Source organism: Brachycentrus maculatus, unplaced genomic scaffold (assembly GCF_059751285.1).
Source record: "Brachycentrus maculatus isolate JH-2025_06_01 unplaced genomic scaffold, ASM5975128v1 h1tg000281l, whole genome shotgun sequence".
Lineage (NCBI taxonomy): Eukaryota > Metazoa > Arthropoda > Insecta > Trichoptera > Brachycentridae > Brachycentrus > Brachycentrus maculatus.
In genome coordinates, this window is record NW_028281032.1 from 389196 (window position 1) to 461284 (window position 72089).

At 33.9% G+C, this 72089-nt stretch overlaps 4 protein-coding genes across 5 annotated transcripts in view; 3 read left to right on the forward strand and 1 right to left on the reverse strand.

Moving 5' to 3' along the window:
* The first annotated feature begins 294 nt into the window (after window positions 1–294).
* On the forward strand, window positions 295–40036 carry Gprk2 (G protein-coupled receptor kinase 2). Of its 2 annotated transcripts, none has more exons than XM_088267084.1 (14): window positions 295–1076; window positions 19900–19995; window positions 20594–20706; window positions 22684–22885; window positions 26102–26307; window positions 28234–28423; window positions 30851–30983; window positions 31514–31641; window positions 32911–33059; window positions 34012–34157; window positions 35037–35094; window positions 36265–36528; window positions 37133–37280; window positions 38511–40036. In XM_088267084.1, exons 1-13 carry the CDS (start codon window positions 1025–1027, stop codon window positions 37250–37252), a joined length of 1857 nt encoding a protein of 618 aa, XP_088123210.1. In that variant the 5' UTR covers window positions 295–1024; the 3' UTR covers window positions 37253–37280; window positions 38511–40036. The 2 variants fall into 2 exon arrangements, with proteins under 2 accessions (XP_088123210.1, XP_088123211.1); XM_088267085.1 differs by having other exon boundaries at window positions 889–1076; window positions 19903–19995.
* A 7075-nt stretch (window positions 40037–47111) lies between these two features.
* wfs1 (wolframin ER transmembrane glycoprotein wfs1) lies at window positions 47112–62238 on the reverse strand. Its single transcript, XM_088267077.1, has 8 exons — window positions 62132–62238; window positions 61935–62039; window positions 61751–61850; window positions 59849–59968; window positions 58241–58488; window positions 56323–57515; window positions 54840–55360; window positions 47112–53999 (listed from the first exon to the last, which is right to left on the reverse strand). Exons 1-8 carry the CDS (start codon window positions 62175–62177, stop codon window positions 53615–53617), a joined length of 2718 nt encoding a protein of 905 aa, XP_088123203.1. The 5' UTR covers window positions 62178–62238; the 3' UTR covers window positions 47112–53614.
* A 973-nt stretch (window positions 62239–63211) lies between these two features.
* Window positions 63212–63996, forward strand: mRpL35 (mitochondrial ribosomal protein L35). Its single transcript, XM_088267078.1, has 2 exons — window positions 63212–63306; window positions 63383–63996. Exons 1-2 carry the CDS (start codon window positions 63285–63287, stop codon window positions 63910–63912), a joined length of 552 nt encoding a protein of 183 aa, XP_088123204.1. The 5' UTR covers window positions 63212–63284; the 3' UTR covers window positions 63913–63996.
* Window positions 63997–65341: 1345 nt separating this feature from the next.
* The window catches only part of Loxl1 (Lysyl oxidase-like 1), an 11107-nt gene continuing 4359 nt past the window's right edge, over window positions 65342–72089 (forward strand). Inside the window, exons 1-2 of the mRNA XM_088267076.1 lie at window positions 65342–65410; window positions 70257–70461. Of these exons, the coding sequence (XP_088123202.1) occupies window positions 65342–65410; window positions 70257–70461 (274 nt within the window). The remainder of the gene's footprint in view (window positions 65411–70256; window positions 70462–72089) is intronic.

Here is a 72089-nt window from a genome sequence, read left to right on the forward strand (position 1 = left end):
TTTTTTAATTTTTCACAGAAATGATTGAATAACATTGCACTAAGCTAATACTGGGCGGCGCTGGATTTCTTCCGTGTAATTTTCGATCAAGATAACAGTGCTTTAATCAGGTGATATAAACATATGACTTGTATTCTTTTTTATTAAAACAATAATTATTTTTTACTCATTCCTTATGAATATATATACGTTATCGATTGACATAATTTTATAACCCTTTCATATCAGACAACTTATAAGGTAGGTAGCTACTTTTCGTCTTATACATGTGGCAACATTATATAGTACATTTTCAGTGATTCGGTAGTAAATTTTTGCCGATAGTAGTAAGAATTGTTTTGTTAGCGATAGGTAGCAACTTCTTCCTTTTTGGTCTACTATCAATAAGGCGATCTTATAACACAAAACAATTTTGTCGCGGCGATTAACCTGGGGAAAACACTTCTATACCTGCGCAGCAGCTACCTACGGGATTTAAAACGCAAGTGAGATTCGCCATTGGCCATTGCGACGATCGCGAGTACATACGTATAGACCGATCGCTTCGAATTCGAAATTTTACAAACCGCACAACCACACCCCTTCAGTGCAAAAGCGCGTTTATTGCGACTTTTCTCGAATGAGGTGTCGGGAAATCTACGGGGTTGTGTGATTTGCATAATTTTCCATCGGTATTCGCCGACGGCTCGAGGTCGTGTCGCGCACTGTCAATAAATATTCGTTCGCCACCGAGCGCCGATTCGCTCCGAAGGAATGCTTTTGTTTCGCAGTTTATAGATCGTATTTAGCGTTTTATATTTGGAATCTTGAAGTTTTCGTGAAAGTTTGTCGGTTGTTGGGCACCGGTCGGTCGCAGCCAGGTGTGGTGCAGTGAGGTGAATTGTGTGCAGTGCTTGATGCCCGCGGCCCGGGCTCCTCGGCTGCAGCAGTGACGCGGTATTGATGGGCTTGCCCTCGCGCGGTCCAGTCGGCTCCGGGAGCCAAGCTCGCCCCGAGTTCCCCACACACCGGCACACTGGAACTCATGGAATTGGAGAATATTGTAGCCAATACGGTCTATTTAAAAGCCAGAGAAGGTAAGATCCACCATGAACTTTCGTGTGAAACGCGGCAAACTTATCTGTATAAATCGATGGAGGTACCACTGTAGTAAAAGAAGTTACTTTCTCTTCTAAACACCCCCCTTGTAAGTTTTCTGAGGATTACGGGAAATTATATATTTACTAGACTTACACTCAAATTATTTCCATCCATGGCCCGGAATAGAATATTTACAAACTAGAACCAAATTGAATGAGTTGTAGCGATATATGATATCCTGTTATAGAATGTTTTGTTCCTATTCCTGAGTTATATTTGTAATCTCAAATATTTATCCCAAACCCTGTGTCCATTCTTAATTTAATATTTCGTTCCTGTTGAACTTTTCTGAATTTCACATTAGGAATATGGAGATATGAACCCTGAAAATGAGAATCAGAACACCATTTTAGGCTTTTTACACTAGAGAATCAATTGAAATTTGTTTGACATCTCAACATAGATGAAGAATATGAAAGTCTGGGCATTTACAGGGTTTACACCCGTCATATGCTGGGTTAAGTGATAACTTTACACACATGTAAATGCCCAGACTTCCATATTCTTCTTCATCTATGCTGAGACGTCAAAAATGTATAAAATAGTAAAGATAATCCAGATTTGTGAACAAGTATTTGGATACACTCAAAATGTTGTAAATGGCAATAACTGTGATATTTATTACTATTTGAATGTAAGACCTGCAAATACAAAATGATCAATTATCAACCAAAAAGGAGTTTTGGAAGAAACATTTATTTTTATTTTTACTGCTAATTTCAATCAACTACATTCCTTAATTTTTAATTACTAATCTAATTGATGACAAATTTTTGGCATTGATCGAATGATTTGAATTCAAATAAATATTCATTTAATCCATAACAAATAGTATATTCATTTCGATAACTTTAAATAATTAGTTATTTTTAACCCTTATCCTTACCGAATGGTGCACAGGGCACTGTATTATATTGACACAGTTTATTTTAATCGTTACTTACATGAAGGCGAGGTGATCACTCCTGCGCTTCAGGGACCAGTTCAGGGTAAAATTAAATAAATTTTATAGTGTAATATCACTAATATTTATTTTTGTCCCCCCTGGGAATCGAACCCGGGACCTCTAGCGCAGTAACTAAACAATACATGTGATATTTAAAATTTATGTATTACCACAAAAAAACATAGAAAACTTATAAACCTAAACAATTAAATACATCAGGACTCCAATTACAGCGGGTTATTTACCTAGATGAGTCAAATGTACAAATGAATGAAATAAAATAATTAAATTACATTTCACTTTATTTTGATAGAATATACATGGTCCCGGGTTCGATTTCCAAAGGATAATATTCAAATAAAAATTAGTGATTTTTTCATTAAAATATTTACTCAATATTACCCTGGACTGAAATCGGAAGCGGAGGACTGATCACCTTTCCTTCATGTGTTAATGATTAAGATAACACATGAAGCATTTAAATGATCCTTATTCGCACCATCGAGTGCGAATAAGGATTTGAAAAAGAAAAAGAAGAAATGTATATATATATATATATATATATATATATATATATATATATATATATATATATATATATCCCCCTCCTAACCCTTATCCGCACCCCAAAGGTGCATAGGCCACTGCATCGTATAGAAGCAGTGTTATCTTGACCGTTCAATACACGAAGGAAAGGTGATCAGCCTTTCGCTTCAGGTACCAGTCCAGCATGGTAGCCTAGCGCGCTAACCACTACACTATGGAGGCGGACAAATATATATATATATATATATATATATATATATATATATATATACATATATATATATATATATATATATATATATATATATATATATATATATATATATATATATATATATATATATATATATATATATATAAATATATATATATATATATATATATATATATATATATATATATATATATATATATATATATATATATATATATTTATATATTTATATATTTATATATTTGTATGTCGTAATTGATCAAGCGTCAACTGAATAAAATTAGTTAAATTTACATCTGAATACGCAAGTTCAAATTTATGATTCAGAAACGTTGTGAAACAAGCAGAAATAATTATTCAATAGGTAAATAAGAGTTAAACTATTTACCAGTGTCTACTAGTTGACCTCAACCTTTGATATTTAAATACACACGAATATATGCAAATGACTAGTACCATAGTTTAGATGACCCCACAGATACAGCGGATAGATAAGAATACAAACAGCATTTGTTCCATCTGAGATAGAACTAAGAAGAAGAACTAACTAATGTTGTACATTTATTTATTTATTTAAACATCAGTCATATATCGCTCACTCCTTTCAAGAACATCATAAATCAAAAAACTTTTCAGGAAAATGTTTTTAAAAAAAAAAAAAAAAAATAAAAATAAATACCAAGCTACTTATTGAACTTTTTACTGTGCAACAGATCTTTTTGGGTAAAACCTGAAAGTTTTTTCTCCATTTTAAAAAGTATTTAGTATATTTAAAAAAAATAATTTTCTTCAAAATTCAAACACAATACTTTATGCCCTGTAGCGGGTAAATCTTAAGTTAAAAATATGCCTCTTTTTCTGGGATATAGTACATTTTCTAGGCATTCCGAAAACACGCACAACTGAAAATTGAAGATTTTCGATTTATGACGTTCTTGAAAGCGATATATATAAAGGTACAGCTACATTCCAATCGGAATGTAACTGTCTACCTAGATTTTTTTTTAATTTTGGGGGACCGGAAAGGGTTAACAATTGAAAAGATTAGGAAGAGTGCTTTAAAGTGGTATGGACATATGGAGCGAATGGATGGTGATAGAATGTCTAAGAAAATATATGTGGCGAATGTGAGCGGGAAAACAGACTGAGGACGGCTGAAAAAGACTTGGCACAATCAGATCAATTAGAACCTAAAATCTGGTGGTGTCAAAAGTCTGCGTAATCAGAGGGCATGTATGACTAGATGTATGGATGTGAAGGAGGCGAGGAGTGTATGTCAGGACAGAAGAGTGCGGCGTTCCATCCTCTCTGCCTACCCCTGCGGGGAAAAGACGTGCTGGTAGTAGTAGTAGTTGTAGTATTTATAGTATATTGTGAAATGTAAAAGAATTTAAAATTAAGAAGAAAAAAAAAAGCAATAAAAGGTCCTGTAAATAGGCATATAAAGAAACAAGGTAAGAAGCATGTTTATAGGAAAAAATTTCAGACAACTCTGTCTGAAGTAATTTTTTTATTATAAGTTCATATTATATTCCTGAGAACATTACCAAAATGTGAATTCAGTAGCATAAATTAAATTTATCAGCAGGAAGTGCTTGTATTTATAGCACTAATGACTTTTTAATTATTGGTTATCAGTGATTGATAAAAACCCTAGTAAAGATTTGAAGTTATACCAAATGTTTTTCCTGCATTAAGAATGCATTCGCTTTGTGCTGTAAACAAAAATATATTTATTTCTGAAATAATTGTCTATAATTTATTAGCTACATTCGGGACCATTTTATTTTGAGTCTTAGGGGGCTTGTGCACTACACGGAATTTTACCATACGACAATCCATTTAAAAAAAAAAATAAAAGCGACTACGACAGTTTAGCTTGATCGAATTTACGCGCACCGTGATCACGCACCGATCAAGGGCACCTGTCCGAAGAAAGACGGCCAAAAGCACAAGCCAATCCAAGCCAATCATCCGTTTTATCATGCTAACTGGACTGCCGGACAGTAAAATTCCGTGTAGTGCACAAGCGCTCTTAAAGGGATTTAAAAATTAATGAACATTTATGAAAATGTATGTAAATACAGTTTTCTAAAAAATATTAAAAAAAAAACACTTTGTGATGATTTTAATTTTAGAGTGAAAATATTTCTAGGGAATACTTATCAGCACCTTGCGTTGGGAGAGTACAGTTAAAATTCGTGTATATTTGTATACAATAATACTTTTTAGAAAAAAAATGTAATGAAAATTATATTAAAATACTTAATGTTGGCAACCCTATTGGTTGGCATGTTTCAAATACATTTAAAAAACATGTAATTTCAAACATTTTCAAAGCACTTAAATTTCCCGCAGATAATTTACTCCATTTTCTAATATATTTTTTCTATTCTTTATTCTTAATCAATACGAAACATTTGTGTGAACTACACTGTTAGATATTGTACCTCTATATTTAAAAAAAATATTTATACTTGAATTAATTTAATTATAAAAAAAAATAGAGGTAAAATAACTGTGAACTGAGTGTAGTTCTAATAACGGACACCCTACACCCTATACCGCACACAATCTCACATGTACGGATGTCTGATTAGCTATTTCCTTCCAGCCAGTACAGGTCGATGGAAAATATTTCCTTTTGCATTGAATAATTGGGCAATAAAACAATTTATATATTAAATGTTAAAATCACACACTGAGTTTTAGAGTCTTCTAAATTATATTTTATTGTTAAAAAGACAAAAATAAAATTTGTGCCAATTGTTTCGCCTTGCTATGGCATTTTCAAACTAATGTAATGATATAAGTTTGAAAATGTCATAACAAGACAAAACTACTGTCACAATTTTCTATGTATTTTTAACAATAAAATACAATTTAGTAACTGTCATCAAATTTCCGTCATCGAACGTTTTATGACGTCATATGGTTTATTGTCTATGGTTTATAGAGCTGTAATAGTAGTAGTGTGGATTGTTTGTTTACCACTATGCTACCATTTGTGTTATACAAATATGAGGGGAGGGGGGGTGGGAGGGTGGACCATAGACATCAACAAATAGAGCCGCCAATAATTTAGCAATGTTACCAATATTAAAATAAGTCCAACGTTTCTGTGACGTCATTCATTACCAACTAACGAAAATAATGTATTTACAAAGGCGAATTTTCCACAAGAAAATGATGAATGAAAATATCGATTATATTGACTGTTATAAACACAAAACGAGTCTAATACAATCCTTTATAGGTTGAGTATGTTAAATTAGATATTCCTCCCGTCTGAAAATGATCCATTTTGTAATGGCGTTGAAAATTTACTCTCTCCATTAATTTGAATAACTTACCACCTGTCATGATAATGTAGTACTGTTGTGAACAATTCTCAGAGGAGAACCTACTATTTGATTATGAAAATACAAATATTTGCTGATGCGATAAGGTTTTTTTTTTGTACCGATTTGTTACTTATCTGTACCTATATAGAAATAAATGTAAATGTTAGTTTGTTCGATATCTTAGCCTGTCCGGGAGTCCGGCCGTACATGGTCGTCCAAACAAAGCTTTCCTCAAAGGAGTATGGTTCAATCAGTTTTTCCCAACCTTATTCGTACCATGCCAAACATCGACAGTTCAAAAATCTATGAATCTATGAAAAAATTCACCCCCTATCAAATTTTAATTTACCTAAAAACTACAGACTTTTTTAAAATTGCTTCTAAAAAAAATGCACATTTATGTAATATATACTATTGTTATTTAATTTTCATAAATAAATAATATGTACATATCGTGGGTATACTGGCAAAAAACGTTTACTCTTAAATCCCTGCTTGAATAATCACAATACTTGTGAACAAGTATTTGTTGACAAGTAAATAATAAAATGAAAAGGATATATTCTGGCGTTTCTCATGTATGTGATTATAATCCAGGATTCGGACCTCGTATACAAATATAAGAGTTTCTGCTGAATAAAAAGGCTTCTTTGTCTCACCAATAGATGTCACTAGTGAAAATTTTAGTGATTCTTGTACAATGTTTAAAAATTGGATCATATACATATATAGAACTTCATATAAGAAAGAATTTGAATGTGGTTGTCAATCATTAGTAGAATTGATGAATGTTACACGTGTGCAAAGTGATCACTTAAACCAGCCTTTGACGGTCCAAAGCCGCATAAATACCCAGACTTCCATACTCTTCTTCATCCATGTTGAGATGTCAAAAATAATATGAAAAATAATGATTTGTGCATTGCCCCTTTCAAATTGCTTCCCGGCGGGGCGCACACCCCATGTTGGGAAACACTGGTGTACATGAACAGCCACACTTATTTTATTTGTTAATTATTTATTTCTAAAATGGCACTTGTACTGTCATTGACCATGATAAAAAAAATTAAAAGAAAAAAAATTCTTCCCACAGTGGGAACGGAACTGGCAACCTACGTACAATGCTGCATTTATGAATCTAATATGGGAATATGTACATTTTTCATCTTCTTTTTTCTCAATCCTGCGGATCGGTCTGCAGCAACAAATGACACCCCCTTCGCTACTCCAATCTATTTTTCGAAACCCTCTTCAGCTCCTCCGCCTCCATGGTGTAATGGTCAACGTGTTTGACTACCATGCTGGAGGTCCCGGTTTCGATTCCCAGGCGGGGTGAAAATATATATTTGTGATTTTACACTGTCATATTTATTTAATATTAGCCTGGACTGGTTCCTGAAGCGCAAGAGTGATCACCTTGCCTTCATGTAAGTAATGATCAAGATAACACTGCGTCAATTCGACGCAGTGCCCTATGCACCATTGGGTGCAGATAAGGGTTATAAGTAAGTAGGTAACTTCAGCTCCTCATACGTCGAACAGCCAATGTCCTCATATAAGTCGCAATGATATTTGCGGCATGGGCGTCCTATGGCGTTTGTTCCCTCGATCGTTCCCTCTATTAACTAACTAACTAACTAACTAACCATCACGCTGCCTCTCCGCAGGGATAGGCAGAGTGAATAGAACGGCACACCACTCTGTCTTTGCAAACGTTCCTCGCCTCTTCCACGTTCATGCATCTCCTCATACATACCCTCTATTATCAGGAAAATATATGCAGGAAACCATCCTGTCTTAACACCTGACCGATCCATTTGGCGCGTCTCTTCGAGATAGTCGCGAGTAGGTGCCTTTTTACATATCTTTACATACTCGCAGGTATAACCGTGTCACAATTTTACCCGTATTTGAAGATTGTGAATACAGAATAGCACCACTTTTCAGTGATAAAGAATTGCATAATATTTTCATTAGATTCACCGTTGTTATTATATTATCAGTAGACTGAGAAAACACACAACATTATTTATCCCATGTATTTGCAGAAGTTTACAATATTATAAACGAGTAGTTACTACATATTATATTTACTTCTTTAAAGGAGTTAAATTGATGAGTCGAAATACAGGTTTGATATTCATTATGGGGCAATTATACGCCAGATAAAAAAAAATTGTCGCGTTGTAATCTCCTGGAATTACGAATTGCTAAATAAAAATTTCAGACTGGAAGTTCCTTGTAATTTATAATATAACCTCGAATAAACATTTTTTGCTATTATAATGTAACATGACAACATTGATGTCAAGGAGTGGGGAATGATGTCAGCTAATGTATACCCGCCATGTTGCCTGGAGCATGTATACTGGAAAACAACCGTTGGCAACCCCGGATCGAGACCAATGTAGATCATACATAAAATTGTGTATCACGCTTAGATTGGGAACAAACCATTGAGTATTTTTACTGACAAACACGACGGCTGTTATAATATTTATTAACCGGTTAACTGCCGGCAGGTATATGTATGGCGGTACCCAGCACGCCGCGAATTTTACGACAAAAATAAAACCTTCTAAAAATATTGTTATTAAAAGTGTATTAACGTTTATTTATAAAACTTGCCAAATAAATGAAGATCGCGCCATTCATTCAGTCATTTATCCATAAGCATTAAATTAATTGTTTATGGGTCAAAATTAATTGCAGGGTTGTCACAAAATTTGTCATAGAAAATATGAAAACTAAATTATATGTCAAAAGTAATTGTTTATGTTAGTTTAATATTAAAAGTATACACATACACACACACTTTGATTTAAAAAAATTAAAAATCATCAGAATCGACACTAAAATCACTGTCATCAGATTCGGCAGTGACGGCAACTCGGGGATTATTGGACAACCCTGAGCGCCATTAGTTGTTCCGACGACAAAGCTCTCTTTAATTTACGTTTAAAGTGGTAAAAACAAATTCTCTTTCAATTCTAAGTATGCAAAGATATTCTCAATAGATGTCACTATGCGTTCAATATATTTGTACATTTTAAATAATTGATTTTCTTTACTAAAAGCCCATTTAAAACGGCGCGTCTTAAGACGTCATTTTTGTATGAGCGGCGCTCCGGTCACAGAAAATATGCGTCTTAAGACGCTCTTGGCAGTTAACCGGTTAAATATTAGCTCTAACTGGCCACATGTTGTTGAAACGCGGGGGTAATCATCGTGCCTCTATTAGGTATGGGTAAGGTATAGAAATAGAAGATATATATTAGGTGTTTCGGAACGTTCGGTGGTTTTTTGTTGGTGAAAATCTTCTTTGAAAGGTAAAATAAAAAATACATCAAATGAAATATTGTCTATGTTAGAACAGTTAAACAAATTTATGAGATGACTGTAGTCGGTAATAGCAGAGGAAGACCGTGGAAAACTTACGATCAAGTATTTCAAATACTTGAAAGTAGTCAGGTTAGGAGTGGGAATAGTCGGCGGGTATTTATGAGGAGATGCATGAATGTGGAAAGTGCAAAGATTGTTTGCAAAGACAGATTGGTGTGGCGTTCTATTCTTCTCTCTGACTACCCATGTTAGTTGTAGTATTTCACAGTCATAGTTTTTTAGGGCATTGTTCCGCAAAGTGTGTGCCGCGGCACACAGGTGTACCGTGGTGATTAGTTGGTGTGCCGCGGAAAAAAAATAAATTGTGAAGATAACACTATTGCTCCAAATTTTAATTGCCTGTGCACAGTTAAGTAGGCTCACACTTCGCATTAAAGATAATATTTTTCCATAATATGGTAAATATGCACCTCTGAAATTTCTTAATTTGGTAGGTGTAACTTGAAAAGAAAAAGTTTGTGGAACACTGTTCTAGCGTATCTAACGCCCCCCTAGAAGAAATGAGCTCTGGAAGTGGGTACTATAGTTTTATGTAATAGTGCAGACGTCGATGTATGGACTATGACGGCAGTGTATTTTGGTTGTCGAGCTGGGAGGTGTGTCGCAGTGTGCGCATTTCTTAAGTTACAATTCGTCTATAATAGTTACAAATCAACAAATCCAATTTTGAGTGAAAAATAGAAATACAGTGGAACACTGGATATCCCAACCCTGGAAATTGGAACATGATTTTGAAGAAAAATGTTTGCGGGCAAACATTTCAAAAACGTGCTAAGGCATTTATTATTACATAAAATTATCATATATAATCTAATTTTATTTAAAAATGATGGAAAAGTTATAAAAGTATACAGTAATGTACCTGCAATGTATTGTTACTCAAGTACTGTAATATTAGATTGAAATGTAAAAAGTTGCAAATAATGTACATAAACCATAAAGAACCAACGTCATATAGTACTTCATTAAAATTAGAGCTGAACGAACAAGGAAAAACACAAAAGGAATGCACACAAACACTACACTTCATTTTTTCATTTAAAATCGGTAATCTTTATTTGGCAAAGTGACATACACGTGACCGAATCATAGGTACATAGATTTGTACGCAAAGCGTATGTTGAATATTAGTATAAAGTACTATGTTTGTGGGGTGTGAGTAACAACACCAAGATGAAGCTTGTCAGGAGCTTGGTCCACTCCATTTTTCTCTATGCTGCTGAAACATGGACTATAAAAGCAGCAGAAAGGAGAAAAATTGATGCCTTCGAAATGTGGTGTTGGAGGCGCATGCTCCGAATTCCATGGACAGCTAGACGCACCAATGAGTCCATTCGCCAGGAACTACGCTTGGATGGCTTGACTCTGGCCAATATCTGTACCCGACGGATTCTCCAGTTCTTTGGACACGTTGCGCGTGGCAACGAGGATAGCCTGGAACGACTAGTTGTGATCGGTAGCCTGGAGGGAAAGAGAGGGAGAGGAAGTTCCCCACACGATGGACCGATCAAATTAAGGCAGCAGCAGGCACCTCAGTGGTTGGAGCGCTACGTGCAGCGCAGTCAAGGGATAACTGGAGAAGAGTCATTGCTTCCGCAAGGGTCACAGCCCTCAGCAATGAGGATTAAGACGGAGAAGAGAAGAACTATGTTTGTACTGTAATACAAATTTCTCGGCTAATCCAAGCAGGCCACAGCCCTAATTAGTTTGGACTTCCTGTTACAAAAGATAGAGAGGAGGAACAATAGGTAAGAAGAAGAGAGCAGCAGCAATGGCTAGAGCATTTGGGGCTGCATACTCATGTACCTTAAGCAAAAAATCACTTTACTATTGTTTATTTTACTTCACATTTTATTCATAAGATTAGCACAATAATGTAATTAACAATCATGTTATACAGAGATGGCAAATTAAATAATTAACTTAAATTATAAAATAATAAACTAAATAAATAAACGAAAATGGCCACTGATGCCAAATAAGTAGTGAACTTATTAATGTTAAAAGTAAAACTACTGCCTTAAACTCTTAAGTAAACAGATTAATAACTAATAACAAAAATGTAAGAAATAACCATTGTCTCTTACTTTTACATAGACATCATTTTTAATAATTTCAAACTAATCTAGTTATTACCAATAACAAAAGCTAACGAAAAATAAATGGCCTGCGCCTCAAATACACAGCAAATATTATTTATTTTAGACTTTCCAAGCAGATCAATATGTATTTTTTTAAATGCCTCAAACACGTATGAGAGACATACGCAGGCAGCATCTTGTTACATTTGAAGGTAAAATAATAATAGCCAATTGCAACATGTTTAACCTTTCCCTCCTATTGATATGTATTTTCTACCACTCGACTTTAAAAATGAGAATATCGATGTAAAATATAATAGATACGAGCTCAGTATTTTTTAAAGTATTACTTAAAAGTATTTTAATAAAAAGTTATTCATTTGCGGCGACGGAAATAAGTAATTTATGAAAAATCGGAGATAAAATCACCAAAACTCAAAACGTTTCCCAGTGTGTGCGTGCGTGCCGTGCTTTGCGTACACGCGCACGCGGCTTGATACTGTTTCCGTCGATCTCGTTTTTGTAGGCGCACAAGTCGTCCTTGGGGGTGGTTGTGCCGTTATGCCAGCTGTGTCATCTACTTGTGATGTATTTTTTTTCTCGTTTTCAGATACTAACCATAGCTAAACATTACAAAATTGTTACATTTCAACTCAAACTATGGTCAGTAAAAGTAACAAGAATATTCACATTTTCCCCTTTTTAAATCACATTTTCATATGGTATACAAAATACATACAAATGTCCGCCTCCGTAGTGTAATGGTCAGCATGCTCGGCTACCGTTCTGGAGGTCCCGGGTTCGATTCCCAGGGGGGTTTAATAAATATAAGTGATTTTTTCACTCTAATATTTATTCAATATTACACTGGACAGGTACCTGAAGTGGGGGGCTGATCACCTTTCCTTCATGTGTAATCGATCAAGATAACAGTGCTTTAATATGAAGCAGTGCCCTATGCACCATTGGGGTGCGGTAAGGATTTTATTATACAAAATACATATCGTATGGGAAAGGTTATCTAACATGCAACTATAGGCTTTACATACATAGGTAATAAGCATTTAGACGAGTTATAGCCGCACGCATGCATATATCAAGAGTACAAATCCATATATCATGGTTGTGACTGAGAGTATGGCAGCCAGCATCATGAGATTCCTGATGTTTTCTTTGTTGAATTCAAATTTGACGGGAGTGGTGAAGACTGGAGTGGTTACGTTCAGTTGCATTTGAGTGGTAGGAGGTTTAGTTTTGGCTATCCTCTTAGGCTTTTTTTTCGTAATAGGCGGACCCAGTATTTCCAATCCAATAAAGTAGAAGCAGGGAACCGTTGCCGCCAAAGTGCACTGATAACGAAGGGGGGCAGTGCATCTAAACCGGATGGCCATTTCTGTCTAAAATTTAGATAAAGCATTATTTATATTCAAAGCATTTACTTTGTGGTCAAACATTTTAATTGATATTAGTAATGTTAGTAAATAACCACTCACCGACTACTTCTGTCTACCGGTTTCGAGACGTACCCGTCTCTTCGTCAGGACATACACTACAATTTAACAATCATGCGAACAACACTACACCACACCCACTTAGTACTATTCACATACACTATCACTACACATGCAAAACATGCAGAGCGAGTTGTTAGTCCCACCATGCTTTTGGGAAACTAAACACTAGCACAGACTAACAACTCGCTCTGCATGTTTTGCATGTGTAGTGATAGTGTATGTGAATAGTACTAAGTGGGTGTGGTGTAGTGTTGTTCGCATGATTGTTAAATTGTAGTGTATGTCCTGACGAAGAGACGGGTACGTCTCGAAACCGGTAGACAGAAGTAGTCGGTGAGTGGTTATTTACTAACATTACTAATATCAATTTAGATAAAGCTTTTAAAAACGTAAATAAGGCAAACATAGAGGGTCTGGGTTGAATCCGGGTAAACCCTTTAATTAAAAACTAACTAACCGTCACGCCGCTTTTCCTGTAGAGGTAGGCAGAGAAAATGCCACTCCACTCTGTCTTTGCAAGCATTCTTCGCCTCTTCCACATTCATGTATCTCCTCATATACACCTGCCGATTATTCCGACTCCTGACCCGGCCGCTTTTAAGTACTTGACATACCTGACCTTGCCAAGTTTTCTTCGGTCTTCCTATGCTTCTTTTTCCAACTACATTCGCCTCATAAATTTGTTTTAGCGTTCTTTCCTCACTAATACGTTCCACAAGTCCAAACCACCTCAACACACCTTTATTAATTTTATCGATAATGCTTATCTCAGCCTTATACGCTTTCCTTATTTCATAATTCGAACATTTATCATACATGGTTTTGCCACTAATTTCGAATTTCGACTGCATTCAGTCTGCTTTCCACCTTTTGTCAACTCCATGCTTCACTTCCATACACAAGGGTTGGAACCGGGACTCCATTTTGTACTGCCAGATTAGCTTTCGCCAATAGGTTTTTATTTGCTATAACTGATTTCACCAATCACTCTGTTCTCAGCATTCACTCTCCTTTAATTTCGATTGAATATAACGGTCATGTGTGGCATTGTCTTGAGAGTTGACCACTAAATATTTAGAATAATAATAATAATATAATCATTTATTTATTTATTCGAAAACCAACAGAATATTAACAAAAAAAAAAATATTCCATTTACAGGTTTTCACTTCAAAGTAATCTAAAAAAAACTGTCATGTACATAACGCTCACTCCTTTCAACAACATCAAATATCAAAAAACTTGATTTTTCAGGAGATTGTTTGTAAAGTTTAAGAATATAATAAAATGTATTAAAAATAAATATCAAGCGACTTATTGAACTTTTTATTGTGCAACAGATCTTTTTAGGTAAAACCTGAAGGTTTTTTCTCCATTTGAAAAATATGAAGTATTTTTAAAAAAATAATTAAACAATACTTCTTCTTCAAAATGCAAAAACAACACTTTCTGCCCTGTAGCGGATAAATATTAAGTTAAAAATATGCCGCTTTTGCTGGGACAAAGTACATTTTCTGGGCATTCCGAAAACATGCACAACTGAAAATTGACGATTTTTGATCGTCAATTGACGTTGTTGAAAGGAGTGAGCGATAAGTATAACTTTATAATACCTATATTTCTTTATCAAATAATCAAATAGTCAAATAGACATCAACAATATTTCTCTTAAACGTTTTAAAGGAAACATTATTGTCTATTTCATTGAGCGCTACCTTGTACATATTGCAGGCTCGATTTAAAATAAATACTATTTATAAACCGGACTGCCAGACGGTAAAATTCCATGTAGTGCACAGGCGCTCTAAGGGAAGGGTTAAAAAGTGAACTCCCCGGTGAACAGGTTAAGAATCAATCGACCAAACGGGTAGAAATATTTTTCGCATTCAAAGTGTGTCAAAATAATTTATTAACGTTTAATTAAAAACATTTACCTCCTTTTTCCCTTTCACGTCAATATCAAAAATATTATGTTTGGGTGGAAGCTGTATGATTTTGGTGTGTGTATAGTTTTCATTTGCCACCCATTGATTATTTTTTAAATAAATAATTTTTACTGAATGGTTATTTAAACATTGTGTCCATGCCTGTGATACTTTGTGTTCTCTCGCATACACTCTTATTTTCATGGGTTTCATCTCCTCATTTCGTGGCATGGAAACTTTTAAGCAAGTATTATTTTTTATGTCTATTATTTTCAAGTGGACATTCTTTTCGTTGTGTATATATTTTTTATCATCAATGTGCATGTTCCCTTCACAACCTCTTCCATTTATCCTATACTTCATTATTGATTTTTCATCCTCGTCACAAACTGATATTCTATCGAGAACAGGAAAGTAACAAGCGATGTTACTAAATTGTCCAATTATTATTGCAATATTGAAGATTACTCTCCACATGCAAAGCATTTTGGTCTTGTTTTTGACACACAGTTAGTCAATTGAAAATTTGCTACTCACATGTATTGTTTGGTCTTGTTTTTGACACACAGTTAGTCAATTGAAAATTTGCTACTCACATGTATTGTTTTGTTGTTTCATTGTTATTATTTTTTTAAATTTAGAAAAGTATCTTCCTGGATAAATATTAATATTTTTATTATTAACATATTACATACATAAGTCTCGTATATACAGTATCTACTCAATGAATTAGGGCCACCCATTATTTTTTTGAATACTCTGAAATCTTTTGGATTATTATATTTATTTTACATAAATACTTTAAGTTTTCTATTGACATCTAATATCATGTATATTACCTTCAATAATATGTAAAATATACCTGGATTATTTAAGCCTTTACAAAATTTCAAACCCTTTTTCTGAGAAAGGTCCCTAATTAGCACAGGTAGACAGATAGTTGAAAGTTCAAAAAATAGTCCTATCTCATTTATTAGTGAAGTTTCTTGAGTTCTGGTTGTTGTTTTGTTCAGAGAGGTTATATAGTTATCGTGTCTTGTGAAAAAAACTTAATTTTTAATTTTAGTTCATAAAGTATAAAAAAAAATTGTAAACACAAGTGTTTTTTTTGAAAAGGACAAAATGGGAAAAAGTAAAGACATTTCTGAGGAAAAAAAGTCTAGTGTTATAGTGCTACTGAAATTAGGAATACTATCTAATAGAGAAATTTCAAAAAAAGAAAACGTTTCTCGTCAAACAGTGGACAGAATTTCAAAATCAATAAAAAATTAGTCACCCGCCACCAGCAATCGGCGAAAGAACTGTCGTAGGATTAGGAAAACAACACCGAGGACTGATCGAAAAATCGTTCAAAGTGCCTTAAAAAACCGTAGTGCATCAGCAAAAACATTAAAAATAAAATTGGAAGAAGAGGGTATAAATATATCGGTATCAACACTGAGGCGACGTCTTTACGAAGTAAATCTGAAATGCAGGCGCCCTGTAAAAGTACCAAAATTGACACCACGAATGAAAGCGGATCGATTAAAATGGGCCAGGCTACATCGAAATTACTCGGTAGATGATTGGAAAAAGGTATTTATTTAAATTGAATTTTCAACATATCATTTTAGTAAATAAACTTATATATTTGAATTAAACTTAAATTTTCATTATTTTTCAGGTCATCTTTAGTGATGAGTGCCGGTTAGAAGCCGTGACAGAGAGCCGTCGATTCGTCAGGAGAACACCAATGGAACGTTACAATGAGGCCTGTGTGGTAAAAGTTATCAAACACCCCCCTGCAACAATGATATGGTCATATATTATTAACAATTTACCTGGGCCGTTGTTTTTCGTGGAAGGAACAATGAACCAAAATTCCTATAAGCAGGTCCTCGAACGAATTTTATTGCCCTTCTACCATACACTCGACCCAACAGAAGGTCCATACACCTTCATGCAGGATGGGGCACCTTGCCACCGGGCTAAATCAATAATAAATTTTTTGTCTAACAAAAATCTGCCTTTGCTCCCCTGGCCTGGAAATTCTCCGGACCTTAATCCTATAGAAAACGTATGGAGCATGTTAAAAAATAAGGTATACTCATTTCCAAATCCGACAGTAGACTGTCTAAAAAAAAATATTCAAAAAAATTGGTCAGAAGACGAAGAAATAAAAAACATGATAAAACAGTGCATTTTAAGTATTCCAAAAAGAATTGAGGCAGTTATTTCTGCCAAAGGTGGAAATAGTAAATACTAACTATATTTATATGAAAATATATGCATAATTTAAGCGTAATAAAGTGTTCATGTGTAAATAAAATTCAATGTTGTTTTATTCAAGGTTTTCTCTGAGTTATTCCTGTTTGAATTAAGAAATTGCGCGAAATTCTGCGTGGCCCTAATTCATTGAGTAGATACTGTAATATTCCCGATGAGTAATTTCCATGACTCATTTTGGGATTAAGGTTAACAAGACTGAAACACAAGTAAGAATATAAAAAAGATAAAAAATTAAAGAAAACAATGGGCAAAATGTTAAATATAAAACAATAAACAGGTATAGTAAATAGGCATATAAAAAAACATATGGGATGTTTATTGTATACCTTGATTGCTTTAGAATGAATGCAAGATTGCTGAAATTGAATTAAATGCATTTTAACCGCATCTGCTTTGTAGAGAACAAATTCAAAATGTTTTGTATGCAGGAACAAACCTATTTTTTATATTGATATATCAACACAGATGAAGAAGAATATGGATGTCTGGGTATTTGCAGGGCTTACGACCTGACATAGGCAGGTTGAAGTGATCATTCTATAAACATGTAACATTCACCAATCTATCCATGATTGATACTACACAATTAGAACTTCGGTAGTTGTATTTATGCTTCAATTGACACCTTCTTTTACATGAGTAAGTTTTATTTAAAAGAGACCATGAAATGTATATACAGGTAAACCTTGTTTAATGCCGGGGTTCCGTTCCGAGAGACACCTGGAAAAAAAACCATGTAAAATGAACACTAATATAATGAACAATATATTATATTCTCAATATTATTAATATTCAAAGCATTTACATTGTGTTTAGTCACTTTCACTTTTATATTTTTTTACAAAAATGTTAGTAATATCAGTATATAACCACTCACCGAGACTTTTATGTCTACCGGTTTTCAGACGTACCCATCTCTTCATTAGAACAATCACTACCACAGTATGCAAACAATGCTACCCGTCACTACTATAGCACTATTTACACACTTAAAACTACACAATATGTTTTACACATGCGATTTTGGTCGACCCGAAGACCAACATGCACTAGGGGTTGCAGCACAAACATGCATTAAGAGCCGAGGTCTAACATGCACTAGGGATATAAGTTACAATACAACAGTTTTTTATACTCGTCGTATCGCCATCGCCAAAAGTGCCATGTCTAAGCTAGACAAGATCTGGAAAGACCGGGGTGTGAGTAACAAAACCAAGATGAAGCTTGTCAGGAGCTTGGTCCACTCCATTTTTCTCTATGCTGCTGAAACATGGACCATAAAAGCAGCAGAAAGGAAAAAAATTGATGTCTTCGAAATGTGGTGTTGGAGGCGCATGCTCCGAATTCCATGGACAGCTAGATGCACCAATGAGTCCATTTGCCAGGGACTACGCTTGGATGGCTTGACTCTGGCCAATATCCGTACCCGACAGATTCTCCAGTTCTTTGGACACGTTGCGCATGGCAACGAGGATAGCCTGGAACAACTAGTTGTGATCGGTAGCCTGGAGGGAAAGAGAGGGAGAGGAAGATCCCCCACACGATGGACTGATCAAATTAAGGCAGCAGCAGGCACCTCAGTGGTTGGAGCACTACGTGCAGCGCAGTCAAGGGATAACTGGAGAAGAGTCATTGCTTCTGCAAGGGTCACAACCCTCAGCAATGAGGAATAAGACGGAGAAGAGAGGTTGAAAGGAGAGGGCGGGGTTTGAATTGGTATTGACGAATCTTGCTTAACCGATGTTGAGTCAAATAACGATATAAGGTTAGGTTCCGTGTCAAAATTCTAAGAACAATCTAACGTTTTTATTTAATACTTCTTTGTATATTCAAACTAAATTGTAAATGTATTTAACAAATAAAGTCAATGAATTTTAACCTTTTCCACTCTGACCATTTTTTCTCATAACTGATCAGCTACTCTGATAAAAAAAATGCGACATTTTTCTCCTATTAAAATAAGTATTTTGGTTCCCTAATTTTAGGACACTTTGTCTGGCAATTCGTATGACCATGTTGATTAAGATTAACTGTATTTATCTGAAAAATTTTTTGGTAGAATATACTTGGGTGATAGAGAAATCAATGATTGAAGTTATACCTGCGCCGAGCCAGACATAGTGGCCCACGGAGCTGCCTACTAGAATCATACGGGCCAGAATGTCTGGCCTACAGAGTGGTAAGAGTCAACGCTTCGTCTATCTCACGGAACTCATCTGTTAACCTTTCTACAGAAGAAAGGATACAAGTTGGATAGGCTATTTTTAAGGTTTTCCCATCATTTTCTTTCTCATCCTCCTCTTCTTTGGGATTTTCCGATTGAGGGCGATCTAATTACTGCATCAACACTTGTATTTCTTGATTTGAGGGTGGTTGGTCATGCTTGTCTAGCAGTCGGGTCACATCTCGGATTGTTCCGTCTTCAAATGCGCATTTGCGTGTCTTCGCTCGATAATGTCGTAATGTGTGTTAATATAATATCCATCTCGTTATTAATCAGATTTTTCCGTTTGTTTCAGGAGGATCCGATAGTAACAAGGGAAAGAGTAAGAAATGGCGAAAGATTTTGCAATTCCCTCACATTTCGCAATGTATTGATCTCAAGAATAAAATCGGTAAGCTGTTGATACTTTATGACGATTATAACCAATTTCCTGGGAATTCTGTGCCATCCCGCTTCTGACTCCTTAACTATTCCCAAATTTAAAAATTGCTTTGCGAGAGAGCGTCTGTATGTAAGCCTAGGCGCTTCTGTATCAGATCTGGGAATGCGATGGGACAACTTTCAATGCCCCGCACTCGGAATTCTTGTATTTAGGGGCAAAATATATTTATAGGTATACGGATGTGTTATTTTATCTAATAAATTTCCTAAGTAGCTGTATGAAATCCGAAATCTAGTTCACTATGTGACTCATGAAATCCATATCCAATGCCGCAAATGCATTCTCAATAAATAACAAGACAAATAAACAGACACGCACCGTGGCGTAGTTGGGTAGAAGATCTATTGCGAAACTGGCGTTGCAGTTTCGATTCCCGCCAATTGCAAAATGAATTGGAGAATGATTTATTTTCAATTGGTCTGGGTGTTTGTGGTGTATTTTTCATATTTGCCTTCCCTATCCTTACTATCCTACCTGCAAACAAGCCTCTTAAAATAGGGGCTTTGCGGGTTATCCCTTTTAAAAAAAAAATGTTTTCTGGTTTCAGATGTGACATACAGTTATGTGGTAGACCAGCAGCCAATCGGGAGGCTGCTGTTTCGGTACTTCTGCGAGAAGAAAAGGCCTCAATATTACCGTTACATAAACTTCCTCGATGCTGTGAGTAGCCTTCACTTTATGTCATGATTAAGTGTCAAACGGTCGCGTTAGCTCAAACTAGAGGTCAGCCTTTACTTTATGTCATGATTCAAGTGTCGAACGGTCGCGTTAGCTCAAACTAGAGGTCAGCCTTTACTCTATGTCATGATTAAGTGTCAAACGGTCGCGTTCGCTCAAACTAGAGGTCAACCTTTACTTTATATCATGATTAAGTGTCAAACGGTCACGTTCGCTCAAACTAGAGGTCAGCCTTTACTTTATGTCATGATTCAAGTGTCAAACGGTTGCGTTCGCTCAAACTAGAGGTCAGCCTTTACTTTATGTCATGATTCAAGTGTCAAACGGTTGCGTTCGCTCAAACTAGAGGTCAGCCTTTACTTTATGTCATGATTCAAGTGTCAAACGGTTGCGTTAGCTCAAACTAGAGGTCAGCCTTTACTTTATGTCATGTTTCAAGTGTCAAACGGTTGCGTTCGCTCAAACTAGAGGTCAGCCTTTACTTTATGTCATGATTTAAGTGTCAAACAGTCGCGTTAGCTCAAACTAGAGGTCCAGCAGCGTAATCTTGATCTAACCGACAGAAAAGCATCATAGACATTGAGATAATATCAAGTAATAATTAAAAAAAATTATTATCACAAATTTTATACTTTGATTTTTTTGTAAGTATAATAAATAATATTGAATGCAGAGGTAATCAGAAAGTACAATTACGGTAATTGCGAAAAAAAAATTACTACAGCCAGATGTGAAAAGAAAACGCACATTGAACCAACAAAAAATGTTTCTGTTTAGTAATGAAGATTTTTATCTTTTGAATATTGAAAGCATTAACTTTGTGGATCATATTGATATATTATTTTGAGAAATAAAAAGACTGGTTTTTTGATCCACTCACATTTTTATTAACAACTAGTTTCGGCAACAACCTGTTGCCCTCTTCAGGGTTTGATTTATGACTTAAAAAAAGTATTTTTATTTCTCGAAATAAATTTTTTATCAATTTTAATAATCAAAATTATTTATTAGGACACATAAATCAAAGAATATTACTAATTTTATTTTAAATAAAACCAGTTTATCAATGGCCACTCGGTGCAGATTTGAGTTTCTTTTTAACAGAATATATGCGTTTCATGTAAATACAGATTAATGTCGAAATCATGTAAGTACAGGACTGTAACCCAAAAAGTCCTAGTACAGTCAAATCTCAGTATTACGAACTTCACAGGACCAAAAAAATATTTCACTATAATGAAAATTCGTTACACTGGATGTATAGGATATGACACATTTTAAATTTATTTTATCGCTATATTTTACCCACTCTTTTTAGAAAATTTAAATTAGTTATTACTGTTACACTACACCTGATCTTCCGGCCAGTGACCAATACAATATAGGTACCTACATACTACAACACAACAGAAATGAAACAATGATTTTCAAACTATGATACTTTATTGAAAAAAAGAAATTTATAAGCAATGAAAGAAAAGTGAATTAAAAAGCAAGTTCTAATAGGTTTCTAATTTCAGATAAAATAAAATCGGAAATTTTCTTTTGGACTTCTCAATGTTTTAAAATGAATTGTAACATCATTTTAAAATTTTGAAAAAAAAAGTTCGTCATTCTGAGATCGGCTTCGCTACATTGAATTTTGGTTCAGTACATTTTATATTGAAGTTTACCGGGGACGAATTGCAGATTCGTTATACTGGAAATTTCGTTTATTCGGTATTCGCTTTTCATCAATATCGACCTCTCCTGCTATCGGTTACACAAGCTTTCGATAGTTTCTATCCCATGATAGAGAAACGTTTCTATCCCGTGATAGAGAAACGATCGATGCGGTTTAGTCTAGTATGAAATTAAGTCGGGATAGAAGAAATAAACGACACATCCGGGAAAACGATTATTCGAGGAACGATAGATGGAGGTTTCACTGTATTTTCTTTTTTTGATACTCTATTCCAGGTGGAGCGCTATGAGCTGGAGCCGGAAGAGTCGCGCGTGGAGTCGGCCAGCGGCGTCACGGAGAAGTTCCTGAAAGTGCACCTCGGGGAGGGGGAGGGGGGCGTGGAGGGGGAAGGGGGCGGGGAGGGGGGTGCGCCGGTGGAGGGGGTGCTGGACGTGCTCAATAAGGACCTGATCGAGGGCTGCCGGGAGAAGGCAGCAGGTTGTGATCTTGCTATTTTTCTACTAACTAGTTATTTAGGTAATATTACTCTTATATTATTTTGAGAAATAAAAAGACTTTGTTTTTTGATCCACTCACATTTTTACTAACAACCAACTAGTTTCGGCAACAACCTGTTGCCCTCTTCAGGTTTTAATTTATGACTTCTCAAAATAATATATCAATATGATCCACAAAGTTAATGCTTTCAATATTCAAAACATAATATTACTCTTAGTTATATAGGTAATATTATTCTTAGTTACATAGGCATTTTGTACGCCTCCATAGTGTATTGAGCATCGGCTAACGCACTGGAGGTAATGTGTTCGGTTCCCAGGGGGGTTCAAATAGATATTTGACCAGCAACCCGGTTGCTGGTCAAATAAAATTTGTGTGGAAAATATTACATACTTGTTATTTTATTCTATAAAATCTAGTTCCACCAACAAATGTCAGTACAAAACTTAAAACCAGTTACAGTTTTACAACATTTTGAGTGTCCAAATACATGTCACAAATCTGGATTATCTCTTAGGATTTATTTTTTATACATTTTTTGACATCTCAACATAGATGAAGAAGAATATGGAAGTCTGGGCATTTACAGGGCTTACGATTATTATACTAAGAATTAGGCAGGGGTTGGCATTTCATACAAGCAGAAAAGCAGTACCTATCTTAACTATCCCACATGACATATAAAAACGGAACCAGTACCTACCCTACCTTAAGGACATTGGTAACATAAACCAAGGTAAGACACAAAATGGCAAACCCTCTTCTAGTGGAACGGAAGGTCTGCTGATGACAGTTAACAGTCCGCCTTCTCCTGAGGAGTTTTACATGGTTTCCTCCCAGCAATGAGCAAATGCTGAGAAGTTCCTGATTGGCCCACACTAGATTATCCCTCCTGTTACCAACATAGATTCTAATAAAAACATTTTGAATTAGCTAGAAGAAACAAAAATCCACTAAATGATCTATAAACCTTATACATAATAATAAGCAAGGTAAATTAATAAATGCAAATCCCATCTACAAAAAAACTGCCCCCCCTAGTAAGTAGTACCAGGTTACATTACTATCTACCCTAATTAATTCTCTATGCACGCCACTGGTATTAGGTAGGATAGTTTATATGATAGTTCGAATGGTGATATAACGAAAGAATGCAAGGCTGACATAAGCGTTATTAAACAATAATTATTACTCATGTAGAATACTGCTCAACAGTATTATTTTTGGCAAATGAAGGAAATTTAAATAAATTAGAGATTGTACAAAATAAAGCAATGTGAATAGTACTTAAGAAAAATAGATATAATAATATAGAAAAAATTAGAGAAGAACTCAACTGGTTACCTATAAAAAAGAGACCTATAAAAAAATAATATTTAATATGCCTATATTTATATATAATTTTTTTGACGGTAAATTACCCAAATATTTTATGGCTAAAATAGTTTTGAACATAAATTTTCATGAACATTTTACTAAAAATAAGGATAAAATAAGACAATCACAAAATTGTTTAGTGTATAAGGGTTTGAAAATGTATGATGAGATGCCTGACACATTGTTTTTGGGCAGTTTTTCCATCAACTTCGACCCTAATTAGTGTACTAATAAGGTTCGTATACTAATCGCAAGTAACCACAAACCCTATTCCGATATATACAATTATTTTTGGCATCTCTCGCGCTGTATATAAGCGCCTACTGCTCTCTACCAACAGTATGTAAAAGACCCTTTTAAGTGTTTCCCGCAAACAATGTGTTGATGTTAACATTACTAGTTTCGAGAATTGCAGATCTTCTCATCAACAGGTGAAAATATAAAGCCAAATCAATAAATAATATGGTATGTATTCAATATAAATATGTTGGAATACTACCATATGGCCCTTATTAGATCTGTGTATCAACTGTATATTTTCCTATATGGGTATATCGATAGTAATTCAATCTCTGGTGACCCCTTGCACTGAGATAATATAGGGTCAATATTGGATGCTGTATTTGAACTGCTATATATGCTGGATCCATAATTGAATCACACACACACATAAAAGAGTAAATGTATGACCCTGTACGCATGACAAGCACACCGCTCACTCCTTTCAAGAACGTCATAAATCAAAAATGGTCAATTTTCAGTTGTGCATATTTTCGGAATGCCCAGAAAATGTACTATACCCAGCAAAATAGGCATATTTTTAACTTAATATTTACCCGCCACAGGGCAGAAAGTGCTGTTTTTGCATTTTGAAAAAAAGGTATTGTTTATTAATTTTTTAAAATAAACTTAATATTTTTCAAATGGAGAAAAAACCTTCAGGTTTTACCTTAAAAGATCTGTTGCACAGTAAAAAGTTCAATAAGTGGCTTGATATTTATTTTTAACACATTGTATTATATTTTTAAACTTTAAAAATATTCTCCTGAAAAATCAAGTTTTTGATTTATGACGTTCTTGAAAGGAGTGTGCAACATGACAAGCACATGTCGGCTGTCCAAACTTAAAACACAGTAAGGGACTTTTTTTTTTTAAAATGTTTTTTTGCATTTTTGGACTAAGTAGAAATATCTTATACTTAGTCCAAAAATGCAAAAAAAGGTTTTAAAAAAAAAAAAAGTCCCTTACTGTGTTTTAAGTTTGGACAGCCGACGTCACTATGCGCTTGTATGGAGACAGCCATCATGCTCGTGATGTATGGAATTCCCATTCACAAAGCATTTATGTAATATTTGATATAATTTGTCTGTTTTTTTAAATTTTTTTCTATTTTCTCAATTTTTTTACATTAGACGAAATATTTCAACATTTGGGATACAGATTATCGTAAGCTTTTGTGATGGATACAGCAGAAGAGGTCTAAAGATCTTAGGGTTCTCTTCAACTTTGTATTTTTTTAAAATAAATACATTTATTAACATCTAAAACTTGTAATCTTAAAATTTTCACCTATTAATGGTTATACAGATTGGGAGGACGGTATCTTTACTCGATTGAATGTCCTTGTGTATTGACTTCTTTATCCCGCATTCATTGTTTTCCCGCATTCATAGTTTATTTCAATAAGCCCCTTTAAAAAGATAGATAGAGGTTTCACTGTATACCCCTTTGCCTTTACACTACCGATGTAAGGTTTTAGTATCCTGTGAATTTGTGAAAATCCTAGTGCTAATGATGGAGTCAATGTTAACATTCCAGGAGCTCCGAAGGATGTGTTCGCAGGATGCGTGATAGCCGTGAAGGCCTTCCTGGCGGGCGCCCCCTTCCTGGAGTTCCAGGGCTCCATGTTCTTCCACCGCTACCTGCAGTGGAAGTGGCTGGAGGCGCAGCCCGTCACTTACAAGACCTTCCGCATGTACCGAGTGCTGGGCAAGGGCGGCTTCGGGGAGGTGTGCGCCTGCCAGGTACACACGAATATCACTCTTTGCAAATCCAGAATCGCGCAAACACACTCATTTTCCAAGCTTTAAAACTGTTTAATTCATTCCACAAAGACTATATCGCTCACTCCTTTCAAGAACGTCATGAATAAAAAATCGTCAATTTTCAGTTGTGCATGTTTTCAGAATGCCCAGAAAATGTACTATATCTCAGCAAAAGAGGCATATTTTCAACTTAATATTTACCCGCTACAGGGCAGAAAGTATTGTTTTTGTATTTTGAAGAAAAGGTATTGTTTAATTATTTTTTTAAATATACTAAATATTTTTCAAATGGAGAAAGAACCTTCAAGCTTTACCTAAAAAGATCTGTTGCACAGTAAAAAGTTCAATAAGTGGCTTGATATTTATTTTTAATACACTGTATTATATTTTTAAACTTTAAAAACGTTCACCTGAAAAATTAAGTTTTTTATTTTATTTATGACATTCTTGAAAGGAGTGAGCGATATGTTGGACATTTATTTCCTAAGTTTGATTTGATTTAAAATTTTGCTTAAATTATTTATTAAAAAAACATATCTAAGTACCTTTTAAATGCATAATTCATATATGTAGTACATATCGTAGTCATACAGGAGAAAGTAGCCAAGTGCATTTTTTACAAAAACGTGATTATTGTCTATTAGATATCTTACTACCTTAATATTACCCTGAAAAAATCCTAAAGCGATTTTAAACTTGGTAGCATAATAAATTGACTTGTGAAAAATGACTAACTGCATTGATGTTTATTTTCTTGCCAAGCAAAAGTGACTTAAATGGCCCTCCTGAACATTTTACGTTTTGTTAGTTGGTCACTTTCTCCTGTACGACTATGATATGTTGGACATTAATTACCTAAGTTTGTTTCGATTTAAAATTTTGCAAATCAGATCGAAGTACCTACTTCTTTTAAACGTATAACTCATAAAGTACATATTTGCTAACTTTTTTCATCCTTTTAATTTTTTGTTTTCTGATAAAATCGAATATTTGTAGTTTATATCAGCACTTTTAACCTAATTTTGTTTCTGATATTTATTGTATTATTGCCAGTGCCCTTTTATTATAACCTAAAATAAAATGTATACCCACACACAGGCCATGCCTTTGCAGGATCTTTTTTGTATTAATATTATATATTTTTTTATACTTGTAATTATAATATAATGTTAAATGCAAAATAATTTAAAATAAAGAAAAAATAAATAATGCACTACTACCATCACGCCATTTCTCCGCAGGGGTAGGCAGAGAGGATGGAATGCCACACTCTTCTGTCCTGAAATACACTCCTAGCTTCCCTTACATCCATACTCATAAATGCCCTCCGATTACGCAGACTTTTGGTACCACCAGATTTTTGGTTCTGATGGATCTGATCGTGCCGAGTCTTTTTCGGCCATCCTTGTTCTGTTTTCCCACTCATATTCGCCATATATATTTTCTTAGTCATTCTCCCACTATCCATTCACTCCACATCTCCATAACACCTTAAAGAACTCTTCTTAATCTTTTCAATACCTCACCCCTACCTAGACTCCATACCAAAATATATATATATTTTTTAAAATTTACTTTGTTTATTATTAATTTAAATTTAAATTTACTTTGTTTAAAAAAAAATAATTGTATAACGAACTCCCTCTCTAAACACAAGTATCTACTTTATTAGAGAGGTAGAAACGTTATATTTGAAATGTATTGTATATTTACCAACTATTTTGTATTATTTAATTATGTATTTTGTGAAAAAAAAAAAAAAAAAAAAATATCCCTCGTTCAGCCTTACATTCCTTTCTTATATCTTTGTTTTTAATTCTGTCGTACAATGATGTTCAATAAATTCCACACAGAGAATAAACCATTTCCTTCCGTAATGACCATTCCGCGTTGTTTATGTTGCAGGTTCGAGCGACCGGGAAGATGTACGCGTGTAAGAAGTTGGAAAAGAAGAGGATAAAGAAGAGAAAGGGAGAAACCATGGTGCTGATTGAGAAGCAGATATTGCAGAAGATCAACTCCAGATTCGTGGTCAGTCTGGCCTACGCCTACGAAACCAAAGATGCCCTCTGTCTAGTCCTCACTATTATGAACGGTAATTATATTTATTGTTTCGGCATTCTCTTTGTGGTAAGACATGATTAAATTGTAAATAAAACACTTGTTTTTTTACTTACTTACTTACTTATAACCCTTATCCGCACCCAATGGTGCATAGGGCACTGCATCAAATTGACGCAGTGTTTTCTTGATCATTACTTTTTTTTTATTTACTGGCAAAGCACCCAATTTTGGGTGATACCTGATTGATCATTACTTACATGAAGGCAAGGTGATCACTCTTGCGCTTCAGGAACCAGCCCGGGGTAGTATTAAATAAATATTACAGTGTAAAATCACTAATATTTATTTTTAACCCCCCCTGGGAATCGAACCCGGGACCTCCAGCACGGTAGCTAAACACGCTGACCATTACACCACGAAGGCGGACAAAAGTTTTTTTACCAATTATAATATACATAACTTGTGTGCGACCTATCATGACATAGGGGATCGAATGCAGAGCGGACGCAGCAGTAACGAAAAACGCCCTAAGAGTGTCAGAAATGAAGACTCTAAGAATCATATCTGGCAAGGGTCTACGAGACAGAATGAGGAACAACAGGATAAGGGAAATATGCGAAATCGAAGATGTTGTTAGGTGGGGAAGGCAACAAAGGAGACAATGGTATGAAGGCAATAGGGCATAAAGATCTATCAGATTTAGAGATGCCTTATTTAGAAAATATGACAAGATGAATAAGACATAAATGAAACCACGTTATGTAATTTTTTTCGTTTTTTAGCCAATTGCGCTAATCGGTAGAATATTAAATCTTCTACCGATTTGACCTTTTTTTAGAGATTTTTGAAAGTGAACTGTCGATCGGCATAGCATGTTTTGCCAAAATCTTAACGAGTTTTAATAATAATAATAATAAATTTGGATAACTTATATAGCGCCATTTTCGTAAAAAAATACCTCAAGGACGCTTCACTGTGAATGAATTGGGGAAAATATTATGGTGGAAATGATTGAGCAAACAAATGTGTTTTTAGTCTCTTTCTAAAGATCATCTCACTCTCACTATTTCTAACCATTGGTGGAAGAGCATTCCACGCCGTCGGTCCTGCAACAGCAAAGGCACGCTCGCCAAATTTAGTGCGTTGTTTGCGAGCTGGTAAGATCACTTTGCCCATTGCAGATGTTGTAGCCGATCGAAGCGTGAGACGTCTATCAACCAATTCATCTGGAATACACAGCTCCTTAAGATACTCTGGAGCCATATTGTGTATTGATTTATACATGAGTAGGCAGAGTTTATACTCAACCCTTTCGGGAAAGCGTAACCAGTGGAGTTTGTGAAGTAGTGGGGTGATGTGACTGAATTTAGAAATTCCAAAAATTAGTCTCGCTGCTGCGTTTAACACTGATTGCAGTCGAGTCATTTTATTGTTTGGTAGACCTGTGTATATACCGTTACGATAATCGACTCTAGACATTACAAACGCATCCCTTAGATTATGCTAAATTATGCTAAAGGCAGATTATGTTAAATATGGGTGGTAGTATTTTTAATTTTCTACCGATTGGCGCCATTTGATAAAAAAACTATTTTTTTTACATAACGTGGTTTGCAAGTGAACTACCCAAATGAAATATGTGACAAATCTTGACTGATATAAGATATTGAATTCATTATATCTGTTTTTAAGAATCTACACTACACACATTCACTATCATTTTTAAGATATACTACCTTGATCAAAAAGTTCCCGGAATGTGTTCAGAAAATTAAAAATACAAGATTATTCATCAAAATTGCTATTGTCCCCTTCAAAGTACTCCCTATTGACTTCAACGCAATAATGCCAGCGCTTGATCAATTCTCGAAATATTTTTTGTAATCGGTTTTCGGTATGGCCATCAGAGCCATCTTTGATTTTTCCACAACCTCATCTCGGATGCTGTAATGCGTTCCGGGAGCGGTTTCTTGAGTCGACCAAATAGGAATATCGTTGCCGAAACACTTTTCTTGCATTTTCATAAGTCATCGCACCATTAAAGCTGCAAAATTTAATAAAAAATTGTAGCAAAATCCATTACATTACATTTTCCATACAAAATTTTAAAAAATCGAAAACACACCCAATCGCAGAAGTACTCAATACGGCGTCACTTTTACAAATGTCAAGTTATCAAGCTGAAAATTTCATAGACTACCAATGAAAGATGTAGCAACCTAAGAAAAAAAAAGAAAACTCAAATCGGATGACTGAGAATGCCGGTGAGAACACGCTGGTGATTCCGGGAACTTTTTTATCAAGGTAGTATTTCGCGACTGGATCCGCAGTATCGCGAAGTCTTTCCCATAGTGATCGCCAACGTTGGAGACCTAACAAGGCACACAAAGAAGAAGAAAAAAACTACCCAAACTAATAATTCAAGTTTTTTCATGCATTTTTTTTTTTAATTTTGTAGGGGGAGACTTGAAGTTCCATATATACAATATGGGGGGTCCATCGCCAGGGTTGGAACTAAACCGCGCGCGCTTCTATGCTGCCGAGGTAGTCTGTGGCTTGGAGCATCTTCACCTGCAAGGAATCGTCTATCGGTATTTACACTCATCAAAGTTCATTCCAATCTGAAAACTATTATTTCTGAAACCGTATGATAATTACAGCTTCACATACCATTTTTGTATTGACAAAATAAGTTTTTCTTTTTAATAAATACGAGGGGGGACCCAAAAGTTTTTGGCAAAATTAAATAAAGTTGTTTCACTAAGAAAATTCCCACAGACGAACTGATACACTCACAGCGACAAAACTTTGCACACTAACTCAGGAGATATGTCCCTTACGGACATCTGATCGTTACTTTTGGGTCCCCCTTCGTATATGGTTTTAAAAAGATATAAAACGCCCAATATATGATAAATGAACAAAATGAAATTATTCTTCAAAATAAATTTTGAGTTGATGAAAAAAATAATCATATTTTCTATTCATATATTTCATAAAAAAAAAAACGAATTACAAAATATTTTAAATATTTAAAAAAATTGTACATGGAATCACAACCGAGTGAAGTCAAGTTCTGAATTTGAAGTCTGCAAATTAAACGCTGCATTTTGTTTTTCAGAGACTGTAAACCGGAAAATATTCTTCTGGACGATGCGGGCCATGTGAGAATCAGCGACTTAGGGCTGGCCATGGACATTCCTGAAGGGGAGATGGTTCGGGGTAGAGTCGGAACAGTTGGCTATATGGGTAAAATAAATCAGTTTTCTTTTCTCCAAAAATCAGCATATATCCTTAGAGCTTTAAAACTCCTTATCTCCACTTCCTGATAGGGTGGCGTTATGTACCCCCCTTTTAGTTAAACCATATATTACTAAACTATCCTACAAATGGTATTGTTAATCTTTCCCTTACGGTGCTAAAAAACTTTGGCATGCAATGGTGATATGTATTTTGTATACCATATGAAAATGTGATTTAAAAGCAAGAAAAATGTGAATTTTCCTAAATGTGGCTTTTGTTGACCATAGTTAAAGTTGAAATGTTACAATTTTGTAATGTTAGCTCTGGTAAGTATCTGAAAAAAATACATTGCAAGTAGCCGCAATAGCTTGTGTAGCGACACAATTGCCGCGTAATACAATCTGCATACTACTGGCACAGTAAACACGCTAAGACATGCGCATATACACAAAGTACGGCACACACAGAAATGTTTGTGTATTGGCGATTTTATCCCCAAAAAATTTTCAAATTATTTATTTCTGTTGCTGCAAATGAACAACTTTATATTATAATACTTTCATGTAATATAAAATTATATTTCGGAGGAATACGAAAATTCTGAGCCCGTATCTATCATACTTTATATTGATATTCTCATTTCAAAAGTCGAGTTATAGTAAATACCTATCACCGGGAGGGGAAGGTTAGTAAACATTCGTAAAAAAAATATGACATAGAAATACAACAGGAATAAATACGATAATCAAAAACTTTTATCATTTTAGAAGTGATAGAAACATTCATTGGGTTTAAGAGATAATCGAATGTAGACTACTACTACTACTACTACCATCACGCCGTTTCCAGGATGGAACGCCACACTCTTCTGTCCTGACATACACTCCTCGCTTCCTTCACAGTCATACATGCCCTCCGATTACGCAGACTTTTGGTACCACCAGATTTTTGGTTCTGATGGATCTGATCGTGCCAAGTGTTTTTTTGTCGTCCATGTTCTGTTTTCCCTCTCGTAGACAACTCGTCAAAATTCAAAATTCACCTTTTCTTTTGAACAGACCTCGTATGCTCATTTTCGGGAAAAGGAATAATTCATTGACATGGTATTGTGAGACCATTAATGTTTTTATAGCTAAAGACAAATGTTGATAATATTATATTTAACATTTAATACATAAATGCTTTGAAATGTTGGAACTCTAATAGAGGTTCAGTAAGGAAATGAGTTGAGATTCCGCACAGCAAAGGTTAATCATGTTTGTATGTGATTTTTAGCTCCGGAAGTGATTGATAATGAGAAATATGCATTTTCTCCCGATTGGTTCTCTTTTGGGTGCCTTCTTTACGAGATGATAGAAGGACAGGCTCCGTTTCGGGCCAGGAAAGAGAAAGTGAAACGGGAAGAAGTGGACCGAAGAGTTAAGGTAATAACTATGTTACATATATCGCTCACTCCTTTCAACAACGTCATATATCAAAAATCGTCAACTTTCAGTTGTGCATGTTTTTGGAATGCCCATAAAATGTACTATATCCAAGCAAAAGCGGCATATTTTTAACTTAATATTTACCCGCTACAGGGCAGGAAGTGTTGTTTTTGCATTTTGAAGAAAAGGTATTGTTTGATTATTTTTTCAAATAAACTCAATATTTTTCAAATGGAGAAAAAACCTTCAGGTTTTACCTAAAAATATCTGTTGCACTGTAAAAAGTTCAATAAGTGGCTTAATATATATTTTTAATACATTTTATTATATTTTTAAACTTTAAAAACGATCTCCTGAAAAATCAAGTTTTTTGATTTATGACGTTGTTGAAAGGAGTGAGCGATATGTATTGGTTATTTATTTTAACTTCATGTACAGAAACCAAATAGGTACATTGGCGGGCTTATTGCTAAAAAGCAATATCCTCCAACCAACCAAAAACAGACTAGTGATCTTGGTCAAAACATTTGATACCATATATAGCTGTTTGGCTAACATAATAAATAAAAGGCTAACTAAATAAATAAAAATATATAAAAAAATTAAAATTTTTGTAAGTCAACCGAAACATTAAGGTAGAGACTGACCGGAGCATTTCGTCGTAACGTAACACGTTACGATGCGAGAATTCAGGCAGTCAGTACAGCGAGCCAAGCGCTCCATCCATAGTTTCGGATGCTCGGTGATGCTCGCCGCGAGCGATGCGATGTTACGACCTTATGTTACGACGAAATGCTCTGGTCAGTCTCCACCCTTAGTGGATGTAAAATGTCAATTAATGATGTTTTATTTGTGTAAATCTTTTGCCCTTTCTTCTTGATTCTTGGTCTCCCGAAAAATGTTAAATGTAAGTTTGGAGAAATTAATATCCCCGATTGTCATTTGGCAGGACGAACAAGAGAAATATTCCAACAAGTTTTGCGAGACGGGTAAATCCCTCTGCCAGCAGCTTCTCGCCAAACGCTGGCAGCAACGCCTCGGCTGTCGGGCCGGACGCCGCGGTGCCGCACAAGTCAAGCAGCATCCTTTCTTCAGGTACCCGATATTCAAATAATACCTAGTAAATAACCTCTACGAAAACTTTGGTGGGGTACTGCGCTCCCTTCTGGGCCCGTAGTGTCCACCGTGAGAAGCTGGATGTAGAGCTAAACAGAACCATGTGTGGCATCACAGGAACTTTAGGTCCACTTCAGTGGGTTCCGGTTTTATCGAATATCGCATCCCCAAAAAATATACAAACAAAACTTTTATTACAAATAAAACTAATTATTTTATTACATTTCATTTTCAAACCGTTATCCGCACCCCAATGGTGCATACACTGCATTATATAAACGCCGTGTAATCTTGATCGATAACACACGAAGGAAAGGTGATCAGCCCTCCGCTTCAGGTACCAATCCAGGTTAATATTGAATAAATATAAGAGTGAAAAAAATCACTTATATTTATTTGACCCCTCCCTGGGAATCAAACCCGGGACCTCCAGAACGGTAGCCGAGCGTGCTGACCATTACGCTACGGAGGCGGACAATATTTTATTACATACAAGTTAAAAATTATATTAGTTAGAAAAATACCTAAATATGTACTTCAATGAAACTTTTTGCGGCAAAAACGATTTAATTTGACACCTGAGGCTTTTACAAATTTCTATTAAAATTCGATATTTAATTCAATATCATGCCTAATATATGATAAAGCTACTCTCATTTTTTCATTGAAATTGCTAAGCCAAGGGTCACAAATCCTTTAAATGAACTTTCCATTGATGGAGCACCGTCTATAAATTGCTATACATAATTCCCATGATATTTTTAATTGTTCTAAGTATGATGATAAAGAATCAGAGATATCTTGACCGCTGGTGTGGACATATTTTATTAATTAATTTATCTTTCTACTATTTGGCAGACCCGTAAGCTGGAGAAGGCTGGAAGCAGGGATGGTGGAAGCTCCATTTATACCTGATGTGAGTAGTTTTAATGATTGAATTTCTAAGATTTTTACGGCTGTTCTGTCTCTGATAATGTTTTTCCATGTTTGGCATTTCAGATCGCATTGTAATCCACTGTCAAAATTTACCATAATAATCTTTAAATGTTATCAGCAGTATTTTTATTCTTTGAAATATTTAAAAATATTAGCAAATAAAAAGCTGAACCGGCAGTACACAATGGAATCCTGGTCCAACCCTAATGTATGGAAGTGTAGCATGGATTTGGCAAAAGAACGATAAAAGTTGACTTGAATGCAGTCGAAATGCGATCACCAAGATGAGTGCACGATGATGTATGATAGATTTTCAAATATTGGAAATATAAGCAAAAGATCGACAAAAACTTGGCTTAACCAAGTATTTCTAGTCAGAATAATCGGCGGGGATGTATGAGGAGATGCATGAATGTGGAAGAGGTGAATAATGTTTTCAGAGATGTTTGAGAGAAAAATGTTTTTTTTTTCTGCAGTAAAGCAGCGTAACAACTTTTTTCAGTTAAATATATTTTTCTTTTGAAATCACTATAAATATTTTATTATCATTTAATTATAATGTGTACCGGTTTCGAAGCTAACCGTTTCTTTTTCAAAATGTATTATTACTATTAATACCACTGAGTATTTATCAGTCTTGAAAAAGAAGCGGTTAGTTTCCAAACCGGTAAACATAATTAAGTTATAATAAAATATTTATAATAATTTCAAAACAAAGTTATATTTAATTATAACTTTTTTTTACTGTGATGTGATTTTCCAACTTTTTATTTTTTAAATTAAAATGTAATATTTGTTTTTTATTATTAACAAAAATACTTCAATTTCATACTATTTCTGTGAGCCTACGTGGCTCATTATTAGAAATAGGTATCAAATTGTGGTAGAGTGGATTCGAACCGAGAAACTCAGATTCAGAGTCCGCGACAAGGGGCCACAACCCGACACAGTGTGATGTGATTTACACACTTTAATGTGATTTTCCAACTTTACAATGTAAAAAATAGACTGTATTCAGACCAACTTTACAATGTAAAAAATTGACTGTATGTGAAGTGATTTACCAACTTTACAATGTAAAAAATAGACTGTATTCAGACCAACTTTACAATGTAAAAAATGGACTGTATTCAGAGAAATGTTTGTTTAGCCGCACGCGGTGTATGCCAAGGATGTCCTGGACATTGAGCAGTTCTCCACGGTGAAGGGGGTCAACCTGGACGCGGGGGACGACTCCTTCTACTCCCGCTTCAACACGGGCTCCGTGTCCATCCCCTGGCAGGAGGAGATGATCGAGACGGAGTGCTTCTCCGAGCTCACCCGCTGGGGGGAGGAGGGCGCGCTGCCGCCCGACCTGGCGCTGCAGCCCGACGACCCCGGCGAGGAGGTTGGCTGCTTTCCCTTCCGGAGAAAGGTAACAACTGACCCATTCTGCTCAATCTACTTGTCGCCTCCTTAAACCTTGTTTAGGCTGGGATGGAATTATTTTATTTAACTTTCCCATCTCGGTGACATGTAAATACATGTCACGGAACTAGTAAATACTACCACTCGACTTTTCAAATAAGAATATCAATACAAAATATAATAGATACGAGCTCAGAATTTTTGTATTCCTCCGTAATATAATTTTGTATTACATGAAAGTACATATTATAATACAAAGTTATTCATTTGCAGCGATAGAAATAAATAATTTGTGAAAAAATCGGGCAATAGAATATCAATTAAACGCAATTGGCGGGAAAATGTGAAATGGAAAATTTGGAAAATGTGAAATCTACCACAATTTGATACCTATTTCTAATAATGAGCTGCTTAGGCTCACAGAAATAGTATTAAGTTGAAGTATTTTTGTAAATAATAAAAAAAAACACAAATGTTTCTCTTTTAAAAATAAAAATAAATATACCCGCCCTTTTCCCAAATGAAATCTTCATTAAAACTCATCAGTCAAAGGGTTCATTATGCAGTAGTGACGAGTGCACTGAGTACTGAGTAACGGTGTCTGTTTGCAGAAGAAAGTGTCGGCGCGGATGCGTCAGGTCCCGTTCCCCGCGCACTTGCTGAGCGCGCCCGCCGTGCCCGCTGTGCCCGCCGCGCCGGCATCGCCTGCCTCGCCGCCGCCCGACAGCTGATGAAGGGGCCTCCTCCCCCCCTCTCCAGGTGACCACCCCGCCCCCGATCTGAACCTCTACTCTCTAAACTGACAAAAAAGTCCAAAAATATGCTTTATTTTCATTAATTGATTCAGTAGTCACTTATTACGCTAAAGCTGAATTCTGGAGATAAACATTAAATTCACTTATTATTGTTACGTTTTATTCACGTATTCTTGTTACATTTATGTACCGTAGAACGGGGCTACTTGAACTTTGATGTGTTACTTGAGCCCAGTACAAAAAAAATATTTATTTCTGTATTTGGTCTACAATAATGAACGTATCGACATGATTCATTGTTTCCCTCACAGGTGACACTTATACGTTCATTATTGTAGACCAAATACATATTTAATTTTTTTTGTACTGGGCTCAAGTAACACATCAATGTTCAAGTAGCCCCGTTCTACGGTATTAATTTTATAAACAAATACATTTTAAACTTCTTTCACTTTGTTGTTTGCTACAGGAAGTATTTTTAAATTTATTTTTGATCCAAATTGCATTTTTAACCTTTCCCTCCCGGTGATATGTATTTACTACAGCTCGACTTTAAAAATGTGAATATCAAATAAGATTTAATAGATACGGGCTCAGAATTTTTATATTCCAAGTACATATTATAATATAAAGTTATTATAAAAAAAAAAATAATTGGTGAAAAATATCCGAGATAAAATCGCCAATACACAAACGTGTCTCAGTGTGTATACGCGCATGTCGTAGTGTGTTTAGTAGCCCCAGTACCGCTCAGGTCGTCTTCCGCAGCGGTCGTTTCGCTACGCTAGCTGTTGCGGCTACTTGCGTTGTATTTTTTTCTCATTTTCGAATACTTATCGGAGCTAACATTACAAAATTGTTACATTTCAACTTCAACTATGGTCAATAAAAGCAACATTTAGGAATATCCACATTTTTAAATCACATTTTCATATGGTGTACATAATTCATATCGCCGTTGCACGCGGAAGTTTTTTAGCACCGTAAAGGAAAGGTTAATTAAATATTATTTTTTGGTCAAAAATTTCTCAGGAGCTCGGGATCTCAGGATTGAAGGGTTGAGAATCAAATGAAACTCAGGAACCGATGTATTGATCTACCCGTAGTTACAGATTACTGTGCAGATTGTATATCCTATAGCAAAACTGGACATTGAAAGTGTTAGGCAAGTAGTCAGAGACATGTTTTATCCCATTATTTGACATTAATGATTGACAATTAAAATTATTTTCAGGTGCCATCTCTCTGCAGACGACCAGCACATGAAGTAACTACCTTCCCGTCATGTTTCGCATTATCGAGCCAATTACCGACAGGAAAAAGTGGCTTTTTTCTCATCTATTTTTAACCTGATTACATCTACGAAGGCAATGCACTTATTTGAAAACAACCACTGGTTCTGTAGCTCCAGCTAAACTCTTGATCAACAAAATTGAGCTCAGTTTCCGGCAATATTGTTTTACGAATTTTTTTCCCATTGTCCTAAGCATTGTGAGGTATTTTTTTACACTTTTCTTTCCTACCTGCGGACAATCCTTTTAATATAGCTAGGGCTTTGCGGTTCACAAAGAATGTGTAACTATAGATCAAATGAAAATAAGTCTATGGTAAGACAGCATCACAATATATATATAGAATAAAAAAAATGAAAAGCAATATTTTACTATCCTCTGAGGATTATTAATTTCTTATCCCTTCAATTATTCAATGTCCAAGTATAGAAAATGCTTTTAAGATAATTATTTTTGAAATAAACACATTCATTGCTGTAGTAAGTCCAAAATTATCTAAATACCTATAGATTTTGTATTATTTTTTCTATTTTTTAAATCTGGTCGTTAAATGTACATTAGTAACTAATTTTTTTTGTTTTTTTATTTTTTATTAATTACTAACGTTTTTTTAAAAACTTTTTTCGAGATTCGCATTAATATGTTCTTAATTTATACAATTTATATGCTTTTATGTACTGATTAAATAAATACAAAAAAAGCACAAAACTTATTCTAAAAATATTATCCATGTGAAATTTCAATATAAGGTTTGATAATACTAATTCGTAATTTTCTTTATAAAAGCATTGGTGACAAATTTATCACCCATGCTTTTATCCTAAAACAATGTGATGGCCAGTTTACATGAGAGAAATCCATAGAAATTGTATCAAAATAGATATGAATGTATGAAAAATTTAACTAAATGTATTTATAGTCTTCTGTATTGCGTCGATTTCTATGGATTTTTCCATTGACAGTCAACATATTGTTTGAATTTATGTATGTAATTTAGTATATGCTAGTGCTGGAAAATGTTACGTTTAAACATTTCTTTGTTACCAATGTTTTCAAATTATTTTTGTAAAATATATTTTCTAAAGTACATGTACTATATATTTAAACTTTTTATTCCATTTTATTAACAGATAATTAGTGCAAACATCACAAAATCTACTCATTGTAAATATGGACTACATCATGTATTTGATTTTTGTTGTTATTTCAACCAATTAATTCTGATTCCCATCACCAAACAATATATATCTTGGAAAATACATTTTCCACAATTTCCAACGAAAATATACCACAATTTTTATTTTTATATTTGTAAAAAAAAACTCAATCAATTCTGCATTTAAACTTTTTTTATATTTATTCAAAAAAATCTAGAATCTAGAATCTAGATGGCACTTGTATATACATATATGTATTAGAAAAGTGTACATGAATTTATAACGAAAATATTCAACTTTTAAAAAAAAAATATCTAATAAAATTAATTTGCATTTAAATGTGTTGGTTTGTTTTCATTATTTTAAAATGGTATGGAAAATGTAAGCTCCTCTGTTAAACCACTATTCTCAGAGATTACTTGTTCATTTTAGTTTACTTTTCATGTGGGTGGATCCATATTTCAATGAATAGAACAAGACTGAAATAGATAATATATAAAATATAAATAATAACCGCACACTATAACATATTACATACTATACTCCTGTCGACTACTGTACTTGTGTATACTATGTAATACTGTTGTCACCTCGTGGTACTACCAAATGTAGTAGACCCGGGCCGTAGAGTTTTTTGGGCTAGAATACCAAATAAACGTGTTCTCATAATTTTACAAAGTAATATTTTATATTTATTTTTTATATAAATCTTTGATAATTTTAAAACTGATTTTCCCTTTTAACTTAGACTACAGTTTTTCTCTTCCGAAAGCACAATTTTTTTTTTAATTTCACTCGCTCTTTTGTGATGATATTAACTCGCAATATTGCATAATTTAGAATGAAATATAGTGAAACCTCTCATAAGGAGCATAATTCATTCCGGAATCTTACTCATTAAGTGAAACATTTTTTACCACAGAAATCAATGTAAAATACGATAATGCGTTCCTAGCCGAAAGAATAATAATTTTTTTTATATTTGTTTATTAAAATAAAATTACTTTTACATTGTTAACAACACTATAACACTAGAAAAAACGTTAAAAAAAAGAATTACTACAAATAATTTCATTTTTAACGAGAAAACTGTAAAAAAATACATTTATTTTTGCCGGCGGCCTAAAATTTAGTAAAAATGTGACAGCATTATCATTGAATAAATTTTTAGCACGAATAGCTACCTCCTTATTAGGGTGATACTTCTTCATGTACGATACAACAGTTTCCCATGCTTTCAGCATTTCTCTTATTGTGCTAGAAGATTGTTGCTCTGCTACTTCCTTCTCTTCCATTAACAAGCTCTCCCCCATATTTTATTGCTGTGAAATACGATGCAGCTCCATAAGCTTTTCGGTGTTCAGGTCTTGACTGAGCTCTTTCACCTCTTCAATATCATTAAATCCCGGCACACAAGTGAATGGCGTGAAAAACCTTCTCTGTAACTTGTTATGCGAAATTTTACTCGTTGAGGGAGAAACTTTTTATCTTTTTTTTGGTCGTTATGAGAGGTGGTTGTTATGAGAAATTCCACAGTACTCAGTGAATGAGTGCAGTTACACCGATTAACGCTTAATTATTATTGCATCTTGATCGTTAACACATGAAGAAAAGGTGATTAGCCCTCTGCTTCAGGTACCAATCAAGGGTAATACTGAATTAATATTTGAGTGAAAAAATCACTTATATTTATTTGACCCCCTCCTGGGAATCGAACCAGGGACCTCCGGTAATTAAGCCGAGCGTGCTGACCATTACACTATGGAGGCGGACAAATAATATGTACCGAGTATTTAAAAACATGTGTTAACGAGAGTTAATATTATCACTGAGGAATTCCATGAAGAAATGTTTATAAAATATATTATTGGAACTGTTTCATGGTCTAATTTGATAAAATGTGACAGATATTATGCGTAACTAAAGGAAACAATCACAAATGCTCAAAACTATGTTATAACTGTCGTTCCACATTTCCAACGCAATCTACATCCTTATTTTGTCTAATATGTAGTATCAACCTATGTATATACATGTTATTATCGGTCACCGTAGGTATAAGAAGACTAGGTAGGTCCGATAGTTTTTCACATTGGAACTTTGCCTCATAGACTAATAGTAATTTTAATTTAAACTATGCAATTTGGTCTGCGCTTCCGATAACTGTAGTCTTAAATATGTGGCAATATTTCGATAGTAATTTTTCATATTTAACCTTTTGACTGGTGACTGCGACAATGTAAAGCAGTTGCCGCACAATTGAATGCCACGCGTAACGCGCACATTCTATTACTGTGTACTGTGCGTACGTAATACACACTCGAGTTGCTTATTTGGAATCTAGTCTACTCCAATTTTCCGTTGCCTGTAATATTACATTTGGTACTCTATGTGTATCTCATTATCGTAATAATCAATTTGATATTATTTGTAATTACAAAGCAATACTAATTATATCTCTCATTTAAAACGTAGGATATTACATTATGCGTAGTTTATTTTTATGTGTACATTTAATATTTGGATGGTTAAATATTTTAATGAATTATCTTAATGGACAATATATATATATTCCAATGTAATAAATATTATGATTTATTTTGTATACACTCAAATGTGTGCAGGGCAGTGCATTAGAATAATGTTAAGTTGTCATGATGGAAGCCTTCTTTTTCGCACACAACGGTGCATAGGGCACAGTGTTCAATTGATTGCTAAGCATGTACATGTCTTCAAAGTTTGTTTTTCAATTATTATTTTTTACAAAAATTGAAATGTATTTTTTTCTCTTATAAATCACAAATTATGTGATGATGATTAGGTTTTTACCTATCAATATGTTCACCAGTCAGGTTGCCTGCATAAAAGATAAAAAATTAAAAGTTTGAGTGAAGAATGAGCATTTTGTAGAAATAAACACAGCATTTGGGGTACAGCAAATGTATTTTCATGGCAGGCCAATGATTAAACACGCAGAAAGTTGCGCGTGTTTTGATTTTGGGATATTTTGGCATAGGTTTCCCATTGCTTCAGTGAAGCATTCATTCTGGCCATCACCGGATGCGAGTATGTCATAAATCGCACACGTGCTTTAGGAAGAGAGTCTGCCGCACTCGAGGTATATATCCAAACTAAGCAATATTAGTATGTGACATTAAATTTAACTTTATCTGCGTGTAATTTATTTATTGTAATTGTGTCAATGTTATTGGTAAGATGTGCCAAATTCTTTTGAATTAATAATGCGGACATTTTGTCAGTTTCGTAGGTAGATAGGAAAAAAACTCATTAAAAATTATACATATTCTCGCCGAATTCGTAAATATGTATCGTAGCTAATTTATATATTTTTACTTTTAACGTAACTTAAAAAATTATTTGCGTTTAGGTGTTCTTTGATTATTAATAAACGAGAATTTTACTAGTTCATTTATATATCATAGTTACAGTTTATTTCATCATATTTATATGAACTCCATTGTAAGCCGAACGGACGTTACTTGTATTGTTTATTGATTATAATTTTTATTAACCGATTGGTTATGGTGTGTATTCTTATGTTCGATCAAATATCGTATTCTCTAGTAAGGTTGGTGGGATTTTAAACATATTGCTTGAATTTCTATTAATTTATTTAGAAAGAAGTAGGAATGAGCGACGAAGGACTGCAATGATATCTTGGCAATAAAATATACCCGTCTTATTGTATTGCATTATGTGAAGTACTTACGGTAAAGAATCTACATATTTGGATGTTTTCTTTTTATGAGTTTACGAAGTTATTACATCATAATTAGGGTAGTGTTCGAAACTAGATGAAGCGTAGACATAAGTCATTATAGAGATATAAATAATCACAAAACACATTTTTGATTGGTAAAAAAATAAATGGTATTTATTATCTAACACGCAAGTATGTTTTACTTTTTCGAGAAGAGCACTGCTGCGATCGTGTAATCAATTTAAATTCTTCCACATTAAAATGTATAATGTTAGGTTATTGCGTTTCTATCATACTCACTAATTACGACCCACACTATGTTTCTCTTTCATTATGAACCGAGAAGTGACAACCGTTTTATATAATGCGGTGGTTATATATCTGGCTTTCCTTGCACATTGTAGCATGAGTTCTAAAGGGGATACATGTTATATACACTAAGACCCCACTTTGCATCGTAGATACATTCTAAAAGATTCCCCGAAATTTAAACAAAATTTAAATTTACAAAACGGGAAATAACCTTTTAGAAAATTTAAAAATGATTCTCTGAATAATAATTTAAAAAAAAACAATGCAATTCGAAAAAAACAACAACGCACAACGAAAATGAGTCTTAATTCAGTAACGACGCAAAGCGAGGTCTGAGTGTACTACGCAAGTGCCAGGAATAACATCAGATATCGTGATATATCCACTAAAATATCCAAAGCAATAAGTGGATACATGTAATGTACTGTGCAAGCGCCAGAAATAACATCATATGTCGTGATATACCACTAAAATACCCAAAGCAATAAGCGGATACATGCAATGTACTGTGCAAGCGCCAGAAATAACATATGTCGTGATATACCACTAAAATACCCAAAGCAATAAGCGGATACATGCAATGTACTATGCAAGTATCAGGAATAGCATCATATGTTGTGATATACCACTAAAATACCAAAAGCAATAAGCGAATACATGCAATATACTACGCAAGTGTCAGGAATAGCATCGTATCTCATGATGTATCCACCTAAATATATAAAGCAATAAGCGTATATACTTATGCAATAAGCTGTACTATGCAAGTCCCACAAATAGTATCGTATGTTGTGACATATCCACCAAGATACCCAAAGCAATAAGCGGATACACGCAATGTACTACGCAAGTGCCAGAAATAGCATCGTATGTCGTGACATATCCACCTAAATACACAAAGCAATAACTATACTCGTAAACTAATATAAAATTGCTAGTATAATAGGCTTGTATTCAACTATCATTTTTGTACAGATTCCTAAATGTGTAAAGACAGTCATTAGATATATTATCTCTTTATAACAATCATATACTCGTAGATTAATTATAATTATTTATCCATTTTACATATTGTTCCTTGTTTATAAATCTTACTCCCAAAAGACTGTATGTTACAAATCGCATTAGGGTATAAACATAAAGGAGTCCAGCTGGTCATATGGGACCCTTCCGTCAGAGCATTGTGAATACCAATTTCAAGAAAAATCATTTTCAACTGACCACGGCAGACACACATCTGTGACAATCACAAATAAGAGTATAATTTAGAGTTTCTGAGATATTCAAATAACAGTTGTCGATTTCAGAGGAAATTGAAGCAAGGGCTGGCCTTTGACTTAAAGATTGTGACCATATCGCTTATTTAGTGCAACAATGACATAATTACACTTTTTTTAAAACAAATTAAATATGTCAATGTGCGACAGACTATTTACATCAGGAGAAACATCGACAGAATTGATGCAGCGAGATGGCGCGAGTGTCATTGTAGAATTGAGTAAAATGGCGCCATTTCTGTTGCTACAACGTCTGAATGGCATCTTCTGTAATATTTAATTAATTACTACTTTGTTGCATCAAATGAGCGATATATTGAATAGCAGCCAATACTGCTAGGAGTGAGGTTATGTTAAATGGTTCCAAAAACCAGCTGGGCTCCAAGATGTATCCAATTTCAAGGGATCCTCCTAGTCTCATACAATAACAGAATTTCCATTAAATATTCCTCAAGTGATTTGTGATGGAGTTTGATAATATTGTTACCGAAAAATATCCCCATCCTATTAAACTGGTCGGTTAACTGATTTCGATGTGCTAAATCTGAATTTTGCAATAAATTTTCTATACTTTGTGTCCACTTTTAGAAATATTTGAACTTAGAATTTGGTAAATTATAAGCACCGTAAAAAAGTGCACATTTTTTGACATCTCAACATAGAGGAAGAATATGGAAGTCTGGGTATTTACAGGGCTTTTACTACTTGTCGTATGTGATTAAGTGATCACTTTACACATGTGTAACATTCATCATTCTACACATGATTGACAACCACACTACTAAAATTTTTGGAAGTCGTACATATATCATATATCTCATGATTATTTATGTTTGAGTTCGCGGGAGCCATGCATGGTTGGTTTTAATTTTTTTCTAAATACTTTTCTAATTTTTTCCTAATTTTCTAAATCCAATCATGGATGGCTGTTGTGAACTTAATCATGGAACATCATGAGATTAATCATATATGTATGACTTCCAAAATTCGAGTAGTGTGGTTGTCGATCATGTGTAGAATGGTGAATGTTACACATTTGTAAAGTGATCACTTAACCAACCAATGACAGGTATATCCTGTAAATGCCCAGACTTCAATATTCTTTTTTATCTATGTTGATGTCAAAATTTTCATAAAACTCCTAAGCCGAGAAACCCAGATTTATGAACAAGTTTTTGGACACACTCAAAATGCTGTTAAGAAAATGTACATGTATTTTATCATATTTCCCACATTTTTCTAATGACTGAATGGGATTGTGCTTTTTCGTCAATCCAGGTTTGGATTCAGCATACCAAAATGCACAAATTACACTTGATTTGCACATGTGCTATTTTCGATACCGACCAGTGTCATCAAACATTTCTTATTATGATGTTATCTAGTGTATCCTTCATTATGTACTAGTTTTAAGTAAATATAAGTAGGTGAAAATTACCGTGGACACAAAATGGTCGTAATAATACTGAAAACCCCTTTTTATTCCGATACTGTAATACTAATAGAATAATACTATAATGAATTAAAGAAAAAAAGTGTCATTAATGTACGACTTTTGTATCAACACCGATCATAAATTTGGAAAGACGGCTTGACCCTGTTTCACTAAAATAAGAATGTAATATTACGGTGTTTTAAAATGTCTGCAGATTGAAAATATAAAAATATGTATATAAATATATATATATGTATACATGAAGTTGTTTTATTTCATCCCTCATTCATTTAACATATTAACTACCAAAAGCCGACATTATTTTAATGAAAATAATGTAAAATTATTATTTAACAAAAAAAAACAACTCGAAACAGTAAAAAAAATACAGTAAACCCCTATAATGTTGATAAAGGTACCGCATTTTTGGAGGGAATGTTTTAAGAAGTTAATGTTTAAAATTTAATTTTTACATTTTAACCAGTGGAAATGTCTGAAATGAGTCAATTAGAACTAAAATACAATTCGAAAACATAAACCCCCTATAACGCAGTACCTATCTCTTATAGGAGGGTTAACTGTACATAGATCACACGAGGGGTGTCAAAATATGTTATCTTACAAATGAAACAACATTTAAAAATCGTAGTTTATTGAATTCTCAACATTAAACATATTTTAAATACAAAATAGTGAAATAACTTATTAATACTTGAAACATATCACACCCAAAGTATAAAACACACAGTAAAAACACAATGTTGAGTTGATTAATTTTTTCTACTAAAAAACTGTTACTGTAGTTCTTTTTCTTTCTTTTTAATCAATAAAAACAGTTCATGCTGCCAACAATATATTTTATTTTATATTTAATTGTATTCAAGGCAAAATATCAAGGTTTATCAAATGTCTCAACAGAAATGATAGACACCGTAGTGTAGTTGAGTAGACCCTCGACTGCAAAACTGGCATTGCTGTTTTGATTCCCGCCAATTGCAAAATGAATTTGAGAAAGATTTATTTTTAATTGGTCTGGGTGTTAGTGATGTATTTTTCACATTTAACTTCCCTATCTTCACTATCCTACCTGCAAACAAGCCTCTAATAGAGGCTTTGCGGGCTAATCCTTTTTTTTAATGTTTTTTTTTTAATATAATTATTTTGTTGCTTAATATTACCATCACAAATTCCATAAACAGTAAATTTTCTACACACGGACTTCCATATTGAGAGCTCAGTCATAAGTAAAACTCAGTTAACCAGTTCAGTAAAGGCTAGATACATTGCTACATTGCAAAGTAATAAAACAAAATATAGCTTAAAGACTGTACACACTCTTGAAGCAGACTGCGACTTATGTCATTACATTGTTGAATTTGTATTTATCGCTCACTCCTTTCAACATCATATCTCAAAAAAATAGATTTTTCAGGAGATTTAAAGTTTAAAAATATAATAAAATGTATTAAAAATAAATATCTAGTCACTCATTGAACTTTTTACTGTGCAACAGAACTTTTTGGGTAAAACCTGAAAGTTTTTCTCCATTTGAAAAATATTTAGTATATTTAAAAAAATAATTAAACAATACCTTTTCTTCAAAATGCAAAAACAAAACTTTCTGCCATGTAGCGGGTAAATATTAAGTTAAAAATATGCCGCTCTTGCTGGGATATAGTCCATTTTCTGGGCATTCTGAAAACATGCACAACTGAAAATTTACGATTTTTGATATATGACGTTAAAAGGAGTGAGCGTCATGTCCATTTCTATCCTGACCGATTTCTTGGAAATGGTCCCACTGGTCATTTAGCCCAGATATTTATATTGATGTACCCTTTCTAGTAAATTTGCTCCCGTTTTGATGGGAACATGTGGCAGTTGTTTTTTACTGACAATTAAATATTCACATTAATTTTTTTTTTATAAAAATGTTAGTAATGTTAGTACATAACCATTCACTCATTTGAGATTTTTGTCTTATCGATTTAGAGACAAACCCGTTTCTTCGTTAAGACAATCACTACACCAACATGCGAACAATACTATATGTCACTACCATAGCACTATTCACACACTTGGAAAATATTAATCACATGCATTTTTTTGTTGACCGGAGGACCAACATACACTAGGGATTGCAAAACAAAATTCACTAAAGGCCGCGGTCTGACATGCACTTCTAAAATCCTTAGTGCATGCTGGTCCTCAGATTGACCAAAAACGCATGTAATCAATATTTTGTGTGTAAATGGTAGCGATATGTAGTATTGTTCGCATGCTGATTTAATGATTTTCCTAACAAAGAGATAGGTATATCTCTAAACCGGAAGACAATAATCTCGGTGAGTGGTTATATATATCGCTCACTCCTTTCAAGAACGTCATAAATCAAAAAACTTGATTTTTCAGGAGAACGTTTTTAAAGTTTAATAATATAATACAATGTATTAAAAATAAATATCAAGCCACTTATTGAACTTTTTATTGTGCAACAAATATTTTTAGGTAAAACATGAAGGTTTTTTCTCCATTTGAAAAATATTTAGTATATTTCAAAAAATAATTAAACAATACCTTTTCTTCAAAATGCAAAAACAACACGTTCAGCCCTGGAGCGGGTAAATATTAAGATAAAGATGTGCAGCTTTTGCTGGGATATAGAAAATTTTCTGGGTATTCCGAAAACATGCACAACTGAAAATTGACGATTTTTGATTTATGACGTTCTTGAAAGGAGTGAGCGATATGTACTAACATTGCTAATATTTTTGCAAAATAAAGTTCAAAAGTAAATGACTAACCACAAAATAAATGCTATAAATATTAATACAATCATATATTTATTTTTAGTTCCTTATTCTTATAGGCTATGAAGAATCAAATAATGAAATGCACAGTTGGCACTAAAAAAAATTTGTAGAAGAATGACATCTTTTTGAAATCAGGATCTCTCCTTATCATTCATAACATTATCATTCATCTATACACATAGATAAAATAATATGGAATTTTAATTGCTTACTAAAGTAAGTATTGTCAAGTTTAATTGAACTCTGATTTGGTATTACAAATGAGTATACAGGTAACTCAAACTTTGATTCTGGACATATATTTCTAATGACTTAGGTATGTTGGAACCGTTTGTTGAGGCGTATCTTCAGAAATTTAATGTAATCAAGAAACAAAAAAAGTTCTGTTTTATATCAGCAAAAGAAAAAGATTTGGTTCTGACAAGTTTCATATTTTCCAATCCAAACATCCCACATTCATTTGATTTTCAAGATACATAAGAAATAATTAAATATATAAATATCCATATTCACAAATCAGATAATTTAATAGAGAATATGACGATTTTAACTGGACATGGGTTAGATAAAGGAAGAGAGGACTGGCCTAATATCTTCTTTGTGTGCGGAGTTTTCGTCACTAGACAGGATTTTTAGATAATGATAAATCAAGATAATTTCAATTAACACTTCATCCTTAGTATTTACAATTTCCCATTCAGATAAAAGGCACATCACATTTATGACCTTTGTTGCCCATAGCACACAGCACCAAACAGTTTTGCTAAAAATAACTAATAACTAACGACACGGTACAATAATCTATGAAAATAAAAATAAAACACTATATTAGTGGTAATCTTTATCTTCTAACCCTTTTACTACCAATGAGATTCTAAAAATTTGGTCGGATGATTGCTAAATAATTTTTTTTTAATAAAATGTTCATTATAATATGTATCGTCAAATATTAAAGATGCCAAAGTCCAGTGTTGATTTGACAGTCCAGGGAAGAAACCCGAGACTTTTAAAACTGTATTTTCAACTTTTTACAAAAAATAAAGTCATCCACATATTTTTGGGTAAAGACCTATTAATTTGGTCAAGTTTCCTATCTTGGACACATGTAATATTTATGACACATACAAATTTGTTATTTATTTATTGATTTGGCGTTTAATTTGTAGAACTCCATTTTAATTTATGTATTAATTGTTAAGTCAAACAGATTTTTTGAGTCTACTATGTTGTATTTTATTGTTAAAAAACACAAAAATTTATATTGTGACAATTGTTTCGCCTAGTTATGCATGTCATTTTCAAACCGTCAGTCCGTTTAATCTTCACATTCGTTTGAAAATGCCATAACTAGGCGAAACAATTGTCACAATATTCATTTTTATGTGTTTTTTAACAATAAAATACAAAATTACTAGATTCAAAAAAAATCTGTTGATAATTTATTTTTTGGCAACCTTTAAAATAGTGTAATAGGTTTGTAAAGTTTTCACAAATGAAACAGCAAATGTGTTGAGAGATCAAATATATCTAGGCACTTAAAAAACTATTGAAAATATTAAGGGTTAGTAAAATTATAAAGGTGCTTATATATTAATTAATACAATCGTTTGGTCGTTAATAATCTTACAATAAAAATAAAGCTATCGTAACAATTATGATAAATATTTACACACAAAAGTAGATTGATTCACGATTTATAAAAAAAGCTACTAACACAGACCACTACTGACATGGCATCACACATCATTGAGGCAGAAATCTATTCATTTTCATAACATTTTTACAAATGAATTAATACTGGTCAAAATCTTTACAAAATATGCTATTTTATTGAGAAATTCCAGTTTAAGCTACATGTAATTTTTGCCTACTGTTATGAGATTTAAAATTTCATTCAAAATATTGACTTTATTGTTTTTTGACATAATACATTATACTAATAAAAATATCTGGGATGTTGGTTTGATGACCAGTGGAACCGCTCATAAGAGGTTGACGTCGGGAAAAAACTTGCAAAAACTAATATGAAGATTATTATTGATATCTTTACATACATAAAGAAGTCTATAGAAATGGGAATGTGGAGTTATTGGCCAGTTTAAGTGAAAATTTACACACTGTGTAGCATTCCCCGTTGTAACCATGATTGACAACTACATTACGTAAAAGGAAAGCAGTATACTTCATATTTTGCAAGCAAAACACGTTTTTCCAGACAAAACATCAAACTAAACATCTGTCCGGCTCCGTAGCGTAATGGTCAGCACGCTCGGCTACCGTTCTGGAGGTCCCGGGTTCGATTCCCAGGGGGGGTCAAATAAATATAGGTGATTTTTTCACTCTAATATTTATTCAATACATATAACCCTGGACTGGTACCTGAATCGGAGGGCTGATTACCTTTCCTTCGTGTGTTAACGATCAAGATAACACTGTGTTTGTATAATGCAGTGCCCTATGCACCATTGGGGTGCGGATTAGGGTTTGAATTGAATTGAATTGGAAACATCAAAGGTGATATGTATGGTTAAAATGAGTTATCAGAGACAGTCCACATATACATGTGTAATTCCTTCTGAATTATTTATTATACTATGAAAAACTTACTATCCCAATTATTTTTTATTCTTAAATGCTGAATTTGCTCGACAATTGTTCCACCTGTGCACAAAGAATCCATAAATGACAATTTCTATCAAGGTAATATGGAATCAATGTAAAATATTAACTTATTTGATTTGAAATTTTACATGGTAAAAACCACTATGTATTTATTTAAATCTATTGTGACAGAGGTATTAATGTGTTCAGCATCATAACAGTATTATTATTTTTTAATAATACTGTAATTTAACTAAACACTTGTATAACCACTTAATGAGTTTTATTTCATTATACGCGACTAGTTTCGAAAACTAACAGATGTTTTCATCTACAGGTGAAAACATCTGTTGGTTTTCTAAACTAATTGTGTGTAATGATATAAAACTCATTAAGTGGTTATACAAGTGTTTAATTATTAAAAATAATGTAATTCCACAAAGTTAATGCCGAATCAATAAATAATATCATTACAGTATTACAAAACAGTGTTTAACAATGACTTAGGATTTAAAGAAATAGTGGTATTTATCAAGTAAAATTTAAATAAAAAATGGATAGATATTACTACAAAAAGACTGCTGAACCAATTAATAAAAAAATAACTGCTAATTTTTTTTTATCCAAATCCCCGTTTCCCAATGTACTTACTAAATTAAATAACAGAGCCCTTTGAGCAAAGTTTCATTTAATTTTTAATTATGAGTGCGAAGTCATTTACGTGGAAGATTAATAAAAAAACACATGTGTGCAAATACATATATGGATATTTGGCAAATATGCACACAAATAACACGATTTTGCCAAATATGATATCCGCATAGACTTACCAATCCAATGCAAAAATTATCTGTGTGGTCCATACCCACATTGCTCACTCCTTTCAACAACGTCATAAATCAAAAAACTTGATTTTTTTAGGAGATTGTGTTTAAAGTTTAAAAATATAATAAAATGTATTAAAAATAAATGTCAAGCCACTTATTGAACTTTTTACTGTGCAACAGATCTTTTTTGGTAAAACCTGAAGGTTTTTTCTCCATTTGAAAAATATTTAAAAATATAATTAAACGATACCTTTTCTTCAAAATGCAAAAACAACACTTTCTGCCCTGTAGCGGGTAAAAATTAAGTTAAAAATATGCCGCTTTTGCTGGAATATAGTACATTTTCTGGGCATTCTGAAAACATGCACAACTGAAAATTGTCAATTTTTTATTTATGACGTTCTTGAAAGGAGTAAGCGATGTGTGCAAATATATGGATATTTGGCAAATGTGCATACGAATAATGCGATTTTGCCAAATATGATATCCGCATAGGCTTTCCAATACTCAACAAAATTTATCTGTGCGGTCCATACCCACATATGCTTCAGAAGGCAATTGCAAGCAATCTAGTGATGGGATTGAAATTATCATAATAGATATGTTTACATTTACATAATAAATCTAGCACAGCTCCGGACATGGATAAGTAACACGTATACCTAAAGGTAGAGACTGACCGGAGCATTTCGTCGTAACATAACGTTTTAACATCGCTCGCGGCGAGCATCTCCGAGCATCCGAAACTATGGATGGAGCGCTCGATTTGGTGTACTGACTGCTTGAATGCTCGCATCCTAACGTGTTACATTACGACGAAATGCTCCGGTCAGTCTCCACCTTAATTTATGTATACAATGCGCGAGGCAAAAAGTTGGGTTTAAAAACAGCAAAGGAATTAACTTATTTGAAAGTTATGATAGGATTCAACATAAAGTTGAGAATGTATTTCGCAGACACGTAAACATCATTCATGAGACTTTTATACAGGTTTGTGAATTGCGACTTTCTGATCATGGACTTTGGTGGAAGTTTTACATCTTTTAGTTCGTAATTCTGACACCCGATGCAACTAAGTTCGTAAACGTTTAGTATGGGACGCGGGAGTCCGGTGCATTTGGGGCTAGCAAACGATCTGGAGTCAATCACTCCTCTGAATCTGATTTTATCGTTTGCTTTTATCTTCCGGCTGAAATTGGTGAAATGGTGACCGGCGCGGAGTGTGATTTCAGCTCCTTTCTTGAGCAACAGTCCAGACTCCATCCTTACTGTTATTTCATGTTGATAACTAGAAAAAAATGGAACAAAGATTTTTAGAAAAATCATCTATAATATTTTTTTAAACATTTTAATCAGGAATTTTTATGGGGTACTGGCGCCATTGATAAAAAAGATTGTCAATGTGTTTTGGTGATACAACCACAAAAGTCAGTACAAGTGCCATTTAGAAATAAACGTTATCGGGCTTTGGTTATAGGCCCGGCCGTTCATGCACGCCCATACTCCTTTGAGGAAAGTTTTATTTGGACCATGTACGTCCACACTCCCCGACAAGTTAATTAATTTGTATATATTTTTTTAACATTAAGTTGTATTTTGTATGAAACAACTTACATAAATTAACAACATAAATTATTAATTATTTGTCGGGTGGTCCCGTGGTTAGTGTCGCAGACTTTGAGTCAGAGTTTCTCGGTTCGAACCCACTCTCCTACAATTTGATACCTATTTCTAATAATGAGCTGCTTAGGCTCACAGAAAAAGTATGAATTTGAAATATTTTGTGTAAACCATAAAAACACAAAAACCATAAAAAATTGTGACTTGAATAATACAAAAAAAACTTTTTATTTTCTTTTAAACCCTTATCCGCACCCCGATGGTGCATAGGGCATTGCATCATATAAACGCAGTGTTATCTTGGTCGTCAACACATGAAGGAAAGGTGATCGGCCCTCCGCTTTACCGTGGACTGGTAGGTACCAGTCCAGGGTGAAGCGATAATATTAAATAGAGTAAAAAAATCACTTATTTAATTTGACACCCCCCCTGGGAATCGAACCCTGGATCTTCAGAACGGTAGCCCAGCGTGCTGCCCATTACACTAATAAAACCAATAAGAACCAACCTATCATAGTTATTAAGATGGCACTTCTTTCCCTCCTTTTGCACAATGTTTTCGAGGAATCTGCAATCCTTGAGGGCGTCGCCCGTTTCCTTTTCGCAGTCGAACTGGTAAGTCTCTCCGTAGTAGCACTTGAGCATTTCCCCCAGATAGCTTGGCAGCTTGTCTGCCCAGTAGCCCCAGGCATTCTCCACGCCCAGCAGCCTGACGTCCACCACGTACCCGTGCCAGTTGACCCGCACCCCGTCCAGCAGGGTACACTTAATCTGCGTCTCGGCGATGTTGGTCTTCTCCCAGGCGGCCTGGTGGCAGAACGTCTGGTATTCCTCCCAGAGCAGGTGGAAGTTTTCCGAGTCGGAATCGTCCAGATACGAGTCGCGGCCGAATTTGACGTACCGCTCCGAGTCGTCTATCTTCTCTTCGCTTATCAGGTCGAGCCCGTCTTTTGCCGCGATATTGTTGTAGTGGAACTCTTTGATTTGCGGAGAAAACAAGTAGAGAAGTGTTATCAGGGCGATAAACAGCTGAAAAAAGACAAGAATAACAATATTTTACTTTCATAAAATAGACAAGAATGACAATATTTTAGTTTTGTAAAATGGAAGAGAATTACAATATTTTACTTTTGTAAAATAGACGAGAATAACAATATTTTACTTTTGTAAAATAGACAAGAATAACAATTTTGCTTTTGTAAAATAGACGAGAATATCAATATTTTACTTTTGTAACCTCTAACAGAGTATTTTATTAAATTTAAACACTTGAATAATCCACTTTATCGAGTTTTATTTTATGTTTTGATTTGTACCAGAAGATGAAAACAATTGTCTTTTCGAAACTAGTCGTAAATAAAAATAAAACTCAATAAAGTGGATTACTCAAGTGTTTAATTTTAATAAAATAATCATGTCATTCTACAAAGTTAATGCCGAATCAATAAATAATACTCTAACAGAGTAGACAAAGTAGAAAAATTAAAAAAGAAGAGAGATTGTGATAGTTTAAGAGTATGATGCGTATAGGACAAACTGTGAGGTATTTCAACTTCCGCATTAATTTATAAGAACAAATTAATAAAATTTATCTCTCTCTCTCTCTCCCTAGGCCCTAACCATTCTCAAGTAGAGCATAGGGCACTACAACGAATGGATTAGACAAGTAGAGCATAGGGCACTACAACAGGTGGTAAGAAGCAAGACTTTTAATTTATATTTTAATATAAATTAAATTAGAATAATAAATTATAGTAATAATAATAACAATTTGGACAATTTGTATAGCGACGTTTTCGTGAAATACTACCTCAAGGGCGCTTGTAAAGACGTATACTAATAATAATAGGATGATGATGATAATGATACACAAAAAATTAATATAATCAAACGTTGTCAATCAGGATCGGGAAGTCGAGTGGGTTAAGTCTGGAGCGGGGAAAAGATCAGCAGACAAATTGTAATACATATTATAATAATACTATGCAAACCTGCAGCGGTGTGATATATTTCCTCATGGTGTAGTTCTTCGCCAGGAAACATGTCACAGCCAAAGTGACCGACACCCCTCCCGCAAGGCAGGAAATGTACAGCACATCCGATACGGTGACCAGCTTCACTACGGCCAGCACCGGCAGGAAGATGGTGGTGACTCCCAGTATAGGGAGGAATAGAAACATGCCGACTAGAGCGAGAGTTCCCCGCATCAACCCGTACATGGTCGCCCCTTGGGAGTTGATTATGAATATCTGAAGCCAGCTAAGAACGACGCAGTGAGGAACGGCGTATTTGTAACTCCCGTGCCATCTTTCCCTTCTAGCCATGCACAGAAGGATCATGGGTATCATGAGATAAAATAAAACCCGAGAGTTCAAACAGAACTCGACTCCGTTCCCGACGATGTGAGAAGGAAAGTTCTGAATCTGCAAGTCCAAGAATCGCCAGCCTTGATTCACGACGGTATCTTGCTCGTAAGGATACTTGGCCAGAACATTTATACCGAACGAAAGAAAAGAAAGCCAATCGGGAAATCGACTGTAAGAGTTGTTTGTAGAGAACGTTATCAGAGTAAAAAACGTCAAACAGAACGCCATGACAGTAAATTCGGACAGAGGAATCCAGTGAGAAGAAACGATCGGGTAAAAAGATAGATGCACCAAAAGCGATATAAAGAAATGAATAAACGGTTTGAGATGATTTTTGACAAACTGTTGTTCCGATTCGTCCGAATTTAAATTCCCTTCGCTATAACGAAGAAACAGCCCGGACCATTTTCGGAAGTCAATAAACTCGCGTTTCGTATGCAGCATTTTAAAGGTGTTGACAATCATCAATATGAAGCTAACGTAGTAAAAAATCAGCGGAAAAAAGAGCAAGATGTTGTCGGTGCCGCAGAGAGAATGGACCAGGAATAATATTAAGATTTGAAAGTTGGACAGCTGGTAGGATAGACCAGAGAAGTAAGAGAGCAGCTTGATGTAGATGATCTGGAGGAACATGATGGGGTGGAGGAAGGCTCGGTGCATGTACGGGAAGTGGTCGAGGGCCGAGACGTTGGGCTCGGTGAGGGTGAGTTCTCTGCTCACGAGCGGGAGCTCTCCGTGGCAGTAGTTGACGGCCGCGGAGACCAGGTTGTCTTCGGTGATATTCCGGATACTTGCATCCTCGACAGATGGTTGGTATTCTGGAAAAAAAAAACTACATAAAATATTGCATTACACGTGAGGGCGGATAATAGAATTCACTTCCTACAGGAAAGATAGAAATATTTTTAATTTGAATTTAACTTAGTAAATACTACTCTGGAGACATTGGGAGAATAAAAAAGGTATCGGAATACCAGCAGTGGAAAGAATGCTAGAGAAGAAGAAGAATATATTGTGTTAATATAACTGAAGGTATTGAAATAGTAGAGGTGGCGTATATTCTAAACCGCCTCCGTAGTGTAATGGTCAGCATGCTTGGCTACCATTCTGGAGGTCCCGGGTTCGATTCCCAGGGGAGGGTCAAATAAATATAAGTGATTTTTTTTCACTATAATATTTTTTCAATATTACCCTGGACTGGTACCTGAAGCGGAGGGCTGATCACCTCTCCTTCATGTGTTAACGATCAAGATAATACTGCGTTTATAAGATGCAGTGCTCTATGCACCATTGGGATGTGGATCAGGTTTTAAAATAGAATAAAAAAAATATTCTACACATTGAAATCAATTACCTATTGTATTCTTGCCAGTGCCCTTTACTATGACCTAAATTATATTATATACCCACACACAGGCCATGTTTTTGTGGGATCTTTTTTTGTATTTATATTTTATTCATATTTTTTTGTATTTGAATTTATGTCATGTTTGTATAATGCAAAAGAATTTAAAATAAAGAAAAAATTAAATTAAATTATCACCTTCCCCTTGCAAGTTGACGAGGCCTTTATCAAAATCTCCCGTACACAGGTGATTATTGGAAGCCTCCAAGGCGTTTCCCCCCTCGCCCGGCCTCTTGTTCTCTTCTGTTTTATCCTCTTCTTGTACTTCTTCTCCCCCCTCCTCGCTGGAGGAGCCATCGTCCTCCCGGCTGCTGCGCACACTCCAAATCTCTCTCATCCTCTTTTCCAGCTGGGCCGACGTGATGAACTCTTCTCCGTTTGATAAACTGAAAAACAAGAATTATATCGCAGTTAATTATCAATTTTAATAGAAAATCTAAAGAAGATCTAATCTAAAGTATTTAAACATTTTGAGTGTGTTTAAATACTAAATGCTAGCGATTCAGGATTCTTAACTCACATACAAATGAAAGAGTTTCTGTTCAATAAAAAACTTTTTTCATCTAGATGCAAGATAAGTACTATGTTTCAAAAATTAATTATATATATCGTAGTCGTACAGGAGAAAGTGACTAACTACCAAATCGTAAAATGTTCAGGAGGGCCATTTAAGTCATTATTGCTTGGCAAGAAATTAAACACCAATGCAGTTAGTCATTTTTAAATAGTCAATATATTATACTTCCAAGTTTAAAATCCTTTGGGATTTTTTCAGAGCAATATTAAGCTTCTTCTTCTTTCTTTTTCCATGTTCGCTCCCTAGGTGGAGCATATGGCCAACACGAGTCGTCTCCAAGTCACTCTGTCACGCGCCATCTCCTTGGCTTCCTCCCAGGTCAGTCCGGCGTCTCGAAGTTCCGCTGAGTATAGTCGGTGAATGGTCGTCAGCGGCCTTCCGGGGCGCCGGAATCCTCGGGGTTGGAAGAAGAGACATGAGGGGTTGATGCCCTCAGGTGGCATTCTAAGGACATGTCCCAACCATGTCCACCTTCTTCTCTTCAGGACTTCCAGTATGAGGGGCTGTTGAGTTCTTCTCCTCACATCGTCATTCCTGACGAAGTCATACCACTTTATACCCAGTATTCGCCTCAGGCATCTATTTTCAAAACTTGCTAGTTTCTTGCTTTGAGCTTTGGTGAGGTGCCACGACTCACATCCGTACAGCAACACTGTTAGGATGCAGGCGTTAAAGAGACGACACTTGGTTTTTGTCGAATAAAGCAGTGAGTTTTGTCGAATATTAAGCTAGTAAGATATTAAATAGTCAATGATCACGTTTGTGTAAAACAATGCACTTGGTCACTTTCTCCTGTATGACTACGAAATAGAACTTCCAAGAATTTGGTAGGGTGGTTGTCAATCATGGGTAGAATTGGTGAATGTTACACAAGTGTAAAGTGATGACTTAAACCAGCCTATGACGTGCCAAATACTTGAAAGTGGTCAGGTAAGGAGTCGTAGTAATTTGCGGGTATGTATGAGGAGATGCATGAACGTGAAAGAGGCGAAGAATGTTTGCAAAGACAGAGTGGTGTGGCGTTCTATTCTCTCTGCCCAGCAGCGTGATGATTAGTTAGTAAGTTATGACGGTAGTAAGCCTCTTTAATGCCCAGACTTCCATATTCTTCTTCATCTATGTTAAAATGTCAAAAAAAAATTAGGAATAAAGATAATGCAAAAAGTTACCTTGCGAAAAGATCTCTGGCAGCCTTCCTTGCAATAGTCTCCTGTCGGCTTGCGGCGAGACAAGACCTGGCGCGCACCATCACTGATGTCTGCGCTCCTAGTAATCCACTCTGGACGCATCTACATAAATCAAATACCAAATGACTGTCATACACCCATAAAACAGTATAAAGGAACTTCCGTCACTCTTCTACACCCGATGTTTGCTTACGGATTAAATTAACACATTGACTGGCATGGCAATTTTCAGAATTCCGGTCCACAAAGCAAATTTCACAAATAATAAAAAAAAATCTTTTACTTCTGCTTTTGAATTTAAAAAAAATAATCATATTTTCTGTTCATTTATTCTGTAATTTATCCAAATTTAAACAAGGTTTATTGGATTTAATTCTACATTTATTTATGTATATGTTAATATGTGACGCGTGACCCAAGTCAGTGTTTGATAATGTCTTAATAAGACCAAACGCGTCACGTATCAACATAAATAAATGTAGAATTCAATCCAATAAACCTTGTTTAATTTTGGATATATTACCCAACAATTCAATATGGAATTCTACCAACTGTCTGCAGTTACAATAAATAGATTTTTATATGCTAGAATGGAAATCTTTAAAACGCTTTGGGTACAATGGTTTTTCATTACATCGTTTGCAAACCTAACAAGCTCTCTTCTTACAGCCGCTTGGGTGGAATTTTGAAATGTAATAAATTTTCTGTTCATGTAAGCCAGCATTGATGTTTTGTTCTCTTCCCATGCGCCATCTATCCTTATTAGCACTGATATACTAGGAATTTTATCGTAGCTGCACGAATATGGCAAGTAAACACAGTACCAGATAACTCGTAGTCGGTGTCCTAGAAAAGAACGCAATCTACCAGTTATCTCGTAGTTGGCAGTCAACATTTTGACACACTGTTGCGAAAAACTCTTAAAAGCGTCTTTTACATACTGTTGGTAGAGAGCAGGAGACGCTTATAAGCACATTATTTGCTTACTTTTGGTAGAGTGCGAGATGCCAAAAAATATTGTACAGATCAGAATTGGGTTTGTGGTTACTTATGATTAGTATACAACGCTAATTAGTATACTAAGTAGAGTCGGAGTTGATGGAAAAACCGCCTGACAACAATGTGGTAATGATATGGTTAATTAATCTAAGCATACAAGATTATTTAAGAGTAATATTTATTTAATAAAACCCTGGACTGGTACCTGTAATGGAGGACTAATCTTGCCTTCAAGTTATCATTTTTTCTCAGACAAGTCTCTACTTTTAGAGGCTTATATGAAGGTAGGATAGTAAGGATAGGGAAGGTAAATGTGAAAAATACATCACAAACACCCAGACCAATCAAAAATAAATCTTTCTTGAATTCATTTTGCACTTGGTGGGAATCGAACTCGCAACGCCAGTTCGCGATCGAGCATCTACTTAACTATGCCACGATATCTGTCATCAATCAGGTTAGCACAGCGTCAATACAATGCAGTGCCTTATGTACCATTGGGTGAGGATAAGAGTTAAAAGAACCATAAATAATAGAATAAAATAACAACTATGCAGTTTTTTCCACATTAATTTTATTTGACCAGCAACAGTCGGTTATGACAACAAGGGTTTTGTCATAACCGACATCATCTGATGTGTGTTATTTTTTTCTATAAAATTCAGTTCCACCAAGAAATGTCAGTACAAAAGTTAAATAAAACAATAAATAATGTAGACAAGGCTTTAACCTACGGTCCTCATTTTGTACATACATTTAATTTAATATTTTAGAACGAAAAATTATTCATTCTATATGAATTTTAATTTACAATAATTGGGGATTTTATTGCTAGCATAAACTACACATCAGAGTATTCCGGTATTATATTATACAAAATATTACCTTCCAAGCATGCTTCTAGCTTCCTTATGCCCCTGCTCAGTGGCGCAGATGAGCCAATCCATCGCCTGCTGAATATTCGACAGTCTGTCGGCCTCGAGTTCTAGCGAAAAAAGCACAAACAATAAGTGAGAAAAACACCGGGTTTTAAAAGAAAACAAAGTATCTGATGTTTCTGATGATTTACCGCATCTCTCTTCCAGCAATTGCTTGGCCAACTGCACTTGAGACTCGACGCATCCATCTTCAGCTAGCTGATTCCTCAAGCGGCGTAATGAGCCTCTCGGCCCATCTGTGGATAATAACAAACATTTCACAATTGAAATATCGAGTGACGATTTACATTTGTTTTTAAACTATTTAATAAACTAAAAGCCTACTAACCGTGAAGATTCCACCGCTTTCTTCCAGACGGTCGCGTGGGTATCATGGTTCAAATTATTCTATTCGGTTAAATCAAAGCAAAATTTTTACCGCCTCTGACACTGACATTGCTTCACCAAACGTCACAAAAATTATAGAAAAAATAACTGCCAATAAAGAAAGATGTGCACAAATGCTTTTATTCGCCGAAATATTAAGTAGGTACCCACAAAGATTGATCAAGCAAGCTATCCGATCGTGTCCCACCCCAAATGTTTCAGAACAATATTTTATTTTTTCCGAAATGAAATTCTAAAAATAAATAAGGTACATATGTCTACAAAGGAAGTTGAAAGATGCATAGTATTTTGACAGCATATGGTTGGTAAGCTATTTTAGGAAACTTAAGCCGGTATGACGCGTAATAGTTTTGGTTGGGAATAAATATTTACTCTTTTTTCAAAACTAAAATGAATTTACGGATTGATGTTTTTAAATTTTGTTCATTTTATTACTATAATAAATATGTTACAAGAAACAGTTTTTGGGGTTTTCTTTTGTGCATTTTGAAATACAAAAAAATTCACGATACTGCACGAACGATGAAAAAACGAATAAGTAAATAAAATATCAGTTTTTAACATTAAGAAATGGTATTTTTATGTTGATTTTCATTTAGAAAAAATATATATTACGAAAGTTTACTGTTGTGATTTCAGAAATTTGTGTATCTACCATGCACGTTTATCTACAGATACATAAAAATGAGGCTCTGCAAATGTAATTTTATTATTTTATAGGCCAAAGGAAAAAATCCTTTGACATATATGTATATTTTGAATACAGTGTTCACAGTAAATAGGTTAAGCGGTGTAATGTTATGGTTTTGATAATACTCATTACTTATAAAAATATAACCAATGATCGGTGTTGTGGTAGAACCGATTTGATTTTGGATTATTTATGGATGTGGCATGAGGAAAAATTTTTTCTCAAACGCTTTATTTATTTACTTGCCACATAAATTTAATGCACTTTTTTTTCTTGCACTTTTGTTTGAGTATATGCTCACATTCAAATATTTCCCTATTGTTTGCTTGTCTTTGGTGTATTTCCATAGACAAATAAAAATAGAAGTAAGCTGTCAAATTTTGCCCTGGTATAATTCCCGAATATGTTGAGGTTAATTTGTAATGGTAATAAAATAATCAATATTAAATTATATTTATATTGAAATGTCGAAATGATTGTTTATGAAATATTTTTTTACAGTTCTGCGTCCGCGCGCCTCAGTTATTTTGAATAGTGTAGCGAACAGCATTCCTCGATCAAATGTGAATACTTGCATATCTAAGTTTAGCACATTAATACAAAAACCAACGATATGTTTAACAAACAAGCCGAATATATACAATGATGTTTTTAAATGTGCGCTTCTCAATCCAAAAACCAACGAGCCACAAGGTTTTCAAAGTCCTCCATCAAGAAGTGTGACAAAATTTTCTTTGAAGAAAGGGAAAAGAAAATCGGTGAAACCTGTGCTTAAACGGTTTTACCGCCTGAATTGGGGTATCTGGATAAGAACTAAAGCGGGCCGCCACAGCAGATTGTATTCGAAAACGAAGAATAACCGTAGGCTTCTGCGGCAACATGTTTTCTGTAATGCTACACAAAGTTGGTTGTTGGATTCTATGGTGACCAACTACTGGAGGAAACCGAAGTATTATGTGGACGATCCGTACGAACCTTATCACACCAGAGAGGAATTCCACATCACAAGAAAGAAACCACATCATGATTAACTTAAATTTTCTCAATATTATTGTGTAAAATGTATTATTTTATTTTGTAAAATTATTATTAAATAAAATTCGTTAACTAGAAAATAATGTATTTTATTTCTTACCTTATATACACATATCGCTCACTCCTTTCATCAACATCACATATCAAAAAACTGAATTTTTCAGGAAATCGTTTTAAAGTTTAGAAATATAATAAAATGCATCAAAAATAAATATCAATCTACTTATATATACTTAGGTATACCAGCAAAAATGTTAACTCTAAAATCCCTGTTTAAATAATCCCTGTTATTCAAAGCTTTTAGCCTGAATAAAATACCCACTATTAAACTTAAAGTTGAATTTTCTTTTAAAACCACATATACATGACATTTCAAAGTACTTAGTGCATTTTGCCAGTTTATGAAACGTTGAAAACTTTATAATATGTATCATTAAGTCAAAATTGCATATTTTTTAGTTAACTTTTTGTGCCACTAAAATTACAATATAATAAAATAATTATGAAGCTCTTCTAAATTTCTTCACGATGACTTAGTTGTATGTAGTAGTAACAGCACATAGCATAATAAGTGAAAAATGAAAAATGTTCAATTTAACTCAATTAAAATTTTTTTCAATAAAAGGTAATATATAAATTATAAACTATAATTTACAGCATATACATTAAAACATAAATTAGAAAGTAGTAAGAAGACTCTTGTTAAAGATGTAGAAGAATCCCGCTTCGGAAACCCCTCAGACACATGGGACAGATCAATATCCGGCGTGATATTGTTCAGCATAGCGGTAGCTACAGGCAAAACCATTGGCAGGTTGGTCCTGTGAAACAATCTATGTTGACGCTGTCTCAGGTAACTATCGGGAACATACAGACCAATAATAAAATAATAATAATAAAACCCTTATCCGCACCCCAATGGTGCATAGGGCACTGCGTCATATAAACGCAGTGTTATGTTGATCGTTTACACATGAAGGAAAGGTGATCAGCCCTCCGCTTCAGGTAACAGTCCTGGGTAATATTGAATAAATATTACAGTGAAAAAATCACTTAAATTTATTTTACCCCCCTTGGGAATCGAACCCAGGACCTCCAGAACGGTAGCCGAGCGTGCTGACCATTACACTACGGAGGCGGACAACCAATACTCCAGATAATTTCAGGATTATTGATCATGCCGCAATTGATAAAAATGTGTAGCTAAATACACATTTCTTCTAGTCTCTAAATTATTGTAGCAAAGCATACCCTGGAGAAACTGGATCGGGTAGAGCCAAGGATAATAATACCTGTATTCTCTCATGTAGAGATAGCTCAGAAATCTCCCATGCAGAGATGTTGTGTTTATGCAGATGTTGCATGCATGTAACAAGCAAAAAGTATTTTTGATTACTAAATTTTAGGTTAGCTCACAGGGCTACCATGCTAGAGTTCCCTGGTTTGATTCTCAAGAGTGTTGTAACAGTAGTGGGATTCAGCTGGTTCTCACCGGTTCGCTAGAACCAGTGCCTAATTTTTTAAAAGTTTGCCGAACCGATCCTTAACCCTTTGTCGTCACACAATATTCCAATTGAGATCATGTATCGGGGCACGCTCAGTTTACTCGGTCCGCCACGTAAAAATATTTGAACCTCACGAAGAAAAAAAAATATTGGAAAGATGAAAAAACAATACTCAAAATATTCATTTAAAAATTTTTGTAAAAAGAATATTGTGAAAGATATACGCTTCAAAAAATGTACAAGCAAACAATGTTTTCCTTTCTATAACTTGCCGGTCTCCCACAGGGCCAAGAGATAGAAACATTTAATAGATAAAAAAATGAGATAGAAAATCACTACACATTGTCATATTACTTTTGATTGACTTTTAAATTTGTACCTACTATTATAATTGGAGCATTCTGAGTAGGTATGTGAATGTTCTGTTTATGTGCAGAATAAAAATATAAATAAATGAATAAATGTAAACTATTTTTTTATATATTGGTAGGGGTAGTAGTATGTTTTGTAAAGGGCAAACCGGTTCTTGAAATTTTTTATCCCATCACTGGGTTGTAATAAATATTACTTGTTTTTCACTATACTATTAATTAAATATCCCCTTGGACTGATACTTCAATCATCTTGCCTAACTTGATTCTCATATAGCTAACAACCAAGATAACACTATCTAAATGATCATATAGATAAGGGTTAGAAAAAGAACAAGAAATCCAGATAAAACCACTTCAATTACTATTTTAAAAGTTTATATTTTACATGCATCAAATAAAGAATTTATAATGATGTGGTAAAGATTACTCTGTATGTAATATATTTGGCCATGAATATTTCATCTCACATCTAATCCTTGTAAATATGTGTTAATGGTTTTTACAGGCGGAAACTATTTGAGTACAGGAATACATTGAAATGTATGTGTTTTTTTTGTGAAATAATCTTTTTCAATACTTAAGTTAGAATATATTTTTATAATGTTTATGTTGCAGTCAAATTCTAATTTTGAATAAAAAATATAAATACATTTCGAGCATAAAGTATTTATTTAAGGTAATATGCTACAGACATTCCATTTATTTAATTTTGATTGATTTGGCAATCAGTTTATGAAATAACACAAAGTTTTAAATAAAACGACAACAAAAAAACCCACTTATTACAGCATTAGATTTCAGTTTGTTCATGTAAACACGACTAGAAATGAGATTCGAGAACTAGTTGTTATAGTTTGTTTGATACCGTTTTCAGAAAGGATGCTGATAAAAATAAAATAAATTGATTTTTATTATTTATAAGGTATTACAAGGTATTTTATTTCAAAGGTATAAATTGCAATAAAAACATGCATTGCAGTGTCATACATTTTTGACAGTTCAACAAAGATGAAGAAGAATATGCAAGTCTGGGCATTTTCAGGGCTTACGACCTGTCATTGGCTTGGTTAAGTCATCACTTAACGCACATGAAACATTCACCAATTGTACCCATGATTGACAACCACACTACTCAAATTCTTGGAACTTCTATATATATTTTTCAAATTCGAAACGTAGTGCTTGAATCACTAGAGACATCTATGGCGAGATGAAAGAAGCTTTTTTATTGAGCAGAAAAAAAATAAAATGATATTTTTTAGTATTACCATAACCTACATTTAATTGTGTGCTACGTATGAATTAAGAGATACGTGACGGGCAGTCCATAACTTCCTATATTGTACATTTTCCTACATGACAACAAGTGTGTCGCGTCTTATTAGGCCATCCATGTAAAGAAGTACCCACCTAATGTACAAACGACAATGTCACTACATTGGCAGTTAGTACAGTGACATATTAGATGTACCATTTCATGAAGATGTATTTAGATTTATTTACTTCATTAACGTTACTGAATACAAGCTTCTGACCCCTTTGAATCCGATTACAAATTTTAAAAAGTCAATATTTTTATAAAATAAAAGTATAACTTTGTTTAAAACCACTTTTACTTTTCTTCAACCTGTCAGCTCATGGGATGAATGTGTAGCAAAAATAAAAGTGGTGAAAACAAAAAATTCGCCAAAATCTGCGATAAACATTCTAGATTTTTTTTGTAATAATGTACAATTTTCTAGCGTTTCTATAAAAATGAGAAAATAAATATATTATTTAAATAAAAATATGTAGTGCCCTATTTACCATAGCGTGCGGATAAGGGTCGGAAGAGGAAGAGTGTATTTACTAGAAATGGACTGCCTAGCCGGCATTATATCTGTATTCACAAATTAGTTTAATATAATGTCAAGAACTTCGTACAAAAATAAAACAGGTTCAGATCTATAATAAGACATCATCCTACTTTAAATTATAATTTACCAATGTCAGAAAAAACCTTAAACAAGCATAGCCGTCCTCGTTAAATACAAAAAGATGTTCAGTAATAATTGTTACCTTTACGCATAAGTCGACCTTAGTTACAGTTTTTATACAAAGAAATCATTTCTTTACACTCGATCACTGTTCTTCCCCACCCACTCATCCTACTCCCTGATCTCGCTCCTTCTAACTTATTCTTGTTCCTGAAAGTCAAAGGACCTTTGAAAAGAAGAAGATTTGAGTCGATTCCCGAGATTAAGGCAAATGCGACGAAAAGGCAGAAGGACATCACAAAAGAAGCGTTCTAGGACTGTTTCCAAAAGTTGAAATATCATTAGGATAAGTGTGTACATACGTCGGGGAGGTGAATACTTTGAAGGAGTCTCAGACATCTATTATAACTTCTAAATAAAGTATTTTTTTAGCATTCGGCAGAATTTAAAAAATAAATAAATAAATAAGAAGAGAAATATTTGTGTCTTTATTATTTATACAAATATTTCAATTTCATACTATTTCTGTGAGCCTAAGCGGCTCATTATTAGAAATAGGTATCAAATTGTGGTAGAGTGGGTTCGAACCGAGAAACTCTGACTTGACTTAACTAGAGCGGGTTCGAACTCAGATATTCTGACTCAATAGTCCGCGACATTAACCACGGAACCACAACCCGACACCAAATAAATTCACAAAAGCTAAAAATGTTGTTTAAAAAAACAATTCCGGGCTGTGATGGGTTGATGCTCTTCTATCAGACATGACCAGTGGAAAATTAGTTAGTTCACTCATATTTATTAAACTAGACACTAGACCTGATTGTTATATGGTGTCCTTTTAATGCGGCATTTAACATTTTATTTATTTGATTTTTCATAGTACAAAAATACCATTTTAAATTCTTGACATCATATGAAATAATTGTCATTTTTCGAGAGTGATTTTTTGCCGATATTTTATTATTTATTTATTTATTTTTCTCCAAAATTTTGTGTTATTTAATATTAATTTTTCATATTTGAAACCGTAAATTTTCAATTGTATTTTCGGTGGTGAACTAGCTCAGATATAAAATGGTGGTTAGTTTTTCCAGTGTTTTTGGTATTTTAATTATAATACTATGCATAAGTGTTGTAAGCGACAGTATAAGAAGAGTTTCAGACGAAGAAAGAAAAAGGAAAGCGAACATGATTCAACAGTTTCTGAAAAAGTTTCAGAAATCTGACGGTCATGTTAGGCTCGTTGGAGGGAGCACTAAATTTGAAGGTTGGTTTTATTTTACAAATTGTTTTTTTTTTGGTTAATTCACTGAACGTTTTCCAATTTATAACATTTTAACGATGCGACATATCGTTGTATTTGTGCGTGCATGTCCTCGTATTTTTAAAGAAATAAAAAAAACAGGGTATTTAACCCTTACTGGTCCAATATCGAATCTCATTCGACATCGATTATTTCCTCTTAGTCCTATGTCGGATGTCATTCGACATTTTTTTCATCATTAGTATTATTTATTTAAATTCCAAGTTTACATTTTTGTCACTCGTTATCTATTACAACAGTATGTGGAGCAGAGGACAAAAGATTTTTTCCAACTGGAATGTAACTGTCTACCCTTATTTTTTTTATTAATTTTGGGGACCGGAAGGGGTTTAAAATTGCACATTTGCATAAAAAAAGCTTTTATAAATTTTACACTTTTAACGTGAATGAAAGAATGTGAGAATTTGAGATGACAAAATTAGCCAATATTTAATGAATTTAATTTAACTTACTCACTGCATCAGTTAAAAATAATTATAACTAAATCTGTATTCCTTACCAGTTTGGGAACCTGTGATCTAGAGTGACGGTAATATGCTAGAGAACGTGATGATTTCAACTGGATGAGGGTTGGATATAGGGGGTGAAAACCGGTCTTATATAATATATATATATATATATATATATATATATATATATATATATATATATATATATATATATATATATATATATATAAATATATATATATATATACACATATATATATATATATATATATATATATATATATATATATATATATATATATATATATATATATACATATATATATATATAAATATATATATATACATATATATATATATATATATATATATATATATATATATATATATATATATATATATATATATATATATATATATATATATATATATATATATATATATATATATATATATATATATATATATATATATATATATATATATATATATATATATATATATATATATATATATATATATATATATATATATATTATATAATTAAATAATATTACTAGGGTACATACATTTTTATGCGGTACGTTATCTTGTTTAATTTTTTATTGTATGGTTTGTATATGTTTATAGTGTTCGTTAAGTTTATTTTTTACAGTGTTTGTGTTTTTTATATTTTTAATTTCTGAACCAAGGTAAAATGCCGGGGTAGTGGACAAGCGCCCTATACATTTATAAATTTTCAGGTAACGTGGAGATTCTTCACCACGGAAAATGGGGTGCGGTGTGTGATGATGAATTCGGAGCCGAGGAAGCTGCCGTTGTTTGCAAACAACTTGGGTTAGGGTACACTTCTGTACCCAAACTTCTCTCTTTCTCCGTACCAACGCATAGCGCCCGATTTGGGCTGGCCACTAGTAAGTCGTCCCTGGTAATAATTTAGGCTATTGTCCGAAGTAACACTTTGTGGTTATTGTACTTTACGTAATCAGTATGTATTTGAGAAAATATTAATGTTAGTTTTTTTTTAATCTTCTAAAGTTATTAGAAATTTTCGACGAAAATTCGACAGGTGTTTTTCATGTTTTAAAAAAAACACAGCTTTTTAACACAATGGCAGTGACGTCTGTTGAAAGTAACGGCAACACGCGCAATACTAAACATTGCTCAGGGCAGAAAGCGTGTTTCTTGACATCTGCCAAAATATTGCATTCCCACAAGCATCGTTAAATTAAATTTGTATATGAAAAATCTCTTTTGTTTCCTTTCCATTTAATCAGACTAAGCCATAGCAACGCATGTCCGGTTACAGCTAGCGATTAAATGAATATGAATTTCTATGTCTCCCATACATTGAGTGATTATTTTTTTCAAGGATGGTTTGGCTGTGGTATGTCGATTTTTTTGTTGTATTCAAAATTGTAATGAAAATGGTCATGCCATTGTATAAAATTGATGATATTCAAGGTCTATATTCGAAATATTTTTTGGTGTTGCTAAGTTAAGTCATTTCAATCAAATTAAAAAATCAATTCGACTCAACATTGTAGAATGCTACAATTTCTGATTTGTTTAAAAAACTATTTATGTATAAGTATGTAAAATGACTCGCTTTGTCACTCGTATTATAAACGGGTTCAAAGTCCTTTTTAGTTATTTTTGAAAAAATCATATGTGCATATAAATAAATATATAATATTATATAATAGAAGGAAAATTAACAATAATAATAATGTGAACAACAACATTACTTGTTCACAAATCTGAATTATCTCCAATTAGAGGAGTTAATATGATTTTTTTTTACATCCCATCAAATGCCCAGACTTCCATATTCTTTTTCATCTTTGATGAGATGTCAAAAAATATTATGAATATGAACAACAGTAGATCTCCTATTAAACGGTATTAATGCTTCCTGAGAAATTTATTGTTGTTTATTTAACGAAAAATTTTCGATGTGAGGTTTATTTATTTATTTATTGAAACATACATATGTCATATATAATATTCCCCATGAGTAATTTCCTTTATTCATTTTGAGACATGGGATTAAGGTTGATAAGATTAAGGTTAAACAAATAAGAAAGCACAGGGCAAAATGTAAAATATAAAGCAATAAAAGGTACAGTTAAAAGGCATATAAAAAATATTAGGGTTAAAGCAAGTATAAAGGAAAAAGTGAGAAAATATAACCGATCAGTAACACAAATATCTTCCCATAAAGTATTTTTCAGTTCATTCATTTTTGATCCCTGACATTCTATTTTATAGATGTGATCCGTGATATTCTATTTTATGAATGTGAGGCAGCTGGTTAATTTATTAAAATATTATAAGAAAAACAATAATATCAAAATGTTTAAGCGGGTTTTAAAATTTCTCACACAAGTCGCTGCCTATCCATGGTCTAATGACTGTCTTGCATAGTACTTTTTTTCAATTTCAATTTCAATTTCAATTTCAATTTATTTATTTCAATTAATATTTAATAAAATATAAATATATGCAAGAACTATTGCTTAAGGTGTAGAAGAATTCCGCT

What these genes read in the sequence shown, in the direction of transcription:
- Gprk2 (XM_088267084.1), top strand. Translation starts at nt 1,025, where the DNA reads ATGGAATTGGAGAATATTGTAGCCAATACGGTCTATTTAAAAGCCAGA. An exon ending in TGATCTCAAGAATAAAATCG is followed by an intron (nt 19,996 to 20,593) that starts GTAAGCTGTTGA and finishes TTCTGGTTTCAG; the next exon opens with ATGTGACATACAGTTATGTG. An exon ending in AAGCTCCATTTATACCTGAT is followed by an intron (nt 35,095 to 36,264) that starts GTGAGTAGTTTT and finishes ATGTTTGTTTAG; the next exon opens with CCGCACGCGGTGTATGCCAA.
- wfs1 (XM_088267077.1), bottom strand. Translation starts at nt 62,177, where the DNA reads ATGATACCCACGCGACCGTCTGGAAGAAAGCGGTGGAATCTTCACG. An exon ending in GCTAGAAGCATGCTTGGAAG is followed by an intron (nt 59,969 to 61,750) that starts GTAATATTTTGT and finishes TGATTTATGTAG; the next exon opens with ATGCGTCCAGAGTGGATTAC. An exon ending in CATCTTAATAACTATGATAG is followed by an intron (nt 54,000 to 54,839) that starts GTTGGTTCTTAT and finishes ATTTTTTTCTAG; the next exon opens with TTATCAACATGAAATAACAG.
- mRpL35 (XM_088267078.1), top strand. Translation starts at nt 63,285, where the DNA reads ATGTTGAGGTTAATTTGTAATG. An exon ending in GTTGAGGTTAATTTGTAATG is followed by an intron (nt 63,307 to 63,382) that starts GTAATAAAATAA and finishes ATTTTTTTACAG; the next exon opens with TTCTGCGTCCGCGCGCCTCA.